The sequence below is a fragment of the Coregonus clupeaformis genome, unplaced genomic scaffold (genome assembly GCF_020615455.1).
Source record: "Coregonus clupeaformis isolate EN_2021a unplaced genomic scaffold, ASM2061545v1 scaf0854, whole genome shotgun sequence".
Classification (NCBI taxonomy): Eukaryota; Metazoa; Chordata; class Actinopteri; order Salmoniformes; family Salmonidae; genus Coregonus; species Coregonus clupeaformis.
Window position 1 is genome coordinate 40,918 of NW_025534309.1, and position 72,089 is coordinate 113,006.

A 72,089-nucleotide genomic window follows, 5' to 3' on the forward strand; every position below is an offset into this window, starting at 1 on the left:
AGTCTCTCACCCCTTCAACTATGTGCATGGGCAGCAAACCCACAGGAAAAACAATACTTCCCTTAGTTCCACATCTGTTGGCCAGATGACACAGATGAGTCATACTACGGTAAGAACTCTATTCCATTAGCTTTCATCACTCCAACTCGTTGCCATAATTAACATTTCAGCAACGACTATTTGAATAACAGTTACTTTCTTAGCACTCAGCTGACATGAATAAACAAAACTCTGTTCAGTTGGCCACTCTAAACATCAGCTATGACTGTGTTGTGTGTGCTCTTTGTACAAGTGCTTGGTCCGGCCAACCCTAACACTTCCACAGGATCTTTGTCTTGATCATTTTCAGGCTAATGGCTGTACGTCTTACATAAGATCCTCGTCATCAAAATAGCTGGATAACATAGAAAATCATGGGTATAGAAACCCCCAAAATCCATAACGTGAGATAATGGGAATCACTAATCCAGTTCACACATTGCTTCATTTTAGCAACTCAACCCACTAAGCCTTCCCATTATCAAATGCACAACTACATTGCTATTATGAACTACAATTTACCCTTAGGCACAAATCTAAGATCAGCTTACCCTTTCCACATCCTAATCTTAATAAATGAGTGATCAAATGCTAAACTGACCTTAGATCAGTCTATGGATGACTAACTCCTACTGCCTATGGCTATTATGATGATGTGCAAGATTTAGGTCGACTTCCTGGTAAACGACTAAGGATATATCAGGCTTTAGTAAATCTCTATAGAAGACTATAGCAGAGATTATGGCCTGTAGTGAATTAAAGGGGTTTAGGGGAAACTATCACTGGGATTTGAGTCTGCCTCAGAAAGCCTATATTTAATGCTGTTGTGATGTTTGTTAAAGGGATATGGAGATGTTTATGCATGCATTTAGTGAATGAATGACAATTACTCATGATACTTAATTTGTGCATGTGCTGTTACTTAAATGACATTCATAATAATAAATAATAATATGCCATTTAGCAGACGCTTTTATCCAAAGCGACTTACAGTCATGAGTGCATACATTTTTGTGTATGGGTGGTCCCGGGGATCGAACCCACTACCTTGGCGTTACAAGCGCCGTGCTCTACCAGTTGAGCTACAGAGGACCACATGTTCATGTTCTACAGTACATTAAATACATGCTGAACGAGTGCACATTTACACGCAGACATGCAGGTAAAGATACCGGTCTACATTGTAAATACATAATTTATTTACAATGTCCATATGTGCACTCACAACCATAAAGAAGACAATTGGTCTTGCTCCTTTAAATGAATCTAGCACAAACCATGGCACATCTTCCACAGGTGAATCCAAGATGTCAGAGAACCATAACGAAGTGAGCCTGGAGTTCTAAATCATCATGTCCTCTCTTGAGACAGGACAGACACAGACAAAGACACAGAGACAGCGACAGCGACAGAGAAAGACAGACACACAGCCTCAACCCTCATTGCTTCCAAAACATCCCAAAACAATTGTCACCCATACTAATAAGCGCCCTCCTTTAATTGGCTCCTGGGGAGTTTGAGACATGTTCTAAATTGGCTGAGAGAGTAGGTGTGAACTATTCTTATGGCCCTTGCGGAAATCTTTAACTCACTACCCTCCCTGCTAGCACCATGCTCTAACCTACAGAATCATATGATCCATAATAGTTCCACAAAAGACTCACAATAGATTTCAGTTATAATAATCTGAGGAGAGCAGTTATATTGTTTCCCAAACTCATTACTTAGGAGGTGTAGTGGATTCTGTCAAGACAAAATGTACTGTGCCCAATTGGTTTCAATTGAACATTTATCCCATCCTCCATCATGGTGTAGAATACACAGTCACAACTTGTTTCCACTATGTGGGTTTGGGGGCCAATTTGAGCAAAAAGTCTACATTGAAGTAAAAAGACAAAGTAAAGTATAGGTTCCATTTCAGGACACCTTACCCCATACCTTGCTCCCTAAAACAACCCTGCAAACGCCACTGTACTTCCTCTCTGTCCAGACTCCAGACAAAGCTAAGATAAGATAGTTGGCAAAAACAATCTCAGGCAGTGCGTGTGTATGTGTCGGCGGTGAGTGTGTGTATATAAAAACACAGATTGGTAGATATGTGGCAATACGCCACAGTCAACGTCCTTCGGCTTGAGACAGATAATCTCCCCGTTGCGTGTCTACCATCTCTGCACACTTCATAAACACGCAACACTCCCTCTTCCTCCTCGCTCCCTCTCTCCTTCACTCCTACTAGTCTCTGCTTCTTTTCCTCTCCCCTCTCTGTCCGTCTCTGCCCTCCCACTCACCTTGACATCTCTCTATCCGTCTCTCCGTTACCTTCCTCCTGTTCCCTCCCTATCCCTGCACCCATCTTTCCCATAGACACACTCCATGCTCCCTGTAAAACATGGCTGAGCCGGAGACAAAGATCCCTATAATCCTCTCTTCATCTACACTGGCTGCCTGAGATTGATATGGTCTGTCTTGTTTTGGCATTTGAGATGGGGATCTTCACTTTTGCAATCACTAATGGCTTACAGTACCCAAGCTGAGGCATGAATGCCAACAGGCTTGACAAATCTCTATAAGCAAGGCCCAGAGGTTCAAAGGTAACAGGTTGACCGAGGACACCTTGGAGTGTGGACCTAATTGCTCCTCTGCTGTTAACTGGAACTGACAAATGTATGGTTGAGGTGAGATAACCAGAAACCTCCCAGTACTGATACTGAAAGCCTGTTTATGTGTCGGTGTGTGTGAGACACCATGGACGTAAGTGTACATGAGTGAGTGAGTGAGTGAGTGTACATATCTACCTGTACAGTGCATTCAAAACCTTTGACTTTTTCCACATTCTGTTACGTTACAGCCTTATTTTAAAATTGATTAAATTACTTTTTTCCCCTCAATCTCCACACAATACCCCATAATGACAAAGCGAAAACAGATTTGTTGAAATGTTTGCAAATGTATAAAAAAACATTTAAAAAAAAATAAAAAACGTATTTACATAAGTATTCAGACCCTTTGCTATAAGACTCGAAATTGAGCTCAGGTGCATCCTGTTTCCATTGATCATCCTTGAGATGTTTCTTCAACTTGATTGGAGTTCACCTGTGTTAAATTCAATTGACTGGACATGATTTGGAAAGGCACACACTGGTCTATATAAGGTCCCACAGTTGACAGTGCATGTCAGAGCAGAAACCAAGCCATGAGGTCGAAGGAATTGTCCATACAGCTCCGAGACAGTTGACGGTAAATGTCAGAGCAAAAACCAAGCCATGAGGTCGAAGGAATTGTCCGTAGAGCTCCGAGACAGGATTGTGTCAAGGCACAGATCTGGGGAAGAGTACCAAAACATTTCTGCAGCATTGAAGGTCTCCAAGAACACAGTGGCCTCCATCATTCTTAAATGGAAGAAGTTTGGACCCACCAAGACTCTTCCTAGAGCTGGCCACCCGGCCAAACTGAGCAATCGGGGGAGAAGGGCTTTAGTCAGGGAGGTGACCAAGAACCCGATGGTCACGCTGACAGAGCTCCAGAGTTCCTCTGTGGAGATGGGAGAACCTTCCAGAAGGTCAACCATCTCTGCAGCACTCCACCAATCAGGCCAGATGGAAGCCACTCTTCAGTAAAAGGCACATGACAGCCCACTTGGAGTTTGCCAAAAGGCAAGATTCTCTGGTCTGATGAAACCAAGATTGAACTCTTGGGCCTGAATGCCAAGCGTCACGTCTGGAGGAAACCTGGCACCATCCCTACAGTGAAACATGGTGGTGGTAGCATCATGCTGTGAGGATGTTTTTCAGCGGCAGGGCCTGGGAAACTAGTCAGGATCAAGGGAAAGATGAACGGAGCAAAGTACAGAGAGATCCTTGATGAAAACCTGTTCCAGAGCGCTCAGAACCTCAGAATGGGAGGAAGGTTCACCTTCCAACAGGACAACGACCCTAAGCACACAGCCAAGACAACGCAGGAGTGGCTTTGGGAGAAGTCTCTGAAGAGCCCAGACTTGAACCCGATCGAACATCTCTGGAGACCTGAAAATAACTGTGCAGTGACGCTCCCCGTCCAACCTGACAGAGCTTGAGAGGATCTGCAGAGAAGAATGGGAGAAACTCCCCAAATACAGATGTGCCAAGCTTGTAGGGTCATTCCCAAGAAGATTCAAGGCTGTAATCACTGCCAAAGGTGCTTCAACAAAGTACTGAGTAAAGGGTCTGAATACTTATGTAAATGTGATTAGCTTATAATCCATTTGAGAATAAGGCTGTAACGTAACAAAATGTGGAAAAAGTCAAGGGGTCTGAATACTTTCCGAATGCACTGTATAACCCTGTCTTTTCCAACAGTCTTGAAGGAGTTCCCACATATGCTGAGCACTTGTTGGCTGCTTTTCCTTCACTCTGCGGTCCAACTCATCCCAAATCATCTCAATTGGGTTGAGGTCGGGTGATTGTGGAGGCCAGGTCATCTGATGCAGCACTCCATCACTCTCCTTCTTGGTCAAATAGCCCTTACACAGCATGGAGGTGTGTTTTGGGTCATTGTCCTGTTGAAAAACAAATGATAGTCCCACTAAGCGCAAACCAGATGGGATGGTGTATCGCTGCAGAATGCTGTGGTAACCTATGCTGGTTAAGTGTGCCTTGAATTCTAAATAAATCACAGACCGTGTCACTAGCAAAGCACCCCCACGCCATCACACCTCCTCCTCCATGCTTCACGGTGGGAACCACACATGCGGAGATAATCCGTTCACCTACTCTGCATCTCACAAAGGTACGGCGGTTGGAACCAAAAATCTCACATTTGTACTCAACAGACCAAAGGACAGATTTCCACCGGTCTAATGTCCATTGCTCGTGTTTCTTGGCCCAAGCAAGTCTCTTCTACTTATTGGTGTCCTTTAGTAGTGGTTTCTTTGCAGCAATTCAACCATATGTGTTATTTCATAGTTTTGATGTCGTCACTATTATTCTACAATGTAGAAAATAGTAAAAATAAAGAAAAACCCTTGAATGAGTAGGTGTGTCCAAATTTTGACTGGTACTGTATGTTATAAATATGTGCCACACACACACACAGACACGTGTGCAAACATACACAGTATACACACACGCAATTACACATGCAAACACACACACACCCATGCAAACACACGTAAACCAAATAATCCACTCTGCCCAGCTATTTGTCACACCAACAGCTGCATACACTCCAAGCGTCACTTGTGTCACTTTAACCTTATACATTTAAACACTAACACATTTCCACTATGTCTGTTATTGATATCTGAAAACCAGGAATTCACACACTCACACCCGATGCCCGGTTTAAATTGATCAGAACCTGTAATTCACAGTTGCACCATCAAAAGGACTAATGCAAACACTGGTGTTAATCTGTGAAGACAAGAAACTCACAAACACATGTGTGCTCATGGACACACTCGCAGATACATGACCATGAGCGAGAAGCATGGGAGTGGTCAGGACCAAATATGGTAGTCTTACAAGAGGTTTCAAAAATTGCAATTATATGCAATTGTTGTATACAGTGATCCCTCGCCACTTCGCGGTTCACTTATCGCGGATTCGCTATTTCGCGGATTTTCATAATGCATTTTTTTTTTTTGGTGCATTGTGCTCTGCATTCTGATTCGCTAAAAACTCACTCCCGCTTCTTGTATCAAAACATGCTACGAATTGTGCTATCATTTTGTCATCTCGTGCAGTTATGTGTACGTACATAAAACAGCTTGGCAAATTTACATTAAGTTGGCCAAATTATCTTGTAATTTCGAACATCTCCTAATGAAATGGGACCCTTTGATGAGCCGTTCGTTACAGTTCTCCAACGTAATCGATGGTGGCATGTCGGTGTACAAGGATCTTTTTGCAAAGAAGAAAAAAGAGCGACAACAGCTGCCTATCACTATGTTCTTCTCCCGAACAAACACACCTGCACCGCGGGCTTCAGAAGAAGAGAACACTGCAGAGCGCAGTCAGGATGCAGCGGCCCAGTCTGAAGAGCAGTGAAACGGCCTACACGTGAGTCACTGTATTTGTATACATGTAATAGTTGCTAATTGTAAAAAAAAAAAAGTTTTCTATTTCGCGGATTTCACTTATCGCGGGTCATTTTCGGAACGTAACCCCCGCGATAAACGAGGGATTACTGTATTCTTAAAAGAGGCAATGACGTGCTGTGGGACTCATACATTTACATTTACATTTACGTCATTTAGCAGACGCTCTTATCCAGAGCGACTTACAAATGTATGATTACTGTCTACATTATCCTAGGTTGAATACAGAGAAAGAGCATGCTAACCCTACAGTGGGGAGAACAAGTATTTGATACACTGCCGATTTTGCAGGTTTTCCTACTTACAAAGCATGTAGAGGCCTGTAATTTTTATCATAGGTACACTTCAACTGTGAGAGACAGAATCTACAACAAAAATCCTGAAAATCACATTGTATGATTTTTAAGTAATTAATTTGCATTTTATTGCATGACATAAGTATTTGATCACCTACCAACCAGTAAGAATTCCAGCTCTCACAGACCTGTTAGTTTTTCTTTAAGAAGCCCTCCTGTTCTCCACTCATTACCTGTATTAACTGCACCTGTTTGAACTCGTTACCTGTATAAAAGACACCTGTCCACACACTTAATCAAACAGACTCCAACCTCTCCACAATGGCCAAGACCAGAGAGCTGTGTAAGGACATCAGGGATAAAATTGTAGACCTGCACAAGGCTGGGATGGGCTACAGGACAATAGGCAAGCAGCTTGGTGAGAAGGCAACAACTGTTGGCGCAATTATTAGAAAATGGAAGAAGTTCAAGATGACGGTCAATCACCCTCGGTCTGGGGCTCCATGCAATATCTCACCCCGTGGGGCATCAATGATCATGAGGAAGGTGAGGGATCAGCCCAGAACTACACGGCAGGACCTGGTCAATGACCTGAAGAGAGCTGGGACCACAGTCTCAAAGAAAACCATTAGTAACACACTACGCCATCATTGATTAAAATCCTGCAGCGCACGCAAGGTCCCCCTGCTCAAGCCAGCGCATGTCCAGGCCCGTCTGAAGTTTGCCAATGACCATCTGGATGATCCAGAGGAGGAATGGGAGAAGGTCATGTGGTCTGATGAGACAAAAATAGAGCTTTTTGGTCTAAACTCCACTCGCCGTGTTTGGAGAAGAAGAAGGATGAGTACAACCCCAAGAACACCATCCAAACCGTGAAGCATGGAGGTGGAAATATCATTCTTTGGGGATGCTTTTCTGCAAAGGGGACAGGACGACTGCACCGTATTGAGGGGAGGATGGATGAGGCCATGTATCGCGAGATCTTGGCCAACAACCTCCTTCCCTCAGTAAGAGCATTGAAGATGGGTCGAGGCTTTGTCTTCCAGCATGACAACGACCCGAAACACACAGCCAGGGCAACTAAGGAGTGGCTCCGTAAGAAGCATCTCAAGGTCCTGGAGTGGCCTAGCCAGTCTCCAGACCTGAACCCAATAGAAAATCTTTGGAGGGAGCTGAAAGTCCATATTTCCCAGCGACAGCCCCGAAACCTGAAGGATCTGGAGAAGGTCTGTATGGAGGAGTGGACCAAAATCCCTGCTGCAGTGTGTGCAAACCTGGTCAAGACCTACAGGAAACGTATGATCTCTGTAATTGCAAACAAAGGTTTCTGTACCAAATATTAAGTTCTGCTTTTCTGATGTATCAAATACTTATGTCAAGCAATAAAATGCAAATTAATTACTTAAAAATCATACAATGTGATTTTCTGGATTTTTGTTTTAGATTCCGTCTCTCACAGTTGAAGTGTACCTATGATAAAAATGACAGACCTCTACATGCTTTGTAAGTAGGAAAACCTGCAAAATCGCAGTGTATCAAATACTTGTTCTCCCCACTGTATCTGGCCCTCATTTATTCATCCACCCATCCATCCATCCATCCATCCATCCATCCATCCATCCATCCATCCATCCATCCATCCATTAACCCACACACCTGGCACAGCTGCCATCTGATCTGGGATCTGCCCCTGTGGCACATAAAAAGGGCCAGCCAGTAGTCTGTATTATTGTCAGCTCTGTCCTAAAGATAAGGCTGAGCCCCATAAGGGTGAATGGGGGTGAGACTGAGAGCATGCCTCTATGGGATGGATCTGATAAGAGCTTCTCACTAGGCTCTGACTTGGCTCTCTGTATAGTCCAGGATTAGACACAGGCGAGACAGTGTTAGAATAGTCTAGTGCTGAGCGATTCACAGCCATTTCTGTTTTTTGGGGGGGTTATTAAACAACTAATTGACCTACGTCGGTTCAATTATTTTAATTCCTTTTAGTTCATTATTTTTGTGAGCCCAGCGCGCCGTTTCTCTAGAGAAAAATCTCATCATTCACGAGAGAAATCAAGAACTATGTGGGACGCTGGGCTGAAGGGAGTTGTAGTTTTCATGAAGCAATTATTCAACCTAGTTCAGCGCAGAAACGTGGTAATTAACTATATTTTATATTTATATTTTAGTCATTTAGCAGACGCTCTTATCCAGAGCGACTTACAGGAGCAATTAGGGTTAAATGCCTTGCTCAAGGGCACATCGGAATTGTTCACCTAGTTGGCTTGGGGATTCGAACCAGCGACCTTTCAGTTACTGGCCCAACGCTCTTAACCACCCCCCGTTCTTCACTGTCTCCACACATATGCTTCCCCATGTACCACTCACGCATTGTCTATCCATTCTACACCCTCTTCTCCCGTATCCCTCAATCCCTGCCTGCTGTCCCATTTACACCTCTGTAGAAGTGGGCAACAAAGATCGGGTCCCTCTCTTCTAGAATGTGCAGGAAACTGTTCCTCTCCTCCTCACTCCATGACTCAAACCATTGGGTCCAGAGGCGCAGTTGGCATTCAAATATATTTGGTGGGCTGTCCTTAACCTGTAGTGTATTGAGCGACTCGAGGAGGGTACACACTTTCCCTGGCACAGCTTTCCCCAACAGGTCCTGGAGAAACCGTTCCCTCTGGGCAGTGCCCCAGCTCAGGAACCAGCTCAACACACAACGCTGCACCTGAAGAGTTACGTAGGAGAGTGGCAGGGGCTCTCTGCCTGCCGCTGAGTTCAGAGAGGTACAAGATAGGTTCTCCAAACTGGGAGGCACTAAACCCTGTGGTACTGACGGAAAGTCTGCCTGGCTGGGTGAAGACGAACTGGACTGTGTGCAGAACCAATCCTGTCCAGCAGTGTTAGCTGCATCCAGTGTGTTGCTACTGATGTTGGGATAGTGTGTGTCGCTGGACAGGGTGCCAGCAGCTGGGGGCATCATGCCAGGGGGCTGCTGGTTTGAGCCTTGATTGACATGGAAGAACCAGGACATCATGCACCGTTTTTTACAAGTCACGTTCTTCTTATTTTCAACATGTTGCAACCTCCAACTACAATGACCATAATCCACTGCGCATGTTCTTTCCGGCTCGGGCAGAGATGGATACACTTTTACGCCTGCTACATTAGGTTAGATATACACAGACCGCATAAGAGAGGAATGTACACAACACAATGACGAGAGGGATAGAGAAAGTTTGTGAAAGTATGCCTTATCTACTTTGAAGAACTAGTAAAAATGATTTTGTCAGACAGCTTTGTAGCATTCTCAGGCAGGCTAGCCTAGCTAAATAGGATGACTAAAGACAGTACAGTATGGGGAGCAATGGCAAAGATAACAGATGGCCTGGCTGGCTGCTACTGCCTGATCAGAAATGAGATGAGGCTTTTAGGATTGAAAAATAATAAAGTCAAATAAAAAAGTTTTAAAAGTAATATACACAACTAAAATATGTTATTATTTCATCGTAATTTCCTATTTTTCTATTGATGTCTACCCAATGTGGACCTGACAGAGACAATGGAATTGAATGTTCACATATTTTGGCTTTGGAATTTCCATTAAAAAGCTCAAAAATCATTTCACTTATAATTCACTGTATTACAATTCCAGTGGTTCAGAAGTTTACACACACTAAGTTGACTGTGCCTTTAAACAGCTTGGAAAATTCCAGAAAATTATGTAATGGCTTTAGAAGCTTCTGATAGGCTAATTGACATCATTTTAGTCAATTGGAGGCTTACCTGAGGATGCATTTCAAGGCCTACCTTCAAACCCAGTGCCTCTTTGCTTGACATCATGGGAAAATCAAAAGAAATCAGCCAAAACCTCAGAAAGAAAACTCTGGTTCATCCTTGGGAGCAATTTAGGGAGCAATTTCCAAACACCTGAAGGTACCACATTCATCTGTACAAACAATAGTAACCAAGTATAAACACCATGGGACCACGCAGCCGTCATACTGCTCAGGAAGGAGATGCGTTCTGTCTCCTAGAGATGAACGTACATTGGTGCGAAAAGTGCAAATCAATCCCAGAACAACAGCAAAGGACCTTGTGAAGATGCTGGAGGAAACGGGTACAAAAGTATCAATATCCACAGTAAAACAAGTCCTATATCGACATAACCTGAAAGGCCGCTCAGCAAGAAAGAAGCCACTGCTCCAAAACCGCCATAAAAAAGCCAGACTACGGTTTGCAACTGCACATTGGGACACAGATCGTACTGTTTGGAGAAATGTCCTCTGGTCTGATGAAACAAAAATATAACTGTTTGGCCATAATGACCATCGTTATGTTTGGAGGAAAAGGGGGGCAGCTTGCATGCCAACCGTGAAGCATGGAGGTGGCAGCATCATGCTGTGGGGTGCTTTGCTGCAGGAGGGACTGGTGCACTTCTCAAAATAGATGGCATCATGAGGCAGGACAATTATGTGGATATATTGAAGCAACATCTCAACACATCAGTCAGGAAGTTAAAGCTTGGTCGCAAATGGGTCTGCCAAATGGACAATGACCACAAGCATACTTCCAAAGTTGTGGCAAAATAGCTTAAGGACAACAAAGTCAAGGTATTGGAGTGGCCATCACAAAGCCCTGACCTCAATCCTATAGTACATTTGTGGGCAGAACTGAAAAAGCGTGTGCAAGCAAGGAGGCCTACAAACCTGACTCAGTTACACCAGCTCTGTCAGGAGGAATGGGCCAAAATTCATCCAACTTATTGTGGGAAGCTTGTGGAAGGCTACCCGAAACGTTTGACCCAAGTTAAACAATTTAAAGGCAATGCTATCAAATACTAATTGAGTGTATGTAAACTTCCGACCCACTGGGAATGTGATGAAATAAATAAAAGCTGAAATAAATCACTCTCTACTATTATTCTGACATTTCACATTCTTAAAATAAAGTGGTGATCCTAACTGACCTAAGAAAGGGAATTTTTACTATGATTAAATGTCAGGAATTATGAAAAACTGTGTTTAAATATAAACTTCCGACTTCAACTGTAGGTACAGTTTGCACAAACAAAGTAATTTACAGTGTCATTGATACCCAAATTATAAATATCTTAATCTATTAATAAAGGTTTTGCGTTCTCTGAACACTTTGCCTCAACACAATTCACGTGTACTTGTATTTGTATTTATTACGGGAAAAACATTTCAATACATTCATAACAGATCTCACAACACACTATATATGTGCCCTCAGCACCCTACTCCACTACCACATATCTACAACACAAAATCCATGTGTACGTGTGTGTATAGTGCGTATGTTATCATGTGTGTGTATGCATGTCTGTGCCTATTTTGGATGTGCGTGCTTGGGCAAGTATGTGTGCATGCAAGTGAGTATGCATGTGAACTTGTGTATGCAAACAAGTGTGTGTACTTGCATTTAAGTGTGTATGTGTGCGAGTGTGCCTTCATGTGGGGCATCCCTCCCGTCGCTCCCTGAAGACGAACGAGCCAAGAGGATGGAAATGAGGGTGGAGAGACACTCCCCGGGAATCTGATTGCGAGGGCTTGGAAAAGCTGCGGGAATAGGCCTTTTGGAAGGATATTTCCCGTCGCTTAATCCGCTCTCCATCTCCCCAATGCGGGATTAGGCAGGAATTCTGAGATCCAGGAGGAATAAATAGCCAGACTCTCCGGGCTCTCATGACCGCCGTTTACCCAACCTGTCGCCATGTTTCTGATCCAAATTGACCACACACACACACACACACACACACACACAGAGGAGTGCTAAGAAAATTCAAAGCAATGAGCTTCGTTGCACAACAGTTATGTTAATCTCTTGTGTTGTTAACTGCCCAATTACATTTTCTAATTACCTTAGACAAAAGGGTCAGGGGTCTAGATACACAGACAGCATATTTGACGACTACATAAACAGTTTACGACACTTCTTGAACTTGAACTGCAGTAAGTGAATTTGGATTGAACTGAGACTTTATCCACAGAGAAGCATCAGGGAACTAGTATGCCAATTAACATTAGTGCTGGGGGTTTCGTAATACTGTACTTCTGTTATCAAGTGGGCCAATAAAGTTACAGGCAATAGACCTATTACGTGTTATCTGGGCTCGGTCAGCAGGGCACAACCTTACGGAACATTCATATATTGTTGACCCTGCAGCTTTCCAAGTCTGGTGGAAAGCAAACTGAACCAGGGTTTTCCTCTAGGATTTTGCCTGTGCTTGGCTCCATTCCATAATTTATTTTTCCTGAAAAAATATGGAGAGTGGTACTCAGTAATGTGTTGTATTGGATTTGCCCAAAACATAACTCAAAAATTGAAAAAGTGAATTGCTTTGCCACAGACTTTGCAGTATTACTTTAGTGCCTTGTTGCAAACAGGATGTATGTTTTGGAATATTTTTATTCTGCACAGGCTTCCTTCTTTTCACTCTGTCAATTAGGTTAGTATTGTGGAGTAACTGCAATGTTCTTGATCCATTCTCAGTTTTCTCCTATCACAGCAATTAACACTAACTGTTTTAAAGTCACCATTGGCCTATGTCCTCGGTTGCAACATTCACTACCGCGTTCCAAACTGCCTCTGGAAGCAACGTCAGCAGAATAACTGTTCTTTGGGAGCTTCATGAAATGGGTTTCCATGGCCGAGCAGCCGCACACAAGCCTAAGATCATCATGTGCAATGCCAAACGTCGGCTGGAGTGGTGTAACGCTCACCGCCATTGGACTCTGGAGCAGTGGAAACGCGTTCTCTGGAGTGATAAATCACGCTTCACCATCTGGCAGTCCGACGAGATGAGTCTGGGTTTGGCGGATGCCAGGAGAAGGCTACCTACCCGAATGCATAGTGCCAACTGTAAAGTTTGGTGGAGGAGGAATAATGGTCTGGGGCTGTGTTTTCATGGTTCAATCTAGGCCCCTTAGTTCCAGTGAACAGAAACCTTAACGCTACAGCATACAATGACATTCTAGACGATTCTGTGCTTCCAACCTTTTGGCAACAGTTTGGGGAAGGCCATTTCCTGTTTCAGCATGACAATGCCCACATGCACAGGGCGAGGTCCATACAGAAATGGTTTGTTGAGCACCTTTAGGATAAATTGGAATGCCGACTGCGAGCCAGACCTAATCGCCCAACATCAGTGCCCGACCTCACTAATGCTTGTGGCTGAATGGAAGAAAGTCCCAGAAGAGTAGAGGCTGTTATAGCAGCAAAGGGGGACCAACTCCATATTAATGCCCATGATTTTGAAATGAGATGTTGGACGAGCAGGTGTCCACATACTTTTGGTCATGTAGTACACACACATACACACATACACACATATACACAGTGCATTCGGAAAGTATTCAGACCACTTGACTTTTCCACATTTTGTTACATTACAGCCTTACTCTAAAATGGAAGTGGATTTAACAGGTGACATCTGTAAGGGATCATAGCTTTCACCTGGATTCACCTGGTCAGTCTATTTCATGGAAAAAGCAGGTGTTCTTAATGTTTTGTATACTCAATGTGTGCGTATATATGTACATTTGAAGTCGGAAGTTTACATACACTTAGGTTGGAGTCATTAAAACTTATTTTTCAACCACTCCACAAATTCCTTGTCCATCTACTTTGTGCATGACACAAGTAATTTTTCCAACAATTGTTAAATAATCGCTTAAATTTATTATTATTTATTATTATATTATTATAATTATTATTATTATTAAATTTATTATTATAATAACACAAAAAATTCATTAAATAATCAATTTTAATTCAAGGTTATAAGGCAACTGTCACTGATTCTGCCGAGGCTGCCCCTCCTCCTTGCTCGGGCAGGCTGCGGCGTTCGTCGTCACCGGAATACTAGCTACTGCCGATCTATGTTCTATGTTTCTATGTTGCACCTATTGTCTATGTCACACACATGTTGCCCATGATTGTAATTACATTTACATTTACATTTTAGTCATTTAGCAGACGCTCTTATCCAGAGCAACTTACAGGAGCAAGTAGGGTTAAGTGCCTTGCTCAAGGGCACATTTACGTCATTTAGCAGACGCTCTTGTCCAGAGCGACTCACAAATTGATGCATTCACCCTGTAGCCAGTGGGATAACCACTTTACAATTTTTTTGGGAGGGGGGGTAGAAGGATTACTTTATCCTATCCCAGGTATTCCTTAAAGAGGTGGGGTTTCAAATGTCTCCGGAAGGTGGTGAGTGACTCCACTGTGGGGGGGGGAGGGGGTAGAAGGATTACTTTATCCTATCCCAGGTATTCCTTAAAGAGGTGGGGTTTCAAATGTCTCCGGAAGGTGGTGAGTGACTCCGCTGTCCTGGCGTCGTGAGGGAGCTTGTTCCACCATTGGGGTGCCAGAGCAGCGAACAGTTTTGACTGGGCTGAGCGGGAACTATGCTTCCGCAGAGGAAGGGGAGCCAGCAGGCCAGAGGTGGATGAACGCAATGCCCTCGTTTGGGTGTAGGGACTGATCAGAGCCCGAAGGTACAGAGGTGCCGTTCCCCTCGCTGCTCCAAAGGCAAGCACCATGGTCTTGTAACGGATGCGAGCTTCAACTGGAAGCCAGTGGAGTGTGCGGAGGAGGGGGGTGACGTGAGAGAACTTGGGAAGGTTGAACACCAGACGGGCTGCGGCATTCTGGATGAGTTGTAGGGGTTTAATGGCACAGGCAGGGAGGCCAGCCAACAGCGAGTTGCAGTAATCCAGACGGGAGATGACAAGTGCCTGGATTAGGACCTGTGTCGCTTCCTGTGTAAGGCAGGGTCGTACTCTCCGAATGTTGTAGAGCATGAACCTGCAGGATCGGGTCACCGCCTTGATGTTGGCGGAGAACGACAGAGTATTGTCCAGGGTCACGCCAAGGCTCTTCGCACTCTGGGAGGAGGACACAACGGAGTTGTCAACCGTGATGGCGAGATCATGGAACGGGCAGCCCTTCCCCGGGAGGAAGAGCAGCTCCGTCTTGCCAGGGTTCAGCTTGAGGTGGTGATCCGTCATCCATACTGATATGTCTGCCAGACATGCAGAGATGCGATTCGCCACCTGGTTATCAGAAGGGGGAAAGGAGAAGATTAGTTGTGTATCGTCAGCGTAGCAATGATAGGAGAGGCCGTGTGAGGATATGACAGAGCCAAGTGACTTGGTGTATAGGGAGAAAAGGAGAGGGCCTAGAACTGAGCCCTGGGGACACCAGTGGTGAGAGCACGTGGTGCGGAGACAGCTTCTCGCCACGCCACTTGGTAGGAGCGACCGGTCAGGTAGGACGCAATCCAGGAGTGAGCCGCGCCGGAGATGCCCAGCTCGGAGAGGGTGGAGAGGAGGATCTGATGGTTCACAGTATCAAAGGCAGCAGACAGGTCTAGAAGGACAAGAGCAGAGGAGAGAGAGTTAGCTTTAGCAGTGCGGAGAGCCTCCGTGACACAGAGAAGAGCAGTCTCAGTTGAATGACCAGTCCTGAAACCTGATTGGTTTGGATCAAGAAGGTCATTCTGAGAGAGATAGCAAGAGAGTTGGCTAAAGACGGCACGCTCAATAGTTTTGGAAAGGAAAGAAAGAAGGGATACTGGTCTGTAGTTGTTGACATCAGTGGGGTCGAGTGTTGGTTTTTTGAGAAGGGGAGCAACTCTCGCTCTCTTGAAGACGGAAGGGACATGGCCAGCGGTCAAGGATGAGTTGATCAGCGAGGTGAGGTAGGGGAGAAGGTCACCGGAGATGGTCTGGAGAAGAGAGGAGGGGATGGGGTCAAGCGGGCAGGTTGTTGGGCGGCCTGCAGTCACAAGTCGCAGGATTTTATCTGGAGAGAGAGGGGAGAAAGAAGTCAAAGCATAGGGTAGGGCAGTGTGAGCAGGACCAGCAGTGTTATTAGACTTAACAAACGAGGATCGGATGTCGTCAACCTTCTTTTCAAAGTGGTTGACGAAGTCATCCACAGAGAGAGAGAGGGGGGGATTCAGGAGGGAGGAAAATGTGGCAAAAAGCTTCCTAGGGTTAGAGGCAGATGCTTGGAATTTAGAGTGGTAGAAGGTGGCCTTAGCAGCAGAAACAGATGAAGAAAATGTAGAGAGGAGGGAGTGAAAAGATGCCAGGTCGGCAGGGAGTTTAGTTTTCTTCCATTTCCGCTCCGCTGCCCGGAGCTCTGTTCTGTGAGCTCGCAATGAGTCATCAAGCCACGGAGCTGGAGGGGAGGACCGAGCCGGCCGGGAGGATAGGGGACACAGAGAGTCAAAGGATGCAGAAAGGGAGGAGAGGAGGGTTGAGGAGGCAGAATCAGGAGATTGGAGGGAGAAGGATTGAGCAGAGGGAAGAGATGATAGGATGGAAGAGGAGAGAGTAGTGGGAGAGAGAGAGCGAAGGTTGCGGCGGCGCATTACCATCTGTGTAGGGGCAGAGTGAGTAGTGTGGGAGGAGAGCGAGAGAGAAAAGGAAACAAAGTAGTGGTCGGAGACATGGAGGGGAGTTGCAGTGAGATTAGTAGAGGAGCAGCATCTAGTGAAGATGAGGTCAAGCGTATTGCCTGCCTTGTGAGTAGGGGGGGACGGTGAGAGGGTGAGGTCAAAAGAGGAGAGGAGTGGAAAGAAGGAGGCAGAGAGAAATGAGTCAAATGTGGACATAGGGAGGTTGAAATCCCCCAAAACTGTGAGGGGTGAGCCATCCTCAGGAAAGGAACTTATCAAGGCGTCAAGCTCATTGATGAACTCTCCAAGGGAACCTGGAGGGCGATAGATGACAAGGATATTAAGCTTAAATGGGCTAGTGACTGTGACAGCATGGAATTCAAATGAGGAGATAGACAGATGGGTTAGGGGAAAAATTGAGAAGGTCCACTTGGGAGAGATGAGGATTCCTGTACCACCACCCCTCTGACCAGATGCTCTCGGGGTATGCGAGAACACATGGTCAGACGAGGAGAGAGCAGTAGGAGTAGCAGTGTTTTCAGTGGTAATCCATGTTTCCGTCAGCGCCAGGAAGTCGAGGGACTGGAGGTTGGCATAGGCTGGGATGAAGTCAGCTTTGTTGGCAGCAGAACGGCAGTTCCAGAGGCTGCCTGAGACCTGGAACTCCAGGTGTGGGGTGCGTGCTGGGACCACCAGGTTAGAGAGGCAGCAGCCACGCGGTGTGGTGCGTTTGTGTAGCCTGTGCAGAGAGGAGAGAACAGGGATAGGCAGAGGCATAGTTGACAGGCTGTAGCAAATGGCTACAAAAATGCAGAGGAGATCGGAATGAAATGAGCTAAGCATCTGGGAGAGGAGAGAGCAGGGCCTCCCTCACCAAAAACTTCTACCTCAGAAACTAAAATTGTTTCACTGAACCACCCGAACAAAAACTCTCCCAACTTCCACTTTAGAAATTAGAATTGTTGTAAACTACAGCAGACTGTTATCAGTAGCTGTAATTAAGTACAGCAGCTACCAACCACCTAACGTTAATGCCTCGGATGAGGTTAGGAAAAACAGCTGAATGGTAGCAGCTAGCTGGCTCAATCACAGGTACTCATAAGCATGAAATAACATTGGAAACAATTAACCACAGTTGCAAAAAGTTACCAGTAGCTACCCTCTAGCTAGCTAGCTTTGTTGGTCCAAGTAGTGGGTAGGCTAGCCTCGTGCTTCGCCGGAGTCCGCCGAAAACAGTCCTTACCTACAATAATTACCTACAATAACCTTCAATAACTACCTGAGTAAGCTACCTATAATACCAAACTACAGTACCTACCTACAATCTAAATACATGGTTTAAGCTTAACTCAACACCATATAAGAAGCCAAGCTTACCTTTCATAACGGAGCAATGATTAAATGTTGGGTAGCTAGCACAAATATATTGTATTTAGCTACCACAGTACAGCCAGCTGATAGTGTTGGCTGGCTAGCAATGGCTACTGTGTTGACTTTGTTTGAAAAACGGCGTCGCTCCGAGCGAATGTAGCTGGCTAAAAGGATATTGTTTTTAGTTGCAACCGTTGCTAATAGCAACTCACCAGCTAATCCAGGAGGTGAGTTAGCTAGCTAGCTTCGTGCTACATCCGGCACCGCCGAATACAAAAGTAACCTACAATAACTACACAACAGCTACCCGCAACAGCCCACGATGCCTACCTATACTACTTAATAATATACAGCCCACGATGCCTACCTATAGTACCTGACTACAATCTAAATACATAGCTTAAGCCTTACTCGACAAAGCCCAAGCTATGTATAAAGCCAAACTGGCAGACTGCAATCAGTAGCCGAAATTAAGTACAGCAGCTACCGACCACCTAACGTTAATGATAATGAGGTTAGAAAAACAGCTGAAGGTGGCAGCTAGCTGGCTCAATTACAGGTACTCTTAAGCGTGAAATAATATTGGAAACAGCTAACCACAGTTGCTAAAAGTTACCGGTAGCTACCCGCTAGCTAGCTAGCTTTGTTGGTCCAAGTAGAGGGTAGGCTAGCCTCGTGCTTCGCCGGGTAATCACGCCTACCCTATTTAACCCAGTGGCTCCCAATGTGTTTTGTGCGTGGTTGTTTTTTGTTTCGTGTGTCGTTGGTGAGCTGGTTAGTTCCTTCCTGTGTGGAGGTATTGCTGTGTTGTTTTCTTTACTAATTTTCAGTAAAGTAAGTTTCTTCGAGTTCTGTGTGCTGCACCTGACTTCGATCCACCGCATTACACTGACACTCGTTACAGCAACAAAATAGGAAAAATGCCAAGGTGGGTGAATACTTTCACAAGCCACTGTAAATAACCTATGTATTTATGGGCAGTCAATTATTCTAACTTATTTCAAAGATTTTCTCAGAACAGTATAATATAATGGACAGTTGGTTCATCAATTAACTTTGTGAAGGAGAATTAGTTCCCTCTGCAGTCCATTTGAATATTAAGAACAGATGCTGAGATGGTTCTGCTCTGGTATTGAGAGACTATTTGTGAGGTGTTGCATAAGCCATTATGTAATCAAATGTTTTTTTTGTATAGTTATTTTTTTCTAATTCAATGACTAAGGCATACAAACAGAGCAGAGCTATCTGCATTATTCTACCCACAATGATTCTCCGCCTGCTGTATTAATTTGTGTAACTGCTCAATTAAAACCGCTGAACCCTCTGTCCTCTGTGTTATATTTGGATCCCGCCCAAACAGACGCCTCTGTTTGGAGAGTCTAATAAATAAAAAGGCAGAACAAGCAAATAGACTTAAACTCATCGGGCAAATACAGCTCTAGTGGAACTCTGAATTAGTTCGGTAGGAACAGACGTCTTAGTTAGCTAGGAACAGACATCTTAGTTAGCTAGGATCAGACGTGTTAGTTAGCTAGGAACAGACGTGTTAGTTAGCTAGGAACAGACGTGTTAGTTAGCTAGGAACAGACGTGTTAGTTAACTAGGAACACACGTGTTAGTTAACTAGGAACTTACGTGTTACTTAGCTAGGAACAGACGTGTTAGTTAGCTAGGAACAGACGTGTTAGTTAGCTAGGAACAGATGTGTTAGTTAGCTATGAACAGACGTGTTAGTTAGATAGGAACAGCTGTGTGTCTACAAGAGTGCTGACTTTGTCGAAATGCGAGCAGACACAGAGACAGAAATGGAGGGTCGTAAAAATGTATGTTGTGGGCGGAGGGAGCTTTGGTATTCCAAGCAGGAAGCCTTCCAACCGAGGCTCAGAGCTCAGCAGCCAGCCAATGCACAGTAATGCATTTCCAGGAGAAGCATCTGTTATAGTGATACATCTCACTGTGACCCCGACCGGTGAACAACAGCCGTGCTACACCATGATCCCCCCCGACCCCTTCACCCAACCTCCCCACCCTACGTCCACCACTCCTCCCTCGCTCATTCCCCACCCAATCACAGTCAAGCCAACGACTGGCGGAGACTTCATAAAGGCCAATATTGGATGCATCACTCTTAGTGCCGGAGACAAGGGGATCTGCTGGGTCAGACGTCTGTTTTAAGTAACATATTGACTCTGTGAGGCAGATCTACAGTACAGAATCCACAGCCAATAATAAGATGAGTCACCTTGGTGGGGCTGTGCTGCTAAAGTGAGCAGCAGGCCCCATGTTTGGATCCTGGGTCTCTGCATCAAAAAATGTGTATTTGTATTTATTATGGATCCCCATTAGCTGCTGCCTAGCAGCTACTCTTCCTGGGGTCCAGCAAAATTAAAGCAGTTATATACAATTAAAAACATTACATTACATTTCACAACAGATTTCACAACACATTAAGTGTGTGCCCTCAGGCCACTACTACTACATACACTATATATACAAACGTATGTGGACACCCCTTCAAATTAGTGGATTCGGCTATTTCAGCCACACCTGTTGCTGACAGGTGTATAAAATCGAGCACACAGCCATGTCATCTCCATAGACAAACATTGACAGTAGAATGGCCTTACTGAAGAGCTCAGTGACTTTCAACGTGGCACCATCATAGGTTGCTCCTGAGTGGCGCAGTGGTCTAAGGCACCGCATCGCAGTGCAAACTGTGCCACTAGAGATCCTGGTTCGAATCCAGGCTCTGTCGCAGCCGGCCGCGACCGGGAGACCCATGGGGCGGCGCACAATTGGCCCAGCGTCGTCCAGGGTAGGGGAGGGAATGGCCGGCAGGGATGTAGCTCAGTTGATAGAGCATGGCGTTTGCAACGCCAGGGTTGTGGGTTCGATTCCCACGGGGGGGCAAGTATATAAAAAAATATATATGTATTCACTAACTGTAAGTCGCTCTGGATAAGAGCGTCTGCTAAATGACGTAAATGTAAATGTAATGTCACCATTCCAACAAGTCAGTTCACCCTGCTAGAGCTGCCCAGGTCAACAGTAAGTGCTGTTGTTGTGTAGTGGAAACATCTAGGAGCAACAATGGCTCAGCCGTGAAGTGATAGGCCACACAAGCTCACAGAACGGGACCGCCAAGTGCTGAAGTGCCCTTCACCTGTCATGTCAATGGGAAGGACATTACTTCAGACTATTGAGACACGCCACATGTAGTGGGGAGGGAGTAAAGTAACAGGGAATTAAAAAAGAACAGATGATGATCAAGAAGAGGAGCGATGAGAACAAAGTGGATGATGATGATGTGTGCCTACCTTCATTACGATGAAGAGGACGAGGGTGACGAAGACGTTGACCTGGGGGTGATTCCAGGCCTGGGAGTTGCCGATGTAGTCAAACTCCTCAGCAATGCCCTGCTTGGCCCATGTCCGGTTGTCTAGCAACGTCACCAGGGACTCCTTCTGGGTCAGCTGCATGGGGGAAACAGGAAGTGACAACATATCAGACAGACAGAGGGCTAAAGTCTACAGGCGTTTTACATTTTTATATATCCCATATTGGTCCCTAGCTCCTACCCCAAAGCATTTAAGTAGATATGGAAGGATTGGATAGGTATAAGCAACACAGCAACAATTAATCCTAGCCTTTCAGAAGGCAAGGAGAAGCGATTACATTAGCGCTATCCCAATCTACATGAAGTGCCATGGGGTAGGTGCTAGGGGGTGATTTGAAATTGGGTACAACACATCCATTTTATTAGGAAGACCATTATGGAAAGCGGTTTCACTTTAGGCAATGGATGTGATGATTTAATTTGAACTGGTTTGGCTTAAGGCTTGTGAAGCTGAGTGAGGGGCTGAAAGAGGGTGTGTAGTTGTGTGTGATGCTGTAGCTAGACTTTAAGGAGCAACAGAATCAACAGCTTATTGTGGCAGAAATACACCAAGAGTCTGACTCACCCTCTCATTACAGAGAGAGAAAGAGGAGAGGGTGGGAGATACACTGTGCCTCTATGTAAAAAAATAAAAAACTGAGCGGAACTAACCTTGCCTGCCATGAACTGTCCGAAGCCGGGGGGAAAGGTTAGCGTAGACACCAGCAGAGTGACCAGGGCTGGGTACAGCAGACGCCTGAGAGAAGAGGCACGAGGGAAGGAGGGGGAGAGGAGGAGGAAGCAAAAGGGTGTTTAGTCATTACTGTTTATTCTTCAAAACCAAACTGTCCCCAAACCCTTCCCACGGCTGAGTGATATACAGAACATTACATTCGTTTAGAATCTGAGGATAGTTAATTCATCAGTCTGGTAGGGAGATGAGTAAACACCATCCATTAATAAACACTCGTCAAGATGAATGTCTTAATTTATCTCTGCTGTGGTGAGAACTGCATCAATGGAGCTGCTTTCACAGCGTAATCGATCTATGTGTGTGTGTGTGTGTGTGTGTGTGTGTGAGTGGGACACTAGGATACAGGGACTCTCTGGGACCCAGTAGGGGCTGCTGTCTGATGATGATGACATCATTACTTACTTCTTCATGAGGAACTTGTTGATGGTCTTCTGTTTCCTGATGAACTGGACTATCAGTCTGTTCAGGTAGACAAACAACGCCCCGCCAAAACCACTTGCAATACTGTGGAGAGAGGAGGAGGGGAGAGGAGGGAGGGTTGAGAGAGGAGAGGAGGGAGAGGGAGATTAAATTAAGAAAATTAAAGGTGGAGAAAGAGAGAGAGACAGGTTTACATGCTTCTGTTTTAAGTAAGTACCCAGTATGTGTCCACTTTGTGTAAGTGGCAGTAGGAGAGAGAGAGTTTCTCCAGCGACCAGAATCAAACAGAGCCCTTTGACAAGTACTTTCCAAAGTTCCCCCTCAGCTACAGCCAAGTATATGAATGCTCATAAATTCATGTTCCTGCATAATTAATTCTGTCAAATACTCCTGAATAAAAGAATAGATGAGGGAGAATCATTTGTACATGTTTTAAAGCCATTCTCTGAAATGTGTGTGTGTATGTTTGTGTCACAGGAGGTTGGTAGCACCTTAACTGGGGAGGACAAGCTTGTGGCAATGGCTGGAGCGAAATCAGTGGAATGGTATCAAATACGTCAAACACATGGTGTGATGCCATTCCATTACTCCGTTCCAGCCATTATTATGAGCCGTCCTCCCCTCAGCAGCCTCCACTGGTTTGTGTGTGTGTGTGTGTGTGTGTGTGCACGTGTATATATTCTCAGAACGCCACATCTGAGTACCAGTGAAAGTTTGAAACATAAATCCAGAGGCTAGAATGGGTTTACTACACAAAGGTTTGCCCCAGCTAGCCTGTAGCAGGAGACACACTTCCCCCTCTCTCTCTCTGTCCGAGTTAACTGGAACACTGACCGACTTTTCCCATAAGACATCAAGGCATTGGCGAGGGAGAGGATACTGAAATACACACATAGAGGTGTGCGTACAGACACACACACACACACACAAACTCTCTCTCTAAAAGTGTGATAAGACGGCTGTTCTCCGGAGGCAGCGTTTTGTTCGATTATGAGTCAAAGCGTCATTGCTCAGATCACGAGTGGGACGACATCCTCCAGACAAAAAGAGAGGGATGTTCTTCTCTTTGGGAGCCCATGCAGAGTTAAGCACAGGGCTGTTCTTTCTTCTGAGATGGAAATAGAGAAAGAGAGAGAGATAGAGAGACGAGAGCGAGAGAGGCTCTGGTCTAATACAGTTATGTAGTAAGCCCGGAGGCTACGCTACTACGGTAAGGAGCAAGCTAAAATAAGAGATCCTAAAAGCACAACCTTGTTGGCTGAATAATCCATGTTAGGTGACTAAAGTCAGGAGGCTATCCTCCTGAACACTCACACCAGCTTTCACTGGCTAACAGAGGCAACGAAGGGCTCACTGGCTAACAGAGGCAACGAAGAGTTCACTGACTAACAGAGGCAACGAAGAGCTCACTGGCTAACAGAGGCAACGAAGAGCTCACTGGCTAACAGAGGCAACGAAGAGCGCACTGGCTAACAGAGGCAATGAAGAGTTCACTGGCTAATTGAAGACAACTTAGACTCACCCAATGACAGCAAAGGCTGGGAGCTCCTGGAGGTCAAAGGGGAAGTCCAGACGGAAACGGGTTTTAAACAGAGCTGTGATGGTCTCTGTGTAGGAGGGAGTCAGGGAGGGATGGAGAGAGAAATAGAGAGTGATTAATCATTATCAAAATGTTTTTAAGGGGCTATATACAGTACAGACCTTACCTCAATGATTGATTGTGACAATATACAGTATACTGTATGGGTTGTTCCATGAAATGAGTGCCTTTTGCGTCCCTTGGATATTTTAAGTAGAAATTGTTCACCAATATTGAATTTTAATGAAGTGCCCTTTAACATAGACCACATGGATAATTCAATCAAATCAGATTTTTTTTATATGAATAAAGGCTTGCTAAAGTGCCAAAATTCAGCATTTTGACATCCCTCCGTGCACCCTCTGACTTCTAGAATCCACTTAACCCCGAAATGTCTCCAAATTCAACATAATTGTAAAGCCCTAGTTATGCTGTTGCTTTGACAAAGTCATTTCTGAAGATTATTATTTATTTAATGTGATTAGTGATTCATTTACATCTGTCCCTCATTTTAATGTCAACCCTGTTACGTGAACTGAAAAATTGAACATCTAATCATGGTTTAAAAACAGGAGAGCTGGTTGTACTCTTTCTGGCCATTTTCTGGTGTTTTGCGGTGGAAAACTGAGCGGGTCGAGCATAACGTCAACCTGTTGCCCATAGATAGATGGTAGAAATCTTAACAACAAAACAAATTGTGAAGCTTGCACTCAGTTACCTCTTCCTGTTACACACAACAAGTTTCCATTCCCCATTTCACAAGGGGATTTATGGCTGATTTATGGCCAATTTAACTTTATTTGACACTAGATAGGCACTTACTATAGTATTTTTTTATTTAACCTACTGAGATGGGGAAACTTGTTTTTTATTGAGTTGAACATGTGCCCTTTATGACAGAATGTTAAAATTAGGTGAAATCAAAAGTTATTTTGACACATCTCAATACAGTGAGGGAAAAAAGTATTTGATCCCCTGCTGATTTTGTACATTTGTCCACTGACAAAGAAATTATCAGTCTATAATTTTAATGGTAGGTTTATTTGAACAGTGAGAGACAGAATAACAACAAAAAAATCCAGAAAAACGCATGTCAAAAAAGTTATAAATTGATTTGCATTTTAATGAGGGAAATAAGTATTTGACCCCCTCTGAATCAGAAAGATTATTGGCTCCCAGGAATCTTTTATACAGGTAACGAGCTGAGATTAGGAGCACACTCTTAAAGGGAGTGCTCCTAATCTCAGTTTGTTACCTGTATAAAAGACACCTGTCCACAGAAGCAATCAATCAATCAGATTCCAAACTCTCCACCATGGCCAAGACCAAAGAGCTCTCCAAGGATGTCAGGGACAAGATTGTAGACCTACACAAGGCTGGAATGGGCTACAAGACCATCGCCAAGCAGCTTGGTGAGAAGGTGACAACAGTTGATTATTCGCAAATGGAAGAAACACAAAAGACCTGTCAATCTCCCTCGGCCTGGGGCTCCATGCAAGATCTCACCTCGTGGAGTTGCAATGATCATGAGAACGGTGAGGAATCAGCCCAGAACTACACAGGAGGATCTTGTCAATGATCTCAAGGCAGCTGGGACCATAGTCACCAAGAAAACAATTGGTAACACACTACGCCGTGAAGGACTGAAATCCTGCAGCGCCCGCAAGGTCCCCCTGCTCAAGAAAGCACATATACAGGGCCGTCTGAAGTTTGCCAATGAACATCTGAATGATTCAGAGGAGAACTGGGTGAAAGTGTTGTGGTCAGATGAGACCAAAATCGAGCTCTTTGGCATCAACTCAACTCGCCGTGTTTGGAGGAGGAGGAATGCTGCCTATGACCCCAAGAACACCATCTCCACCGTCAAACATGGAGTTGGAAACATTATGCTTTGGGGGTGTTTTTCTGCTAAGGGGACAGGACAACTTCACCGCATCAAAGGGACGATGGACGGGGCCATGTACCGTCAAATCTTGGGTGAGAACCTCCTTCGCTCAGCCAGGGCATTGAAAATGGGTCGTGGATGGGTATTCCAGCATGAAAATGACCCAAAACACACGGCCAAGGCAACAAAGGAGTGGCTCAAGAAGAAGTACATTAAGGTCCTGGAGTGGCCTAGCCAGTCTCCAGACCTTAATCCCATAGGAAATCTGTGGAGGGAGCTGAAAGTTCGAGTTGCCAAACGTCAGCCTCGAAACCTTAATGACTTGGAGAAGATCTGCAAAGAGGAGTGGGACAAAATCCCTCCTGAGATGTGTGCAAACCTGGTGGCGAACTACAAGAAACGTCTGACCTCTGCGATTTCCAACAAGGGTTTTGCCACCAAGTACTAAGTCATGTTTTGCAGAGGGGTCAAATACTTATTTCCCTCATTAAAATGCAAATCAATTTATAACATTTTTTACATGCGTTTTTCTGGATTTTTTTGTTGTTATTCTGTCTCTCACTGTTCAAATAAACCTAACATTAAAATTATAGACTGATCATGTCTTTGTCAGTGGGCAAATGTACAAAATCAGCAGGGGATCAAATACTTTTTTCCCCTCACTGTAGGCACCGAATTGGTGGAATGACCCATATACACTGAACAAAAATAAACGTAACATGCAACAATTTCAAAGATGTTACTGAGTTACAGGTCATATAAGGAAATCGGTCAATTGAAATAAATTCATTAGGCCCTAATTTATGGATTTCACATGACTGGGAATACAGATATGCATCTGTTGGTCACAGATACCTTAAAAAAAAGGTAGGGGCATGGATCAGAAAACCAGTCAGTATCCGATGTGACCACCATTTGCCTCATGCAGCGCGAACATCTCCTATGCATAGAGTTGATCAGGCTGTTGATCGTGGCCTGTTGTCCTACTCCTCTTCAATGGCTGTGCGAAGTTGCTGGATATTGGTGGGACCTGGAACACGCTGTCGTACACGTTGATCCAGAGCATCCCAAACATGCTCAATGGGTGACATGTCTGGTGAGTATGAAGGCCATGGAAGAACTGTGACACTTTCAGCTTCCAGGAAATGTGTACAGTCGTGGTCAAAAGTTTTGATGATGGCAATTTGCATATACTCCAGAATGTCATGAAGAGTGATCAGATGAATTGCAATTAATTGCAAAGTCCCTCTTTGCCATGAAAATGAACTTAATCCCCAAAAAACATTTACACTCCATTTCAATCCTGCCACAAAAGGACCAGCTGCCATCATGTCAGTGATTCTCTCGTTAACACAGGTGAGAGTGTTGACGAGGACAAGGCTGGAGATCACTCTGTCATGCTGATTGAGTTAAAATAACAGACTGGAAGCTTTAAAAGGAGGGTGGTGCTTGAAATCATTGTTCTTGCTCTGTTAACCATGGTTACCTGCAAGGAAACGCGTGCCGTCATCATTGCTTTGCACAAAAAGGGCTTCACAGGCAAGGATATTGCTGCTAGTAAGATTGCACCTAAATCAACCATTTATCGGATCATCAAGAACTTCAAGGAGAGAGGTTCAATTGTTGTGAAGAAGGCGTCAGGGCACCCAAGAAAGTCCAGCAAGCGCCAGGACCGTCTCCTAAAGTTGATTCAGCTTCGGGATCGGGGCACTACCAATGCAGAGCTTGCTCAGGAATGGCAGCAGGCAGGTGTGAGTGCATCTGCACGCACAGTGAGGCGAATACTTTTGTAGGATGGCCTGGTGTCAAGAAGGGCAGCAAAGAAGCCACTTCTCTCCAGGAAAAACATCAGGGACAGACTGATATTCTGCAAAAGGTACAGGGATTGGACTGCTGAGGACTGGGGTAAAGTCATTTTCTCTGATGAATCCCCTTTCCGATTGTTTGGGGCATCCGGAAAACACCTTGTCCGGAAAAGACAAGGTGAGCTCTACAATCAGTCCTGTGTCATGCCAACAGTAAAGCATCCTGAGACCATTCATGTGTGGGGTTGCTTCTCAGCCAAGGGAGTGGGCTCACTCACAATTTTGCCTAAGAACACAGCCATGAATAAAGAATGGTACCAACACATCCTCCGAGAGCAAATTCTGCCAACCATCCAAGAACAGTTTGGTGACGACCAATGCCTTTTCCAGCATGATGGACCTTGCCATAAGGCAAAAGTGATAACTAAGTGGCTCGGGGAACAAAACATCGACATTTTGGGTCCATGGCCAGGAAACTCCCCAGACCTTAATCCCATTGAGAATTTGTGGTCGATCCTCAAGAGGCTGGTGGACAACCAAAAACCCACAAATTCTGACAAACTCCAAGCATTGATTATGCAAGAATGGGCTGACATCAGTCAGGATGTGGCCCAGAAGTTAATTGACAGCATGCCAGGGCAGATTGCAGAGGTCTTAAAAAAGAAGGGTCAACACTGCAAATATTGACTCTTTGCATAAACTTAATGTAATTGTCAATAAAAGCCTTTGCCACTTATGGAATGCTTGTAATTAGACTTCAGTATACCATAGTAACAGCTGACAAAAATATCTCATAACACTGAAGCAGCGAACTTTGTTAAGACCATTACTTGTGTCATTCTCAAAACGTTGGACCACGACTGTACAGTTGTGAGGCCGGTTGGACGTACTGCCAAATTCTCTAAAACGACGTTGGAGGCGGCTAATGGTAGAGAAATGAACATTCAATTATCTGGCAACAGCTCTGGTGGACATTCCTGCAGTCAACACGCCAATTGCACGCTCCCTCAAAACTTGAGACATCTGTGGCAAAACTGTGTTGTGTGACAAAACTGCACATTTTAAAGTGGCCTTTTATTGTCCTCAGCACAAGGTGCACCTGTGTAATAATCATGCTGTTTAATCAGCTTCTTGATATGCCACACCTGTCAGCTGGATGGATTATCTTGGCAAAGGAGAAATGCTCACTAACAGGGATGTAAACAAATGTGTGCACAAAATGTTAAGCTTTTTGTGCGTATGGAACATTTCAGGGATCTTTTATTTCAGCTCATGAAACATGGGACAAACACTTTACATGTTGCGTTTATATTTTTGTTCAGTATACATGTAGACCGGTCTTACCCTCGTCTTTATTCCACACGGCCAGGACTCTGAAGATGAAGGCACTGAAGGTAGCAGCGAAGAACCCTCTCCAGTAATTCCTCACCGCAAAGAACGTAGACGTTACCTCAATACTGAACAGCACACCTACAAAACACACACACATTAATCAATTTCTCAGGAACGCACAGGAACATTATCAAAGTAACTATGCCCCAATCAGGGGAGTGAAGGGGGAAGGAGTAAACCTTGCAATCTCTGACCCAGCCAGTGTATCAATCAGTGAGTGTTATCCCACTGGGCACACCACGTAATTTCAACGTGAATAATTGCGTAATATTTGGTTGAGACATTGATCAATGAGATTACAACCTATATACTCACCCACTCAAAAAGACTGCCAAAAGTTAGTTGAATTTCAAATGTGTTATCACTAAATCAAATCAAACCAAAGTTTAAATGCACTTCAAATTCAGTTTGATTTAGTCCTATTCTTTGACATAGATTTTTGGTTGAGATGGAGACGTGAATCCAACATATAAATTATTAATTTGTAGACAAACTGGAATTAAAGCCAGACTAAGTCAGTGGCACAGATGGAACTATCTAAGCAGAAGACACATCTCCTTCAACATTTTTATGTTTGGGCCTCCAAAGTGGCGCAGTGTTAGAGGCGTCACTACAGACCCGGCTTTGATCCCAGGCTTTGTCACAGCCGGCCACGACTGGGAGACCCATGAGGCAGTGCACAATTGGCCCAGCGTCATCCGGGATAGGGGAGGGTTTGGCCGGCCGGGATGTCGATGTCCTTGTCCCATTGCGCTCTAGCGACTCCTTGTAGCGGGGCGTGCGCATGCTGTACGGTGTTGTACGGTGTTTCCTCCGACACATTGATGCGGCTGGCTTCCGGGTTAAGCGAGCAGTGTGTCAAGAAGCAGTACAGCTTGGCAGGATCGTGTTTCGGAGTCCGTACGGGAGTCGCAGCGATCGGATATCTCGAAAAAGGGGTAAAAAGTACTACAACAAAAAATATAATAATAATAAAAATAATAATATTTATTTTATATATTTGGTTGTGTTGACAACCAAACAATTCAATATCACTAAATGTCATTACATTTGAAATCAACCAGAGCTTGAAACCATAGGCCTATGTAGTCTATTTTCTGTTGAATCCTGGGTTGAATTGAGACAATAGCTGTTGATGACTTTGCAAATGCTATACGTATATATAGGCCTAAATAGCATCATTGATGATATAAGAATGATAAAGTATGGTCACATTTCATTTGCTCTGTTAAACCTATCCTTTGGAATGACTTCGATAGTAACAGGGTATCTATTTAGTTTTTAAGTGGAGATCTCTCAACAATCATTCTCAGGATAGCACATTGGTAATAGTCAGTGACAAACATCATAGCTAAGGGCTAGGCTACATTAAAACCCTGGATGGGACCCTTTTTCCGGATAGTGGATATAACGTTGAAGATCTGACGTTGTTTTAAAAGGTACAAATTCAACATATTTTATACAAGGTTTGTCTATGTTGAAATTTGGTTACCATGATGACAATCATGTTGGTGAAATTTCACCCTCAAAACAACAGTTTACATTCATGACTTTTTGCAAATCCAAAGTAGATTCCACTTCAGAATACGTTGACAAATTACACTGAAACAACGTTGATTCCACCAGTTTGTGTCCAGTGGGATGTTGGTGTCACTCACCTCCTATAGGGGCAGCGAAACAGCAGCCGACCCCCACAGCACAGGCAGCTGCCAACATCTCAATGTTCCTCGACTCATTCTGTAAACACATAGGGAGAGGTGTATTTACATTTACAGACACACACACACACACACACCCTGTGAGGTAGGCTAGGCCGTTGTCGGGGTGGATGTAGACCTAGCAGTGTGGAACGAGGCAGACAAGGATGTTACGTTTTTCTGTCCAAGGTTAGGGCTTTTATGTGCAGAAATGGGGAATAGATAAGGGCCAAAAGTAGGCTACTACAATATTAACAAAATCATAAACAGGACGAAGAGCATTATCAACTGGATTGGGCAGGCCTCTGTAATGCCTGATAGCAATTAGCATGCACATACGCAAGTATAGCCCAACCTTCCCCTGTCAGAGCTGTTGTGGATGAAATGCAGAGTTTAAATACATTTTACCCATAATGCATTTCACCATTAAACAATAACAAAGCCTCCTCTCACCCGTTTCAGTAAAAAGCTGAGGGATAGGGCTGGAGAAGTGTATCCACTCTCAGATTCATGGGCAGAGCTATTGATGCAAGGACTGACCATCCATGATATCACAATTCTAGTTTTAACCATGTTTTGAGGCTAATTGTGTTTACATTTACTTTGTAAAACAAACATTGGAGTGAAACAAGCTTATATTTTGGGTTCTGATGGGGTATGAAAGTTGAACTAAGCTCATGAGGCACTTATAAGTACAATTCTTAAAGATTCAAATGGGTACATTTAATTAATTCAGCGTTTCCCCAAACTCAGTCCTGGGGACCCCAAGGGGTGCATGTTTTGGTTCAGCTGTGTAGTGCTAGGGCAAAAACCAAAACGTGCACCCCTTGGGGTTCCCAGGACCGAGTTTGGGAAACACTGAGTTAAAACGTTTGCCTCCGTTTGCCTGTCACTCTCACTCCGACCAAGAAATATGAAGAACCCCTCTCCAATTACGAGGACGAATAAAGTAAGCAAGCATTTATATTTATTTAGCTGTGCTTGAACGCTAAGTGTTTATTCCTAAACATGATCACTTTGTAGGTAATATTTTAATGAACAAATGCATGGATGGAAGAGTAATTTGTGTGGAATCACAACAACAACAAAAAATATTTGGTGCCAAAACCAATCGGCATCGGGACCACAAACTCTCATAGTCTACATTTCTCAGCACTCTAAATAGCAAAGAACATTCCTGCAAATATAAAACGTCTTTCATAAAACAGTTTTGATAATATTGACTTGCTTTACTTTGCTAGATGGCACGAAGAGATTGGATCAATGACACTGCCCAAACAACCACACGGTACAGTCGATTGAAATAAAACTTTTGCAAACACAGTATGGCATGGGACTACAGATGGATTACAGATGGATTACAGTTATGTAATTTGAACAGGTGGTAGAGAAATGGGATATGGAGTCCTGGAGAGGAGGAAGTTATGGCGGATGTTCTGCCCTTCATCTCCAGCCATGCTTTACCTTGTTTCCTATGAGGCTTGGCTCCTTTAAGCAGCATGTTAGTGAAACAGAGTGGTGAGTGTGTATGTGTACTAAACACCACCCCCCCCACACACACACACACACTTGTCATTAGTATGCCATAAAATGCACCATATTAATTTACACTACAGATACAACACAGAGAGGAGGGGGGAGAAAGAGAGAGAGGATGACGGAAGGAGAAAGAGGCTAGAGGGAGTAGAGGGAGAGAAGGAGAAGATGATTAAGGGGAGACAGACAGACAGACAGACAGACGGACAGACGGACGGACAGACGGACAGACGGACGGACGCAGCAAAGGAATTCTCCACACTTGAGGGGACTTGGGAGTTTGCCTCAAAGATTCTTCATTGCCCCTGTCCCCCCGGCCCCCATCCCTTCACACACACTGACAGAGGGAATAGGGGTCTCATCTTCAGAGTGCAGAGAGATGAGTCAAAGATTCCCTTTCTCTCGTTCCCTCTGTCCCCTAAGGCCCAAGCGGAACAAGCATAGTCTTTCAACTTTCTATCTCTCTACTCCTCTTTGCCTGGTTGTCTGTCTTTACCTCCATCTCGCTCGCTCTCACTTGCTTTTCTTAATTTATGTATCCCTACATTTATTTATCGCTCCCTGTAGTATAGCTAGGGAGATTACAGATGAGGTTTATTTAATTAGTTTGCAAATAACATGCTGGTTGAAATATTTATTATGTTATGTTACTTGCGTAAATGTATGTACTGTGTGTTTGTGTTTGTGTGTGTGTGTGTGTGTGTGTGTGCATACGTAAGCAAATAAATACCTATGCATTCTGGACATATACTCAGAGGAACAGTCAAGAGAGAAAACATTCTGTAAACTGGTAATGTGTGACGTGTTTCTCTTTTTCTCCAAGTCAAGTCTTTCCTCTGAGCCAGCCCACTAACAGGCCTGGTGTGGTATTGAGCCGACGCAGACAGGAGCAGTCGATTAGGAGGAGGAACAAACAGATTGGAGAATCAGAACTGTGTGTTTCTCACAGCTCCTCCTAAGCACTTACAGAGCTATCACAGCCCATCTCCCCTCTCTTACCCCCATCAGAGAGAGTGAGGGAGGAAGAGGGAGAGAAAGATGATGTCGATCGGCCTGATTTAGTAGTTCAGAGAAACAAGGAAACTTTTCCATATAAAACTAACCTACAGTACAGTTCTGTCTTAAGGGAGAGAGGAGTCTGTTCAGTGAATTACTATGGCATCTCAAAGATAGTGGAGTTGGTTTGACTGCTTGATCAGTGGCTACAGTAGATGATGGATAGATCTAGTGACAAGATGTACTGTGTTTGTACTGTGGTTTAAATTTGAGGTGTATAAGGGAGAGTACTGTTAAAAAAGTTAGGGTATGGAAGTGAAATATCAGAGGCTGAAAGAAGAAAGCAAAGGACTAATAAAGCGAAGCCAGTTCAGACAGGGAACCCGAGTGCCCGCCTCAGCTGACGCATCAAGCTGAGATTGCACCAATTAGATGCTAGTAACAATCACGCCTACCTTATTTGGCGGTCTATTAAGCTGATCGGTTCTGCTCATATATCATGCTGCTGCTTGCTGCTACTGCTAGTATGCATTAGCTTATTTTGCAGCATTGACCCTGCTCCTGTAGCTAGCCGTTACTCGTCATGCTGTCGCTTTCTGATACGAAATTCTCTTAGCGAATGCTCGCTAGCTGTGTTTGAACCTCGCCTGTGTCGTTCAATATGGTCATGTGGCACGTCTGCCTGCTGAGGGGACGTAATTGATTGCGAGGATCAATCCACATCGCTGCTCTACTGTTGGCAATCAATAGCGGCTACAACTAGCTAGCTAGCAGATTAGTCTCGTGACTATTGTATACTTTGTTAGTTCCCATGCCAGCTTCAGGCAGGGTCTGTGCGCTTGGTTAACACACCCCATCACGGAGAATCTGCCCTCGCCCATTTAGGAGGAAGTAGCCTACGCTAGCCTATATGTATCGATATACAGTGAGTAGCAATGTTTTCTTGATGACATGAGCAAGGAGATGGTGCTTATCACGCCGATTTGATAGTATTTGGTCTCATGTGGCCGCTAATTTAATTAGTTAAGCAATCAATATTGATAGTAGTCAATTATGTGTCGCGCAGTTCACGAGACCGCTGCAAGACACTATAGTATCAGCGATACATTTACGGTGCCTTCCAGTCACATTAGCTAGTGTGACTTGTGCCGGCAGTCACACTTACATTTTTGTACATATTCTGACTTCTGTAACCTTTCCTTATACATTTAGCTAGAAACACATTCAATTTAACATGCAGACTGGTCTGGAATAGTGTGCTTGTATAGCTACACTTGCGGCTTCTGCTATGAGCTAACCAGAGTATTACAAGATCATTAGTGCATAATGTTGCAATGAGTCACACTATTAGCATACATTTAACGGTATCTTTCAGTGACATTAGTCATCTTATCTGCAGCAGTAGGTTTAGGCCCTGTATTTATTAGCCATGTTTAATCATGTGTCATGCATTTTACATATGACACAAATACTAATTTTCACAAAGTCTGCTGCCTCAGTTTTGATGGCAATTTGCATTTACTCCAGAATGTCATGAAGAGTGATCAGATGAATTGCAAATAATTGCAATGTCCCTCTTTGCCATGAAAATGAACTTAATTTCCACTGCATTTCAGCCCTGCCACAAAAGGACCAGCTGCCATCATGTCAGTGATTCTCTCGTTAACACAGGTGAGAGTGTTGATGAGGACAAGGCTGGAGATCACTCTGTCATGCTGATTGAGTTAGAATAACAGACTGGAAGCTTTAAAAGGAGGGTGGTGCTTGAAATCATTGTTCTTACTCTATTAACCATGGTTACCTGCAAGGAAACACGTGCCGTCATCATTGCTTTGCACATAAAGGGCTTCACAGGCAAGGATATTGCTGCTAGTAAGATTGCACCTAAATCAATCATTTATCAGATCATCAAGAACTTCAAGGAGAGAGGTTCAATTGTTGTGAAAAAGGTGTCAGGATGCCCAAGAGAGTTTAGCAAGTGCCAGGACCGTCTCTTAAAGTTGATTCAGCTGCGGGATCGGGGCACCACCAGTGCAGAGCTTGCTCAGGAATGGCAGCAGGCAGGTGTGAGTGCATCTGCACGCATAGTGAGGCAAATACTTTTGGAGGATGGCCTGGTGTCAAGAAGGGCAGCAAAGAAGCCACTTCTCTCCAGGAAAAACATCAGGGACAGACTGATATTCTGCAAAAGGTACAGGGATTGGACTGCTGAGGACTGGGGTAAAGTCATTTTCTTGTGGTTGGTCCTGTGTTCTCTCTGGCGTCCTTTCCCCCTTGCGGCAGATGTGGATGCGGGTGCGTTTGCACGCTCGGCCCATTTCTTCCCCAGTCAACCATGTGGTATGCATTTTTGTGTTTGAAAAGGTGCGGCGTTAAATGAGTGAGAGGGGAAATGGTTGCATATCCCGGAGCCGACCGGGGGTCTGGGAGCAGGGGTACAGAGAGAGAGCTGTCAATTTTGTGTGGATGAGGGATATACATTTTTAAATATAGTATACATCTAATCTAATTTTCCATTGTCCTATCATGATGGAAAGATCCCTAATCCTATAACCTTGACACCCACCTGAGCGACCTATACACCAAAGAGAAGTTCCCATCTCTTTTTTGGACCTGCTGTGAATATGCAGCCTAAACAGAGAAATAAATACGGTCAGAGACCTACTTGAGCAGCACCGCCCCCTCAAGATTCTGAGCCTGCCTGGCAGGGTTGGTCATACAAAGCCAGAGCCCCCTGATGGGAGAGCATAATATACAAGGAAATTCTCAAAGCTGCTAATGAGAACCTTGACGACCTTTTACCTAGCCGGTGGGGATTCCGGTGGGGTACGCCCACCCAGGTAGTGGCAGTGCTGGCAACACTGGCTGCAGTAACCCATGGGGAGGGGGGTCACACTCGGACAATCAGAGAGGGGGTTTATCATTGTAGCCCAGGTGGCACAAAATAATCAAAGGTCTGACCGCATGGAGATGCTTGGGAAAATGGTTACAACAGGGGATCAGAGTGTTTGTGTCTCAGGTGAAGAGGGTGGATCTGATCTCCATCACCTAGGACTGGACATAGATTAAGTAGATTAATCAAATCTCACATTGTTATCAATTTCTACTCAATCTGCATGCTTTCTCAGTCAGCTTTAACTGTATCTGCACTCGTAGATCAAGTTATTTCTCGAGTTGGGCTCTGGGATATAACAGCTGTTGAGTATCTGTTTTTATGGTGGACTGTGGAGGGGAGGGGTTGAGTGTGTTGGAGTATGTGAGTATGTGCGTGTGTGCTTGTCTGACGTATGTTGTGGGGGGTGGGGATGTTGGGGGGGAGGGTATGGGATGGACCGCGGGAATTATTTGCTGGGATAATAATTACTTGTCAATGAATTAAATGTAATACAATGGCAATCCGGGTTATATGTTAGAATCCTACGCGTGAACTGCCGACATTATTACGCATATTAATTGATAATGATGAAAAATAGGATATGCATAATTAAAAAAAAAAAAATAGATATATATATATATATAGAGGTGAAAGCATTGGAAATGCTTTTGGCGGTTGACCTGCTTTTGTTTTGTGGGTGGCACTATGTGCTGTTTTCGATGGATGGGTCCTGGCCTCTCGGGGCCTTAGGGATACGGAGGGACGTGGGTGGGATGCTGATCACGGGGATGACGGCTCAACTTGGGATGGGAAGGGGCTTTAGCGGGGGAATTAGTGGAGAACAATTGAAGGGCTACTCCGTAGCAATGCAAATATCACGGTACAGCTATATGGACACTCAATCATTACGCTATTTTTTATTGGTAAATTTACAAACATATATAATGATAAATAGACTTGAAACTTGTATCTCATTATGGTGTATGGTGAAATAAGTATAGCCAGTTATAATTGTAATGGCTTAGCTGATAATAACAAAAGAAGAACAATATTTACATGGCTCAAAGAGAAGGAATATAATATCTATTGTATACAGGAAACTCATTCAACAATTCGAGATGAAGTAGCGTGGAAAAAAGAATGGGGGGGGGAAATATACTTCTCCCATGGGCAAAGAAATTCAAAAGGGGTGATGATATTAATTAATAGTAATTTCGATGCAAATGTGCAAATTGTACAAATAGATACACAAGGTAGATGGATTATTTTAAATATGTTATTGGACCATAAACAGATATGGCTCATTAACCTTTACGGACCAAATAATGATGATCCACAATTCTTTGACAATATATATAATAAATTATCAAGCCTGCAAGCAACTCAAGACAATATTATTATGGTGGGGGATTATAATACTGTTTTAAATAGCTCAATGGACCGTAAAGGAAATCACACCACAAACAATCACCCACATGCTCTTAAGGAAATTGTGAATGTCATGGATACATTAGAACTAGTAGATATATGGAGGCTTAAATATACTGATCTAGTGAGATATACATGGCGGAGACTGAATCAAGCTAGTCGTCTTGACTTCTTTCTTATCTCATTCTCGTTGGCACCAAAAGTAAAAAAAGTGTTGATAGGGGACAGAATGCGGTCAGACCATCATATAATAGGCATATACATTACTCTTACTGAATTTCCACGTGGGCGAGGATATTGGAAATTTAATCAAAGCCTATTGGATGATAATTTATTTATAATTAGAACAAAGGAATTTATAACTGATTTTTTTCCAACATAACATAGGTACAGCGAATCCCCTTATTGTATGGGACACCTTTAAATGTGCCTTTAGAGGCCATGCAATTCAGTACTCATCTCGAAAACAAAAGCAATTTAGGTCAAAAGAGTTTATACTAAGAAAGGAAATAGAAAGTCTAACAGAACAGATAGATGGCAATAAAAACTGTAACATAGAGGCTCAGAATAAATTAGAGGAAAAACAAAAAGAAATGGAGAAACTTATTCAAGAAAGATCAAGTGTAACATATTATAAAAATAAAGCAAACTGGATGGAATATGGGGAAAAATTCACAAAATTCTTTTTTAATCTTCAACATAGGAATGCTACCAAAAAGAACTTAATGAAACTGGTTACAATTGACGGAGTCACCCATGATTCACCAAATGACATTTTGAAGGAAGAAACAAAGTACTTTAAGCATATGTTTTATTTTCAGTCGCCTCCATCTCCTCTAACTGAAGCTAATTGTAGAGATTTTTTTTCTATTGATAATGTCAAATTAACAGCCACACAGAAAGACTCATGTGAAGGTGAAATTACAGAGGAGGAACTTCTGGATGCAATTAAAGACTTTAAGTCTGGGAAAACTCCAGGGTTGGATGGCATACCAGTCGAGGTATACCAAACCTTTTTTGATATACTAAGAGGACCGTTATTAGCATGTTTTAACCACTTCTATGTAAATGGTAGATTATCTGACACTCAAGAAGAAGGACTGATCTCATTATTACTGAAACAGGATACAAGTGGAAAATATAAAGATCCAGTCCATTTACAAAATTGGAGGCCCCTTACACTTCAGTGTTGTGATGCAAAAATCCTAGCAAAATGTATAGCGCATAGAATTAAAAAGGTATTGCCGGATATTATTCATTCTAATCAGACAGGTTTTTTACATGGAAGATACATTGGAGATAATATAAGGCAAGTATTGGAAACATTAGAACACTATGGAAAATATGGGAAACCAGGCCTGCTATTCATAGCAGACTTCGAAAAGGCATTTGATAAAGTTCGACTGGGGTTTATATATAAATGCCTGGAGCATTTCAATTTTGGAGAATCTCTTATAAAATGGGTCAAAATCATGTATAGTAACCCTAGGTGTAAAATAGTAAATAATGGCTATTTCTCTGAAAGTTTTAAACTGTCAAGAGGAGTGAAACAAGGTTGTCCACTATCGGCATATCTATTTATTGTGGCCATCGAGATGTTAGCGATTAAAATCAGATCTAATAATAATATCAGAGGATTAGAAATAAAGACCTTAAAAACAAAGGTGTCATTGTACGCTGATGATTCATGTTTTTTTTAAAATCCACAACTAGAATCCCTCCACAGCCTCATAGAGGATCTAGATACATTTTCTAACCTCTCTGGATTACAACCAAATTATGACAAATGTACTATATTACGTATTGGATCACTAAAAAATAAAAATTTTACATTACCATGTAGTTTACCAATAAAATGGTCTGATGGTGATGTGGATATACTCGGAATACATATCCCAAAGGAAATAAATGACAAAATTAAAAGAGCATATTTATATAATGAATATGAATTCGGAGGACAGAAATTATTAAATATTAAAGCATTAGACCTATCACTAAAAGCTTCAGTCTTACAAAAGTTATACTTAAATCCGAACTGGTTCTCAAGCAAATTAGTAAGATTGTCTCACCCAATGTTCAAGAAAGGCCTTTTTCCCTTTATTCAGATTACAACCTCACACTTTCAGTTATTTGAAAAGGAAATAATCTCCCAAATGTCACTATTTCTAAAACAAGCCATAGAAAGTTGGTTGCAATTTCAATTTAATCCTCCAGAAACGACAGAACAAATAATGCAACAAATATTGTGGTTAAATTCAAATATACTAATTGACAAAAAACCTTTATTTTTTGACAGAATGTTTAAAAAAGGTATAATCTTTGTAAATGATATCATCGGTAGGACTGGTGGAGTTATGACGCACATGCAGCTAACAAAAACATATGGAAATGTCTGCTCTACCCAAAATTACAACCAAATAATGGCAGCATTACCGCAAAAATGGAAGAGGAAAGTGGAAGGGGGAGAAAGTAAGGAACTTGTCTGTCGGCCTTGCATTAAAGAACATAATTGGTTAAGGAAAACTGTGATAAATAAAAAAATATATCAGTTTCACTTAAGGACCAAAGGATTGACAGCCGTCCCATATAGATTGCAAAATAGTTGGGAAGAGATCTTTGATGTACCGATCCCATGGCATAGTGTTTATGAACTGACACGCAAAACGACACCGGATTCAAAAATTAGAATCTTTCAATTTAAATTATTATATAAAATCCTTGCTACCAATAGAATGTTATTTATATGGGGGATACAATCTTCCCAGCTCTGCAGATTTTGCTGTGAAGAGACGGAATCATTGGACCATTTGTTTTGGTTCTGTCCATTTGTAGCTTGTTTTTGGACACTGGTCCAGGAATGGCTAAAGGATTGCAATATTTACCTGGAACTAACCTTGCAGATAGCATTACTGGGTGATCTGAAAAGTCATAGTCAATCAATCAATAATATAATAATACTTTTAGCAAAGCTGTTTATTTTTAACTCTCAATCTGTAGAAGCAATGAGAATAGAAAGGTTCAGAACTTTTGTAAAACATCACAGTACGGTTGAAATATATATGGCAAATAGAAATCCGATATGGATGGTGTTAAGAGATAGATGGGAGGTATTGAATAGAGTTGAAGGATGGGACTAATAACAAATAACAACAAATAATAACAAAGATAGCTAATAATGTAAAGCATACTGTGTCCATAATAAGTATATAGGCTGTATGTTGGGAGCTTTTGGGAAAGAGCACAGTTAGAAAGATATGGCATATAGAAGCAAACCGGATGGACATCATGAAAACGATCGGAGAGGTTGAGAGTAGAAGTAGTTCAGGAGCAAAAAAAAAAATAATAATAATAATAATAATAATGATATATATGTATGTATGTATGTATATGTATATATATATGTATATATATAATAGAATTATTGTAAAATTAACTGTGTCCATAAGGTGTAGATAGTAAGTATAGACCGGAAGTAGAGGCCTGGGCATTGTTGTTCACTAATTTACTCCAAGTAGGGAAAGGATGGTGGGGTTGAAAAGTAATAAAGGGGAGTATATATATAAAAAAATATATATATAAAAAAATAAAAAAAAAAAAAAAAAACATGGGGGATTGGAAGTGATGCAGACAATTACATTGATAGAAAATACAATCTATCTGCAATATTAAGCTGATCCATTCCCCCCCCAAAAAAAAAAAAAAAAAAAAAAAGTCATTTTCTCTGATGAATCCCCTTTCCGATTGTTTGGGGCATCCGGAAACGACAAGGTGAGCGCTACCATCAGTCCTGTGTCATGCCAACAGTAAAGCATCCTGAGACCATTCATGTGTGGGGTTGCTTCTCAGCCAAGGGAGTGGGCTCACTCACAATTTTGCCTAAGAACACAGCCATGAATAAAGAATGGTACCAACACATCCTCCGAGAGCAACTTCTCCCAACCATCCAAGAACAGTTTGCTGACGACCAATGCCTTTCCAGCATGATGGAGCACCTTGCCATAAGGCAAAAGTGATAACTAAGTGGCTCGGGGAACAAAACATCGACATTTTGGGTCCATGGCCAGGAAACTCCCCAGACCTTAATCCCATTGAGAACTTGTGATAGATCCTCAAGAGGCTGGTGGACAACCAAAAACCCACAAATTCTGACAAACTCCAAGCATTGATTATGCAAGAATGGGCTGCCATCAGTCAGGATGTGGCCCAGAAGTTAATTGACAGCATGCCAGGGCGGATTGCAGAGGTCTTGAAAAAGAAGGGTCAACACTGCAAAACTTAATGTATTAATAAAAGCCTTTGACACTTATGGAATGCTTGTAATTATACTTCAGTATACCATAGTAACATCTGACAAAAATATCTAAAAACACTGAAGCAATAAACTTTGTGAAGACCAATACTTGTGTCATTCTCAAAACTTTTGACCACGACTGTAGATTGTCCCTCCCTGTCGGTCCATCTCGTAGTCTAGTCGTTTTTAGTGATAACAATTCTACCATATGCTATTGTATTGTATGCTAATTGTAGTGATCGCTTCATTCTAGTATCATGTTTTAGCTCCTGTTATTAATTCAGCTTCTGTTTCATTTTGTTATCATGTCTCACATACTGGTTCTATCATGTGTTATGCTGCAACTCTTAATGCTGTGGTGATGCTCGCAAACTCTAATATTCTTGCTTCATTATCTGCACACAGTGTTGCATTATGGCATGGCTGCCGATATTGCATTCGAGGGAGTATGTGCATGATTAGGCTCTGCTTCCATCACCTTGCAGTGTGAAAGTCGTGCTAACAATGTCGTGTTAAGTCCTGTATTATCTGCACATAATCGTTGGCATGGTTGTTACTATTGCTATTGGCAAGAGCACACGAGGTCATGGTGCTATAGAGGCAACACTAGCCACCCCTTCCACAGCATCTGCTTGCAGCGTCGCAGTACGATGGCAGACTAATTCATTTTTATCCAGTTCCACAGATCTTTAACCCATGCTATGAGGCTTTTACATGAACTATATGTTCATTAACTGCGTGCTGCTTTTACAGTTTATGTTTTGTGTGGTTTTTGTGTATTATTGTGATTTATCTATTGGCTGGTGCAATCAATTTTGTCATCTGGTTTATCCCAGATTGCCCCCTTACAGGATAAACATGCATTATTTCAGTTGTCTATTAAATAGGTCTGTTATCTTCATTCTCGCTGTAGTGCTCATGAAGCACCAGGTAAGGCATATCTATGGAGTGTACTATTTTTAGGATAGTAGTAGCCTGTTAAGCAAGTTATCATGCATGCTTGTACATTGTGTGTATGGAGGCATCTTATACCCTGATGCAAGTCACTCTGCTACAGTCATTACTGTAGCGGAGCGTGACTCATATCTATCACCCATCGTGCTGGACCAAATTACTGTGGACTGCTATGTGCGCTGTCCAGCAGTCGAGCAGCGTAATATCTTGTGCTACTCGGATGGAGTCAGTCTGACACATCTCCTTCGCACAGAGTTGATCACGCTGTTGATTGTGGCCTGTGGAATGTTGTTTAACTCCTCTTCAATGGCTGTGTGAAGTTACTGGATATTGGCGGGAACTGGAACACGCTGTCGTACACGTCAATCCAGAGCATCCCAAACATGCTCAATGGGTGACATGTCTGGTGAGTATGCAGGCCATGAAAGAACTGGGACATTTTCAACTTCCAGGAATTGTGTACAAATCCTTGTGACATGGGTGCATGCATTATCATGCTGAAACATGAGGTGATGGCGGCGGATGAATGGCACGACAATGGGCCTCAGGATGTCATCACTGTATCTCTGTGCATTCAAATTGCCTTCGATAAAATGCAATTGTGTTTGTTGTCCGTAGCTTATGCCTGCCCATACCATAACCCCACCGCCACCATGGGGCACTCTGTTCACAATGTTGACATCAGAAAACCGCTCGCCCACACAACGCCATACACGTGGTCTGATGTTGTAAGGACGTACTGCCAAATTCTCTAAAACGACGTTGAGGCAGCTTATGGTAGAGAAATGAACATTAAATTCTCTGGCAACGGCTCTGGTGGACATTCCTGCATTCATCATGCCAATTGCATGCTCCCTCAAAACTTGAGACATCTGTGGCATTGTGTTGTGTGACAAAACTGCACATTTTTGTGGCCTTTTATTGTCCCCAGCACAAGGTGCAGCTGTGTAATGATTAAACTGTTTAATCAGCTTCTTGATATGCCACTTCTGTCAGGTGGATGGATTATCTTGGCAAAGGAGAAATGCTCACTAACAAAAAATTTTGTTTTTACATTTTAGTCATTTAGCAGACGCTCTTCTCCAGAGCGGCTTACAGTAGTGAGTACATACAGTGGGGAAAAAAAGTATTTAGTCAGCCACCAATTGTGCAAGTTCTCCCACTTAAAAAGACGAGAGAGGCCTGTAATTGTCATCATAGGTACACGTCAACTATGACAGACAAATTGAGAAAAAAAAATCCAGAAAATCACATTGTAGGATTTTTAATGAATTTATTTGCAAATTATGGTGGAAAATAAGTATTTGGTCACCTACAAACAAGCAAGATTTCTGGCTCTCACAGACCTGTAACTTCTTCTTTAAGAGGCTCCTCTGTCCTCCACTCGTTACCTGTATTAATGGCACCTGTTTGAACTTGTTATCAGTATAAAAGACAGCTGTCCACAACCTCAAACAGTCACACTCCAAACTCCACTATGGCCAAGACCAAAGAGCTGTCAAAGGACACCAGAAACAAAATTGTAGACCTGCACCAGGCTGGGAAGACTGAATCTGCAATAGGTAAGCAGCTTGGTTTGAAGAAATCAACTGTGGGAGCAATTATTAGGAAATGGAAGACATACAAGACCACTGATAATCTCCCTCGATCTGGGGCGCCACGCAAGATCTCACCCCGTGGGGTCAAAATGATCACAAGAACGGTGAGCAAAAATCCCAGAACCACACGGGGGGACCTAGTGAATGACCTGCAGAGAGCTGGGACCAAAGTAACAAAGCCTACCATCAGTAACACACTACGCCGCTAGGGACTCAAATCCTGCAGTGCCAGACGTGTCCCCCTGCTTAAGCCAGTACATGTCCAGGCCCGTCTGAAGTGCATTTGGATGATCCAGAAGAGGATTGGGAGAATGTCAAATGGTCAGATGAAACCAAAATAGAACTTTTTGGTAAAAACTCAACTCGTTGTGTTTGGAGGACAAAGAATGCTGAGTTGCATCCAAAGAACACCATACCTACTGTGAAGCATGGGGGTGGAAACATCATGCTTTGGGGCTGTTTTTCTGCAAAGGGACCAGGACGACTGATCCGTGTAAAGGAAAGAACGAATGGGCCATGTATCGTGAGATTTTGAGTGAAAACCTCCTTCCATCAGCAAGGGCATTGAAGATGAAACGTGGCTGGGTCTTTCAGCATGACAATGATCCCAAACACACCGCCCGGGCAACGAAGCATTTCAAGGTCCTGGAGTGGCCTAGCCAGTCTCCAGATCTCAACCCCATAGAAAATCTTTGGAGGGAGTTGAAAGTCCGTGTTGCCCAGCGACAGCCCCAAAACATCACTGCTCTAGAGGAGATCTGCATGGAGGAATGGGCCAAAATACCAGCAACAGTGTGTGAAAACCTTGTGAAGACTTACAGAAAACGTTTGACCTGTGTCATTGCCAACAAAGGGTATATAACAAAGTATTGAGAAACTTTTGTTATTGACCAAATACTTATTTTCCACCATAATTTGCAAATAAATTCATTAAAAATCCTACAATGTGATTTTCTGGAAAAAAAATGCTCATTTTGTCTGTCATAGTTGACGTGTACCTATGATGAAAATTACAGGCCTCTCTCATCTTTTTAAGTGGGAGAACTTGCACAATTGGTGGCTGACTAAATACTTTTTTTCCCCCACTGTACATTTGAATTTTGTTTGTACTAACAGGGATGTAAACACATTTGTGCACCAAATTTGAGAGAAATAAGCTTTTTGTGCGTATGGAACATTTCTGGGATGTTTTATTTCAGCTCATGAAACATTGGACCAACACTTTACATGTTGCGTTTATATTTTTGTTGACGCTTTGCTTGGGCAGTGAGCTACCCTGAAGGAGCAGAGCCTATATCGCCAAGACTTGCATTATTAATTTCTTCATAAATGGTTAAACATATTTTTGTATGGTGTTTCCTTTCTGAAAGACCATATTGATAACAATGTGGTAACGTGTGTGTATGTGTGTATATGTGTGTCCAGGTGTGGTTTACCTCGTAGATTCCACCAAACAGTGACATGAATTTGCTGAGGAGTGCAGCACACAGACTGGCAATGTGAACAAATGGACCCTAGAGAGGGAGAGAGAATTACTTGAAATGTATTTTAGGAAATCATTCACAACTTCAGTATTACTCACTTCCGAATAGAAAAACGAGTCAAGTCCAGAGGTTTAAAACGGAAACGTATCTGAAAGTGACACCCCCCGCAGACTAACCTACTACAGGTGTTCAGAAGCAACACTTCTCCCCAATACAACTAGTCCACAGGACACAAACATCTGCACAGCTAGCTCAGGCCAAAACCACCCATCTATTATTTAAAAAGAAAATCTCTCTCTCTCTCTGCTGTATGACAGGGTCACATGACACGTGTAACCACAACCCCACGCCAGCACCAGTCTCTGTGTGTGTGTTTCACTTTGAGAACCCCTTGTCTTGTGAATCACAGCTATATATTGATTGATTTTAGTCTTCAAGCCAGATTGCATCTGCTGGCTGTCAAATGGAGTGTGTGTCTGCATAACTCCTGGAACAGACTGTACTATACTGGCTGAAACAAGTGACAGCTACACACACACACACTCACACAAGCCTGACTGTGAGAACAGTGTATGTGTGTGTATGTGTCAGAGGACTGTGTACTGTGTGTGTGTGTGTGTGTGTGTGTGTGTGTGTTACCTCCTTTCCCAGAGGCATGCCACTGCCCAGGGCACAGGTGAGGCCGATAACCTTGGCCACAAACGTTTTAAAGGTGAGGTATTCTTTCAGCACTACACCCCTCAGAATGGTCTTCATCTCTGGGATACCTGAACCTAGAGGGGGGAGAGGGGGTTATTGTGCTATGGTGCAGTCAGTATGTGTGTGTGTATGTGGAGGGTGTATCTGTGTATGGTTGTGTCAGAATGTGTGTGTGTGTCTTACCTACGGCCTGTGGGGCCAGTATCTGTGTGAAGCCAGCTGAGAAGGTTATAAGCACCACAGGGTAGGTGACCCAGGCCAGGTACTGGAGAAACACATTACTCTCCAGGCCTCCATACATCCACTTCTGTGCTGTGGACACGCACACAGACCAATATCAACTTGATGTCAATCATAAAGTAAAAGTACATCCAATATATAAATCGTGAAAACATATAGAAATCATGAGAATCGCAATACATATCGTATCGGCACCTAAGTATCGTGATAATATCATATCGTTATGTCCCTGGCAAATCCCAGCCCTACTCATTAGTACAGTGACCAAATATCTGACAACAGTAGAACCCGCAGGACTCTCCCAAAAGTGACTACTTTACAGGGAGAGATCAAAAGTGTGTGTATATGTGCGTGTGTATGTGTGCGTATGTGTGTGTGCGTGCGTGTGTATGTGTGTGCGTGTGTGTAGAAAGGGGGGATGAGCGGATTTGTCTGGATGAGCGTCTTGCTTCCAAATGACTCACTCTTCTCCCTGCTTCACTTTCTCCACATGCATCAGTCTGCCACCTGACACACCGCAGCAATGTGTGTAAATGTGTGTTTGACTGAAGATAAAGCACATTGACACCCACACACCTTCTGAACACACAGCATACATGCTACACACACAAACACATAGTCATGCTGCAAAGATGACATTAAACCAGATTTAAGCTAATCGTACACACAAACACACACCTGCAGCTCAGGGAGACATTAATCTGCACTGCAGCTTATCATGAACACACACAAAAGTCGCTGAGGAACATGAGGTGAACAGAGGCAAAAGGGCAATGGTATACCTCTCTCTCTCTCTCTCTCTCTCTCTCTCTCTCTCTCTCTCTCTCTCTCTCTCTCTCTCTCTCTCTCCCTCCCTCTCTCTCTCTCCCTCCCTCTCTCTCTCTCCCTCCCTCTCTCTCTCTCCCTCCCTCTCTCTCTCTCCCTCCTCTCTCTCTCTCCCTCCCTCTCTCCCTCCCTCTCTCCCTCCTCTCTCCCTCCCTCTCTCCCTCTCTCCCTCTCTCCCTCTCTCCCTCTCTCCCTCTCTCCCTCTCTCCCTCTCTCCCTCTCTCCCTCTCTCCCTCTCCCTCTCTCCCCTCTCCCTCCCTCCCTCCTCCTCTCTCCCTCTCCTCCTCCCTCCCTCCCTCCCTCCCTCCCTCCCTCCACTGGCTGCATGACAGGCTTAATCCCCTGATATATCAAGTTGGAGGTCCTCGCAGAGCTAATTTCTGTTCTACAGTGGCTTGCGAAAGTATTCACCCCCCTTGGCATTTTTCCTATTTTGTTGCCTTACAACCTGGAATTAAATTTGATTTTTGGGGGGTTTGTATCATTTCATTTAAACAACATGCCTACCACTTTGAAGATGCAAAATATTTTTCATTGTGAAACAAACAATAAATAAGACAAAAAAACAGAAAACTTGAACATGCATAACTATTCACCCCCCCAAAGTCAATACTTTGTAGAGCAACCTTTTGCAGCAATTACAACTGCAAGTCTCTTGGGGTATGTCTCTATAAGCTTGGCACATCTAGCCACTGAGATTTTTGCATCACCAATTTGGACTATTTTGTGTATGTCCATTACATGAAATCCTAATAAAAATCCATTTAAATTACAGGTTGTAATGCAACAAAATAGGAAAAACACCAAGGGGGATGAAAACTTTTGCAAGGCACTGTACCTGATAATGAATTGCACCCACCTGGTGTCCCAGGTCTAAATCAGTCCGTTATTACAGGGGAACAATGGAAAAATGCAGTGGAACTGGCTTCGAAGTCCAGAGTTGATTTCGAGGGGTCTAGGCCATCCCTCAATAGAAAATGCAAGAGAAATGTCAGAAAGGTTGCTCATAACCTGCATAACTTTGTGGCCCTCAACTATTACGTTTAATTTTTACATTTACATTTAAGTCATTTAGCAGACGCTCTTATCCAGAGCGACTTACAGTTAGTGCATACATTATTTTTAATTTTTTTATTTTTTATACCCCCCGTGGGAAACGAACCCACAACCCTGGCGTTGCAAACGCCATGCTCTACAAACTGAGCTACATCCCTTGCCGGCCATTCCCTCCCCTACCCTAGACGATGCTGGGCCAATTGCGCGCCGCCCCATGGGTCTCCCGGTCGCGGCCGGCTACGACAGAGCCTGGATTCGAACCAGGATCTCTAGTGGCACAGCTAGGACTGCGATGCAGTGCCTTAGACCACTGCGCCACTCGGGAGATCCTGGTTTGTATGGTATGGTTGTATGGTATTGTATGGTATCCTGGTTTGTAATGTATGGTTTACAGTTACAGTACAGCAATATGAACAACGCATAAAACATATGTGGTTTAAAAGCAGCAGCTTGCAGTGAGCACAGCTTAACTTCTGGACCATTTGAAGGCACTGTTATATCCCACTTTGATCTGGGTGGGATCTCAGCTCTGTAAGAATGCTCCTGATAGGGTCACTGCAGGCCTTCGCTGAAGCTCATCTCTTCGGACACAGCTAAATCCAGGGTCGCCAGAGGTTGCTGCTTTCGCCTCGCCCTGCTTCCAAAAGTATCCCCTTACACACACCACAGTCAGCCTGTGACACAAACCTGAACCTCTCTCTCCCCTAGATTTACACTAGGCTTAAGCCTGGAGGCAACATATCCAGGTTAGGGGTTTAACTACTTCCTGAAATAGGAAAGTCGCCACTTTGTAGCACCACATCATTAGACCCGCCTTTGTCTCAGCCAGAGGGGATACGTTTAAAATACCTCTGTATTCAGCTCTCGTTTAGTCCTAGAGGTTGATGAGTCGCTTTTGTTGTATTCATAACTGATACAGGGGAAATGGTTTCCCAGTGAGCAAAACTGGTTCAAAATAACTATTGTACATGGATGCTCAGATAAAGGAAACCCATAATTTCTGCTCAACCTGGAACTTCATTGATCGATTGATGCCATTGATTGGCCACTCAACAGGTTTCCAAGGGCTAAGTCAGTCACTGATTGAAAGGTAAGGATCAAAAGCAGCTACCACTGAGGCCCTTGAGGACTGCGGTTGAGAACACCTGCCCTAGAGGGATAGAGGCAGTGTGTGCCTGTCATGTCGTGTGCAAGTCGTGCCCTGGACGACTGCCATTTCATCTTGAGATCAGCTTGGTGTAGGGTTGCAAAGGAAGGGAATGTTACCGGTAACTTTTGAAATTGACTGGTAAACTACCGGAATATTGGAAACTTTCAAGGATTTTAGGTAATTTGCATAACAGCTCAGGTTGGTGTAAGGAGGTTATTGAACCAGTTGGTCTCCATCCATCCCTCCCTCCTTCACTCCAACACATTTTTGGCAATTTCCGGCTGAATCTGGATTCGTCATTGCACGACCAGCTATTACTCTACGTTTGCGCGTGCGATCAGGACCATTAATCGCACTGGTCTAAATTGCTAGTCTGGGGATTTCATCCTGTCTCATATTTAAATGTACTTTTAGAGCTTGGCATTACTGATAATTTATGTTACACTGCCGCCAGTCCCTGCCATACAAAAGAGTCCTTCTTCTTTCACGTACAGTATGTTACGCTGTAAACCTGCTCTACCACAGCCATAGAGCCATTAGAACCTTCAAATAAAGTGTAACAGGGAATAAAATCACATGAGCTCCTGTTACACACATGACCAGTTGTTGCCCATGCTACTGTACATTCCACCAAGCCCTCGTGTGTGGGAACTCTCGCATGGAGAGGCGTCCTCTGCATTACTTCCCCACCTAGAGAATGGATGGTCCATCTAAAAAAAATTTAATTCGTGGAGAATCAAAACACTAAACACTTCCTCTCCCTCTCTCTCTGTCTCTCTCTGTCTCTCTCTCTCTCTCTCTATTTCTCTGTTACAGCTATGCCCTCAATGTGCCTCACTATCATTACGTAATACGCCTGTGGAATGAAAATTACATATCATTACGCTGCATATGCTATGCTTAAAACTGGAGAGGGGGTTGTGGCCGATGTGGAATCCCTAGCCATAGCGGTGTGTGTGCTAGTAGCAACCATTACTTTGCGGTTAACCAGACACACAGAAGCCAATATTGTCTGAATTTGCATTCTGTCCATTCATGTTGCAAAGCTGAAGCAGTTTCTTCATACCCCTTGGCTATGTCAGTCCAGAGTTTGCTGGCCATTGTAAACAAATCTGTGATTATATATCATGCAATCGGTTCTCACACGACAAGTCGGATAACATTGGAAAAAGCCGAATGGATAACATTTTCAATAGTTAGGGAATCTCATTGCACTGTGAAGACAGAGTTGAACTGCCTCCCCACACAATCAGATTAAAATCAGCATTCCCTCGCACTCGCCTTCACACACAAATAACCAAATAAACCAAATGCCAACCCACCTCTGCCATGATCACAAGCAGCACAGCAAGCTAACACCATTAGGGAATTAGGTCCAAAATGTTCCGTAATTTCCAAAAGGAGTCAGCGTGAAAAAAACTGGAATAGAGAATAAGAGCTTCAGGAAATAGCGCTAGCTAGCAAAACATAGAGCAGAAATATGGGGCTTGGAGTCTAATGGCCTTGGAGTCTAATGGTTGAGATGAACTGGGGGGGGGCTTCTGTTGTTTTGATCTGGGACTCCCAGCGGTTCCCCAGGCCTCACTGTCTCAGACCCAAGATAAATATCAGACTCTCCGTTTCCCAGTCACAGAGTCCACTGTCTGACGCCATGCCAGGCTGCACAGTGAGCTACAAATCATTACACTTGTGTATTTCAATGAAATGCTGTGGATGTACAGTAAGGGCCCAACTCGAAACCAGGAAGTGGGCCCACAAAGTAAATCAGAAATCTTCCCATGCAGCAAGAAAGACGGTGTACATTTCAATAAGTTTCACACTGCATACATCGTTTTTTTTCCAGAAAGGTTAGTTTTGTACCTGATGCTGTTAAGTTGGTCAATGACAACAGATAAACACTGGTACTGTAAGAGCACTGACCTAGTCACTTTATATTTAGACTTTCCTTTCCTCAAGGAACTACTGGCTGGACTTTTATCATTACATCATAGTTTTTTTAATGACTATTTGTGGTCATGGCCCAATTTCAATTGTTATTTGCACGTATTTACACTGTTGTATGCCCAATTACATCTTGTGGGATAAATATGGAATTTGAATTGAAATGTGTAGTATATGAAACCAAACGACGCAATTATTATGTTTCGCTTATTAATCCAAATCTCCCTACTGAAACAAAACGTCAAATTTTTTGTTGTTCATGACAAATGATATAATGATAATCACCATCATTTTAAATTGTGGGCATACTTTCCTGTGACAATCACTTCACAATATAATCACTGTTCTATCATGCATGATACAGATGCTATTTCTAGCACAGCAGCCTGTACATAATTCAAATGTCAACTCCTCAGACTCAATACTTCAGTATCTAGAGCGAGACTGTCAAGAAAGCTAACAAGCTCCACACTGCATCTCTCTCCCTCTCTCCCTCTCTCTCTCCCTCCCTCCATTGTAAGGAATACACAAATCTCTCCAAGCTATGCTCACATGTCTATGGGGCTTCCTGGGAGTGCTATAGCCTGGTCCCAGATGTGTTTGTACTATCATGTCCACTCTTTGTCATGCCTATGTTTGTCTTGACAATGAATGATAAGGAATTGGCAAGAGAGCAGAAACAGACCCAGGCTAGGAATGCTACACCCTTTTGATTAAAACAGAGCAGGAGCTTTTTAGGTCAGCTGGGCAGCCCAGGTGAATGCATGCACCTCCATGCCAGCCTAGGGAATCATGTGCATCAGCTGGGAGGGTAGTGACTCCAATGGCTTGATGAGCATTTTCTGCATGTTGTGAACCAGGTGCAAAGACAGTCTGCGGCCTCCACAGACACACACGCGCACAATCACAGAAAGCCTGAGGTGATGACCTTACATGACCCAATGTGGTAACACATAGTCTGACATGTCCCAACAACCTTTTGACCTTTTTGTTAATTTTAAAACATATAATCTATCTGCAGTGAAGCCGCATTCAGCCATCCAGCAGACACTCCCATCCAGAGCGACCCACAGGAGCAACCAGGGTCAAGCACCCCGCCCAAGGGCACGACAGATCCCCCACCCAGTCAAATCAGGGATCCAAACCAGCGACCTCTTGGCCACCGGCCCAAGCTCCCAACTGCCAGGCCACCAACCATCCAAGATCCCCCCACAGTTCCCCCTCAAGAGCTGCCCTTCAACCATTCAAGACCCCCCCACAATCCCCCCCGAAAAACCTCCCCATCCACTCCCCAACCCCAAATCCCCCGCCCTTGCGAGGCATTAGCCTCAGGCAAACAGACATTGGATGTCAGTTAAACTTTTTGATTTCATTTGTTGACTTTATTTTGTACTTTTACCTTTGACTGTCATTCTACCCCAGTAACTCCACTCCCACTTGTGTCCAGTTCCACATCCCAAACCTCAGTTTCCCTCATTGTTGACACATATCTACTAGGGTATCTAATCGTGATGGCACACATTTTAAAAAGTACAAACACAGAACTAGTACCAGGATTAGATGCAGATGATGCCTGTCACTGTATATACAGCCTATCATTTAGATATTAGCTCAGATAATTAGAGATGCACTATGTTGAGTTCGCTCCGCCATTTCCTGGTTGCTAAAATTCGAATAGTTCGCCTATACAGAAAGTAAAAGACGCAAAAATTAAACGTAACAACGGGAAGCATAGAACAGATCTACTGCTTCTTAGACTTGCTTTCAATGAAAATGACAGATCTATACCACACATTTCTATGTGAATTTAGTTGGGTCACCCAAAAAGTTACATATTGCAGCTTTAATTGCAAGTTAGAAACAATGAACCCAGTATACTGAGGGTGACTGTCACAGGAGGCAAAAGGAGTGTGGCATTTTTTCAACAGAGGTTTCCCAATATGGCAAATTGGGGATGTCTACTGAAATGTCCTAAAACAAAGCGGCTTGACAGTCCCTTTTGATAAGGTCTTTCTTTTGTATATGGGTACTCATTTGTCATCCTCTCTCCTATGGCTCGAGCCATACGGTGAGCAGTATGTCCTAAGGCCTTTTATGTATAGTTTGTGTCAATAATAGGCCTCAGTGCACAGACCTACAACTTTAGCAGAGTTTGCACTCATACCATACATCATGTGCTCTCTCTCTCTCTGTGTGTGTGTGTGTGTTCTGAATGCGCTGTGGTTTACTCAAGGAGACCCCTTTTCCACCCCCCTCCCCCCCTTCTGCTTTCTGACACATGCAGCATGCACACACCCTGGTGAATTAAAAGACTATGTGCCTAATACATAGCAGAGGAAAATATATGCATCACACAAACACAACACAGACACCTCCAGCTGAGGTTCCTATTCACAACAAGTTCTCACAACCTCACTGCAGAATTTGCAGAATTAGATGTTTATCCAAACATCAAATTTCGATGTTGCTCCAAATGTCAAATTTAGAAGGTTAAGGGTTAGGGTTTTGGATAGGGTTAAATATTAAGTTTAGGCACTCATTCTGAATGGTTAAAGTAAGGGTTAAGGTAGATTTTTTTTAATGAGTGTCCACCACTGGATCGAGCACACAACCTTCTGATCCAGAGTCATGGGATTACACCCATCTGCCACCCCTGTCCATATCACCCTAGTAAAACCCAAGCCTACTTGATGGTAATAGTGCTCACTGTTGCCACTAGTGGACAGTTTTTAAGGCATTTCCCAACGTCCTCAGGACATGGATAGATGTCCAATTTTGAAGTCACTCTTTCGGACGCACATGAGGAATATTTTTTTTTGTTGCTTTGCCTAACCTGGAAACCTGATCAAAGTAATGGTTTTGAGTGAATGAGGGAACTGTTGAGGGAACAGCATTTTCCCAATGAGTACATTGTAATGAAAACCCTTCTGACACCTGCATGTTGAAGGCAGTGTATTCCACAGTGCAGTACAGTGTTCTTCATCATGAATTTAACATGGCATGGAAACAAACAAATATTTCACTAGGATTTCAGAAATGGTTAGCCGCCAATGTCGAAACCAAGTACTTGCTCAATGGCTTTCCATATCTGGGGAAAGATTAAACCAGGCCAGTGGGTGAGCGACTGTCTGAGACTGTGGTTTTGAGAATCTGGGAGCCTTACATGTGCAAAGGCAGAAATGTGACCATGGGCAACTTCTTCACATCAATTTCCTTGGCAGACAAGTTCATTGCAAAGAAGACTAGTCTGCTCGGAACAGTGAACAAACAAAGGCAGAGCTGCCCCCCTCTACGCAAAACAACATACCAGTGGAGCTGTACTCCACATCAGTGATGTAGAGTGGTAAAGCAACACTCACGGTGTACAGATGTAAAATAAATAAGAGTGTTTGCATCCTCAGCACCATGCATCCCAATGTCACAATGTCAAGTCGGCAGGTGCACACCAAACAATGCAGATGAAAACTGTGTGCAGTGCAACTGATTTGTTTGTAGGGCTTGCACAATACAGTGTCTGATACAATGAACAAATTACTGTTTTAATATCTTGTCATTAATATATTTCCACAAATATTTCTTTATGCAATTAATCCTTTACAATTGTTCATGCACTGGTGCTTTTGTTTAGAAATACAGCAAATAATTTCACCTGTGCACCTGGCTGGTATATATATATATATATATATATATATATATATATATATATATATATAAAGTATTATTTATTTTTCATTTATTTTGTCATTTTACCCCCTTTTTCTCCCCAATTTCGTGATATCCAACTTGTAGTTACGGCCCAATATTATTATTAGAATACTTTTTTTCGTTTCTACTTTGTCAAAAGAAGCTGTAACTGGACTTTATTAATTACTATAACTCTATTACTAATCGAATGGATTACACTAGGGGTGTAACGATCCATCTACTACATCGATGTATCGATTTATATTCCTATGATTCAACTACATCGATCTGTGCTCGGCGAGTTGGCCTTTTGGACAACATATATCGATCTAACATCGTTTTAAAATGTAATAAATCGATTGTATCGATACTAGGAAATAACCCATTGGATTTAAGCACGTCAGACTTTATATGGATGTTTTTTCTTAGCACTTTTAATGATAAAGGCTTTAAACATTACTCGATTCAGTCTGCCTATCCGTGACGTCAGCTGAACGAGTAGCGATAACGACAGATGGCTGGACGTCATGCTCAAATCAAGGGTATGTGACAATTACCTCTCATCACATTGATCCGGAGTGGAAAATGAAGACCTTTGTTCTGCTAAACAGAGTTTTAAATGAAGCCCATACTGGTAAAAATATTGCCGCGTTACTGCGTGAAGCCTGCATGGAGTGGAAAATCTACGACAAGAATCCTGCCATCGTCACAGATAACGCCAGGAATATGATTGTGGCCGGTGCAGAAGCCAGTTCAGTACACACATTACCTGCTTCGCACATACACTCAACCTTGCCTCGCAGAAGGGTTTGGGGGTGGACCGTGCTTCCAGGTTGTTGGGGAAAGTGCGAAAAATTGTTGGATATTTTCACCGCAGCCCGATTGCATGTCACGCCCTACAGGGAAAAACAAACTCTGATGGATTTACCAAAACATAAACTGATCCAAGACATAATCACCAGATGGAACAGTTCATTCGAAATGCTTGAACGTTTTTTGGAACAACAGCCAGCTATAATGGCAACTCTGATGTCCAAGGATCTACGAAAGGGGGTCACAGATGTAGGCACGCTGAGTGAGAGTGATATTGCCAACATGGATGACATTGTTCAGTTGATGGGTCCTGTCAAAATGGCAACCACTGTGATGTGTGAAGAAGACCAGCCAACTCTCTCTGTAATTGCTCCTCTTCAAGCAAAACTGCTGAAACACCTACAGCCATGCGAAGACGACTCAACCCTGGTTGCAGAGATTAAGAGGGTGATGGCCAGTGACCTCTCCACACGCTACAGAGGCACCCAAGATGCTCTCAACATAGGTAATTAATTTGGAGTCTTAATTAAAATCAACTTGGTTAATATTTTAGGTTATTAGACTGTATTAATTTGTAAAATGGCACACCTTTGCGTTTTCAAGTTTGAATTTGAGTTGTTTTTTCATATGGAAAAGTAAACAAGAAAATTCTTAGTTCATGGTGGCTTTACATCATCACTGTGCCACATTTCTTTTAAACATACTAAAGTTTAATCTTCTGATTATTTTGTGTATGAGGAGGTGGTCATCACTTGCAATTTCAGGTCAACTTAATTTAATAATGCAATGAATGCAATATTCTTGTTCTTTAAACAGCATCAGCGTTGGACCCGCGATTTAAAGAACTGCCCTACCTGGAAAAAGAGGACAGAGAACAGGTCTACACAAAACTGGTTTTTGAGGCAGAAGTGTCCCACCAGGTAACTCTTCTCTCCTCTTTCCTCTGCTCTTTTCTCTTCTCCCCTTTCATTTGTCCTCTCTCAAATCTCATCTGTTCTTTATCTTCCTCTAAATTTATGTGTGCAGTATTACAGAGCAGAAATTTGAACAGTTCACACATTCTTACATCAATAGATGCAAGCAATGGGAAATCAGGAGGAAGACGAGGGAAGCTCAAGCACAAAGCTGTCAGGATTCAATGAAGAGACCACAGGTGTGTTTCATGTGATACCAATAAAAGATTGTTGTTGTTTTGTATTAATGAGAAACATGACTATATTTTGAAATATATTTCTTATATTGTAGCTCCAAATGAGTCACCTCCTTGTAAGAAGAAAGCCTTAGATGCGCTGTTTGGCGATTCCTTCACCCAAAGAGAAAGAAAATCCACAAGCGAGACAGCCAGAGCAGAGGTGTTAAAGGTACCGAGCAAAAGATGCGTTGCCTTTGACTGAAAATGCCATGAAGTGGTGGAGATCTCAGGAGAAAGAGCTACCTGTACTTTCCACCCTTGCTAAACGGTACCTGTGCATTCCAGGCACCAGTGTGCCAGCAGAACGAGTTTTTAGTACTGCTGGCGACATAGTGAACGCACAGAGAAGGGTTCTGCGGCCAGATCATGTTGATCAGTTGATATTTTTGGAAAAAAATCTGTAGTCATTGAAGAGTAGCCTAGTAGGTTACACTTGATATTTTGTTGAATATTGTTTGTTTATTAAAATGAGAGTAGTAGCAGGTTCATCCACTGCTCATTCAACCTGAAGAAATGTTGGTTGCACTTTATTTTTGATATTAATACTGTATTTGTATTGTAATGTTGAAAAACAAAAGCAGAAGTAGCAGGTAAACCTACTGTTAATTCAACCTGAAGAGATGTTGGTTGCACTTTATTTTTGATATTAATACTGTATATTTAATGTTGAAAAACAAAAGCAGAAGTAGCAGGTAAACCTACTCTTTATTCAACCTGAAGAGATGTTGGTTGCACTTTATTTTTGATATTAATATTGAATATTTTTATGTTGAAAAACAAAAGCAGAAGTAGCAGGTAAACCTACTGTTTATTCAACCTGAAGAGATGTTGGTTGCACTTTATTTTTGATATTAATATTGAATATTTTAATGTTGAAAAACAAAAGCAGAAGTAGCAGGTAAACCTACTGTTGAAATGTTGGTTGCACTTACTGTACTTTTATTGAAAATGTATTGAATATTGAAAATGAGATCAGACAATTTTAACTTCCTGTGAATTCAACCTAAAGTGTTGTTTGCACTTTATTCAAATAAAATGTGAATGCATTTGCCATTCATTGTATTGTTTATTTATATTCATAATTAATTGATACCTGATTCCATTACAAGAAACAGGAATCTAGGAAACTTCACCTGCACTGTCCAGTATCCAGGTATTTATTTCAGTCACACTGGTTGAATTTTTGGCTAAAAGGTTACTGAATCGATTTCAAGTCACTGAATCGTTTCGGATCGTATCGTTCTAAATGAACCAATATCGTCCTTGAATCGTATCGACAACCACGAATCGTGATACAAATCGAATCGTTGTTAAAACGAATCGTTACACCCCTAGATTACACTGTAATATTTTTATTGTAAGGGAAATGAAAATAGGCTATAGGCCTACATTTTTCTAGGACTTTGTAGAATTATACAAAACATATCCTTGACTCTATCTAAACAAACAACTATTTTTATTTATTTTATTTTATTGATATATTCCCATGCAATTAATCATTTACAATAGTTTATGCATTAATTATCAAGCATTTATTTATCAAGCATGTTTGCCCACCTTGTAGGTTGATATGCATCTGATGCATATGCTAAAGGAGATGCCCGGCAATGTTCTCTAGTGGGTACTTATATGCTTAAAGGCTAGGCGGTTCTAGTGTTAAAACAATGGGACTCCCTAAATCTCTCTCAGATTATTACCAATCCCACAAGGTATGACTCCAAACACCCAGAAAAGGCTACTCTCCTTGATGTTATACTCACAAATAATCCTGATAGGTATCAGTCTGGTGTTTTCTGTAATGACCTTAGTGATCACTGTTTTACGGCCTGTGTTCGTAATGGATGCTCAGTTAAAAGACCTATCCTGATTTGTCATAGACACTTGCTGGAAACCTTTAATGAGCAAGCTTTCCTTCATGACCTGGCCTCTGTGAATTGGTATAGAATCAGCTTGATCCCCTCTGTCGAAGATGTTTAGAATTTTGTTTTTGTTTTTTGGGTGGTCTTTTTAACAAGCAAGTCCCCATAAAGAAAATTAGAATTAAAAGCCTGGTTCGACCGTGATCTGGCAGTTACTCCACCTCAAGAACACCATTTGGTGAAAGCCTCGCCACACAAATACTCAGGCTGACTGGCTGAAGTTCAGGCAAAGGAGAAATAAAGTACATTCAGGCTATCCGGAAGGCCAAAGTTAGTTACTTTAAGGAGCAGTTCTCTCTCTGTGGGTCTAACCCCAAGAAGTTCTGGAAAACGGCGAAAGACCTGGAGAATAAACCCTCCTCCTCACAGCTGCCCATGTCCATTAATGTTGATGATGTGGTTGTTACTGACAAGAAGCATTTGGCTGAGTTCTTTAATCCACACTTCATTAAGTCAGGATTCCTATTTGACTCAGCCATGCATTCTTGCCCATCCAACACTTCCTCATCTCCCAGCCCTTCTAATGCGACTAGCCCTGATGCTCCTCCCTCTTTTCCCTGTGCCCCGCTACATAGCTTCTCCCTGCAGGCTGTCACTGAGTCTGAGGTGCTAAAGGAGCTCCTTAAACTTGACCCCTGGGTCAGATGGTTTAGATCCTTTCTTCTATAAGGTAGCAGCCCCTACAGTGGTTCCTCAATTAAAAGTTTCGAGCTTATGCCACAACAGTTTGTGGTAGATGATGGTAAATTGCGTCATTTTGTCATTGCGCCACACTATCACAAGGGGGAGTTAGAACGCTGCTCTATCGATAGTCTAAACTGTGGCACACATTGGGGGGGTTTCACACCTAGACGAGCTATTAGACTATCCTTTTGTAAATTAATGGAGATGTGAGTGTTTCGGTCCGAGAGTCTCTCTCCTCTGGCACTAGTCCTGATGCAGACTATCCTTTTGTATATTAATGGAGGTGTGAGTGTTTTGGTCCAAGAGTCTCTCTCCTCTGGCTCTAGAGTCCTGCATCAGGCAACAACAACAAAAATAGCTGGCGGGTGGTCCTGGAGTTGAGAGAGAACTTGGGTAAATACAATGGCGCAATTCTACTTAACATGTGGACTGCCGATTTTCGAAAAATAGGCACGGTGGGCTTTTGGTTTCTCTCTCTCTAAAAACATAAATAAATACTTCTAAATAAGAAACTGGCTTTATTTACCACAGTGTGAAAGAGTGATAGCCCCTCTATATAAAGTCCTTCTTTGCTGATGTGAAGAAGAAACTGAATGAAAGAGAGTCCAGTGAGGATAGTGAGGGGAAAAGGGTTGCCCATATTTTCAAGACATGAGTTACTTACTTTATTTATTTATTTTATTTATTAAATGTACGAGTTTATTTAGGCAATTTAATATATTTGTTTAGGCTTGGCCTATTTAGTAGGCTATTTTGCAGCATAAAGCTATATTTGTCAGCATTATGTTGAGCGACTCACTCATTTGTGGCTTTAGATCTAAATAAATAAGTACCAACATTCTTTCTGATCATCTTTAGTAAAGAAATGTTTTGACCAAGTTAATCTGCTCATGTTGTGTGTGTGTGTCTGTGTATGTGTTCAATTATTTGTGACATTGTGGTTACAATGAAGAATGGAAACGAAATAAATCAAATAAATCCTATTCATAATGAATAATCAGATGCGTGTTGCAAGCTTGTCATGTCCTTTTTATTTTTTAGACAATACAAAACATACACATAAAACAACAACTACATCACACCTGCCCAGACCTCACTCTCCGCAACATTACATTTACATTTTTTGTCATTTAGCAGACGCTCTTATCCAGAGCGACTTACAGTAGTGAGTGCATACATTTTCATACTCTTTTCATACTGGTACCCTGTGGGAATCAATCCCACAACCCTGGCATTGCAAGCCTCATGCTCTACCAACTGAGCTACACAGGGCACAAGGCCTCAAACTGCACCATTTTGTTTCTCTCTGTCACCCACGCACTTTCAACATTTGGATAATAAAGCATTTAAAGCATTTTCAGTTTTTAAGTATATGTTTTTTCAAGATGATTGACGAAAAAAGTATAATCCAACCCAAAGGGTATCTCACTGCACCCTTATATGTCATGTCTTGAAATATGCAGACAGACGGATTAAAAGTTAATTTCCATTGTAATACTTCTGACAGCCAACTTTCTAACTCTGTCCATAACTTTTGGACTTTATAACATTCCCAGTGGACATGGATTATTATAACCTAATGAAAAATTAACCTGGCAATCGAATTTAGTTTACTGCAGGCCTAAGTCCTATGGGTATAACTTTCTGAAGGAATGATTATATTGAAGATAGAAGCCACCTCTTAATGTGTTCCGAGAGCCGAACCGTTACCCAACAAAATAACATCAATTTATTTCAACATTCACACCTCCATTAATTTACAAAAGGATAGTCTAATAGCTTGGCTAGGTGTGAAAAAGAATCCCCCTATTTGTGCCACAGTTTAAACGACCGATAGATGCTGCGGTCGGAGTTGAGTCCTATTGTAAAGTGTAGCCTAATGGCCAAAAAGGGCAAACTTGCAATGTATTCAAGTTCTTTAATCCACACTTCACCTCATGGAATCATGTAGTAACCAAAAAAGTGTTAAACAAATCAAAATATATTTTATATTTGAGATTCTTCAAATAGCCACCCTTTGTCTTGATGACAACATTTGCACACTCTTGGCATTCTCTCAACCAGCTTCATGAGGTAGTCACCTGGAATGCATTTCAATTAACAGGTGTGCCTTCTTAAAAGTTAATTTGTGGAATTTCTTTCCTTCTTAATGCGTTTGAGCCAATCAGTTGTGTTGTGACAAGGTGGGGGTGTACACAGAAGATAACCCTATTTGGTAAAAGACCAAGTTCATATTATGGCAAGAACAGCTCAAATAAGCAAAGAGAAACGACAGTCCATCATTACTTTAAGACATGAAGGTCAGTAAATATGGAACATTTCAAGAATGTTGAAATGTTTCTTCAAGTGCAGTCGCAAAAACCATCAAGCGTTATGATGAAACTGGCTCTCATGAGGACCAACACAGGAATGGAAGACCCAGAGTTACCTCTGCTGCAGAGGATAAGTTCATTAGAGTTACCAGCCTCAGAAATTGCAGCCCAAATAAATGCTTCACAGAGTTCAAGTAACAGACACATTTCAACATCAACTGTTCAGAGGAGACTGTGTGAATCAGGCCTTCATGGTAGAATTGCTGAAAATAAACACTACTAAAGGACACCAATAAGAAGAAGAGACCTGCTTTGGCCAAGAAACACGAGCAATGGACATTCGACCAGTGGAAATTTGTCCTTTGGTCTGGAGTCCAAATTTGAGATTTTTGGTTCCAACCGCAGTGTCTTTGAGAGACGCAGTGTGGGTGAACGGATGATCTCAGCATGTGTATTTCCCACCATAAAGCATGGAGGAGGTGGTGTTATGGTGTGGGGGTGCTTTACTGGTGACACTGTCTGTGATTTATTTAGAATTCAAGGCACACCTAACCAGCATGGCTACCACAGCATTCTGCAGCGACACGCCATCCCATCTGGTTTGGGCTTAGTGGGACTATCATTTTTTTTCAACAGGACAATGACCCAAAACACCTCCAGGCTGTGTAAGGGCTATTTTACCAAGAAGGAGAGTGATGGTGTGCTGCATCAGATGACCTGGCCTCCACAATCCCCCGACCTCAACCAAATTGAGGTGGTTTGGGATGAGTAGGACCGCAGAGTGAAGGAAAAGCAGCCAACGAGTGCTCAGCATATGTGGGACCTCCTTCAAGACTGTTGGAAAAGCATTCCAGGTGAAGCTGGTTGAGAGAATGCCAAGAGTGTGCAAAGCTGCCATCAAGGCAAAGGGTGGTATTTGAAGAATCACAAATATAACATATATTTTTATTTGTTTCAGACTTTTTGGTTACTCCATATGTGTTATTTCATAGTTTTGATGTCTTCACTATTATTCTACAATGTAGAAAATAGTTTAAAAAAATAAAGAAAAACCCTTGAATGAGTGTGTGTTCTAAAACTTTTGACCTGTAGTGTAGTGCTGTGGTGTCTCTCTTGTCGTTTTCTATTTTTATCCCAGCCCCCGTCCCTGCAGGAGGCCTTTTGCCTCTTGGTAGGCCGTCATTGTAAATAAGAATTTGTTCGTAATTTACTTGCCTAGCTAAATAAAATAAAAATAAAAATGATAGAGGAAAGCTCCAAGCAATACATATCATGAAATGCCTGGGGATAATAAAATAAAAATATCTAATACATGCAATAGGACAGTGATCAAAAAATTATAATATTTAGGTCAATCAGCGAGGAGTGTGCTGGGTTTCTTACATGAATCCATGTAGGTTTGGATATTAGTTGAGTCAGGTTAAAGTCAAGACAAATATTATTCAAATTATCAGAGGCCGGGGTAAGCAAAACCCAGGTGAGAATCTCCTAAAATAACTAAGTCAGATGACAAGAATGGTTTGAAATGTTCAGAAATAACATCAAAAGCATCAGTCAGTGCAGCAGGCTGGCAGTAAATCCCAGCTACAAACAAATTTGTATTTTGGCATAAGGCCTTCAGAAAGTATTCAAACCCTTGACTTTTTACACATTTTGTTGTGTTACAACCTGAATTTAAAATTGACTACATTTAGATTTTTTGTCACTGGCCTACACACAATACCCCATAATGTCAAAGTGGAATTATGTTTTTCTAAATTTTACAAATTAATAAAAAATTAAAAGGGGCTTGAGTCAATAAGTATTCAATCTCTTTGTTATGGCACACCTAAATAAGTTCAGGACATAATAAGGATGAGCATGGACATAATAAGTTGTGTGTTTAACATAATTTAATTTTAAATTTAATGACTACCTCATATCTGTACCCCTGACATGCAATTATCTGTAAGGCTCCTCAGACGAGCATTGAATTTCAAACACAGATTCAACCACAAAGACCAGGGAGATTTTCCAATGCCTCGCAAAGAATGGAACCTTTTGGCATATGGGTAGAAAAAAAAGCAGACATTGAATATCTCTTTGAGCATGGTGAAGTTATTAATTACAATTTGGTGTATCAATACACCCAGTCACTACAAAGATACAGGCGTCCTTCCTAACGCAATTGCCGGAGAGGAAGGAAACCACTCAGGGATTTCACCATGAGGCCAATGGTGACTTTAAAACAGTTACGGAGTTTAACGGATGTGATGGGAGAAAACTGAGGATGGATCAACAACATTGTACTTCATCCACAATACTAACCAAATTGAGTAAAAAGAAGGAAGCCTGTACAGAATACAAATATTCCAAAACACGCATCCTGTTCGCTACAAGGCACTTACAAAAAATGTGGCAAAGCAATTCACTTTTTGTCCTGAATACAAAGTGTTATGTTTGGGGAAAATTCAATACCACTCTCCATATTTTCAAGCATAGTGGTGACTGCATCATGTTATGTGTATGCTTGTAATCGTTAAGGACTCTGGAGTTTTTCAGGATAAAAAAGAAACCTGGAGCTAAGCACAGGCAGAATCCTAGAGGAAAGCCTGGTTCAGTCTGCTTTCCACCAGACACTGGGAGATGACATCACCCTTCAGCCGGACAATAACCCAAAAAAGGGCAAAATCTACCCTGGAGTTGCTTACCAAGAAGACTGAATGTTCCCGAGTGGCAGAGTCACAGTTTTGACTTAAATCTGCTTGAAAATATATGGCAAGACTTGAAATCGGTTGTCTAGCAATGATCAACAAACAATTTGACAGAGCTTGAACAATTTTGAAAACAATATTGGGCAAATATTATACATTCCAGGTGTTGAAAGCTTTTAGAGACTTACCCAGAAAGACTCACAGCTGTAATCGCTGCTAAAGGTAATTCTAACATGTATTTAATCAGGGGTGTGAATACTTATTTAAATGAGATATTTCTGTATTTTGTTTTTAATAAATTTCAAAAAATTTCTAAAAACATGTTTTCACTTTGTCATTACAGGATATTGTGTGTACATGGGTGAGTTTTCTTATTTTTTTATTAATCAATTTTGAATTCAGGCTGTAACACAACAAAATATGGAATAAGTCAAGGTGTATGAACATTTTCTCAAGGCACTGTATAACAAACACTCCAACTTTTTGTTTTGTTTTGGGGATACTGACACTTAGAGAACATGATGCCACAAGTTGATTTCACATATATAGCCACCCCTCCCCCTTGGGCTAGGTCTCCGCGAGAACCAGAATATCAGGGCTCGTATCATGCACCCAGACATCAAGAAGGTCCATCTTTGATATCAAGCTTCGCAAATTTATGTGCTACATGATTTGAAAACCGAGGGGTTCGCCATATTTGTGGAATTCATAATACAACTAAGAACACTTTTCGAGTTAACAACTAGCTGCCAGGTTGAGGGAGGTATTCAGGGAATTAAGAGGAACATAAATTATGGTACTTACATTGGCCACACATCTACGGGACATAACATGCTTTCCATGTCCTCTGTTGCTAATTATGACAGGGAGGACTGGAGCACTAACAGACCCAGACCGTCAGTCTCTAAAACAGTTTGCAATGTTGCTGGAAATATTCCTGGAACCCCTGCGGTTAGGGTGAATCCTGTCTCTTTTAAAAAGCGCTGGTTGCTCCCATAGCAAATCAAAATAGTCACAAAAGGAAACATTCTTGATATTGAAGTTCCTTGAGGTAATTGTTTAGGGCAACGAGGCAGCTGAAACGTTCCGAACCCCTTTGATAGCATGGGAGGTGGCCACAGATCATTATTTTCTCCCCTGTGCTAACGAGGGTGTTTAAAACATAGTTTTGTAGTCCTCCCTCAGTTCCAAGTGTCATCCAAAGCGAATGTCATTAAACCCAACATGAGTGACGATGGTGCCAATATTGGAGTTATTGACCAGAACTGTAGGTAGGGAAGGTGGGGGCTTCAAACCAGGCCAGCCTAACTGCACCATCAGTGGATGGTGTCAGGAGACACGGTAGGCTGGTGGAATGGACAGGGGTTGTAGCCACTGGCCGGCTGCCAGCTGTTGGTCAATTCCCAGGAACAGAGCTGACTCCCAGGGCCAGTAGGTCTGCCTCCAGTGGGGCAAAACTGTTTGATAGCCAGATCGGATCTTCTAGGATAGATGTAGACCAGCCAGACTTCCTCCCTCCAGGACCTCCTATGCCTGGCTAGTGATCAGTCTCCTATGGGCAGCGAAGTGGAGTGGAACAGATCAACGCCGCCCGACTCGTCGGCACCCTGGCTGTAGGAGACACTCAAGAGCGAGATGCGATTCGCCTGGGATGCAGCTACGTCAGTGAAGTTTGATAGCAGGTCCTGCATCTACCGCAGCTGAGCTAACAACAGGATAATCTCTTCCTGAAGCTGCATGATGGTGATGCATATAGGGCAGACGAACCCCCGTCCATCGATCAGTTTCCCCTTTTTCCCTCCTCTTGCGTGGAAATCATCTCGCACCTTTCGCAATTGGGCCCAGCCATGTATAAAAACCCAGGTAGGCTAGCACTGCTAGTCTGCTAGCCAATAGGATCCAATCTCGGGTCAGGTTAGAGCGATCCCAGCCACAAGGGCTTACCGTGACGCGAGCTTGTAAGACTGGGTGGATAAAAACTTGAATCCAAACGCTAACTCAAACAATACGAAGACATAGATTAGACTAAAAACAGACTAAAACAAACTATGAATTCACACGCTAAACCAATCAAAAAACACTGGCAACCCACCAACCGTTCCCATGGGAACAAACATGTTTGGAGAAACACGTGAGAAAACATCAGAGGAATTGCCCAAACCATGCATGGACCTCCTATGTCATAGTCTGTTTATTAGATCTCACAGGCTGACCTCAACACAACCACACACATCCTTCAACCCCATCAGACATACATTACATCACTATAAATGGGTAAACTTGTTTTCATCACTATAAATTAGCAGACATGTGGAGATAATGTCCCAATAAGACCAGAAACCTCTTCTCCTACCTCACAGGCTGTTGTTGTGTGTGGTGCGCTGTGAAGCTCTCCGTGCACTGCTGGCTGCTGGAGGACAGTGACCTCCTGGACGAGCGCTGGAACCGGTTCCTCCGGTTGAAGTAGCTGCCCGCGGTGCAGGTACGCTGGCGCTTCCTCAGGTACTCCTTGTAGTTCTTGGTGAGCAGCGTGTAGAGGAAAGGGTTGATGCAGCTGTTGGAGTAGGTGAGGCAGGTGGTCAGATAGTTGATGTTGCGCTTGGCCTTGGTGGAGAGGTGGATGGAGGGGTGGAACTGACCCAGGAGCTGCCAGATCCAGAAGGGCAGGAAACAGGCCCAGAACAGCAGGACGATGGTAAAGATCAGGTAGAGGACCTGGAGAATAGAGATATTCAAGATGGAGTTAGAACTAGATCAGATAGAGGACCTGTTGGACAGGAATTTACAAGATTACAGCGATCAATCACATTCACTTGTTTTACCAAAGTATATTCCTTTGACACATCTAAATGATGGATAGGCAGAGAGATACTTTGTTTGATTGACAGAGAGATAGTTAGTTTGATTGACTGACCTTCTGGTTTGGTATTTTCTTGGTCTGTTTGAAGGTTTCTGTCTGAGAGATCCAGTAGGTGCGAGCCAGCCCGATGTAGAGAAAGCCAATGATCATCCCCGGAGCCACGATGCTGGTACAGAACAGGAAGGTGATGTACACCTTATAGGACAGCGGAGACATGGTCGGCTGGCACATGACCTTGCTACCCACCATCATCATCTGAATCCTGAGGATCATGGGTAAAGTCAGGACCAGGGAAGCCACCCATACAAGCACCGCGATTGCTTTGCGGTAGCTCTTGGACCGTTTGACTGTGTCCAGCGGTTTCAGCACGGCAAAGTACCTCTCCGTGCTCATGATGGTCAGCGTAAAAATGCTGGCGTGCATCGTCAGGAAATCCATACTGATCAGAATCCTGCACCCGGCATCGCCGAAATACCAACCTTTCAGGAAGTATGTGCAGACCACAAACGGAATGGTCAACAGATAGAGCAGATCTGCCAAGGCTAGGTTGATGATGTAAATATACATGGACGCTGCGGAACGCATGGAGTGACACATGACCACGAGGGTGTAGATGTTTTCTGGAAACGCCGACCAGACACATGAGGGAGAGTATACAGCCTATGGTGAAGGTGGCAGCGGTGTCTTCGGGAGAGGAAGGGGCGGAGTCAAAAGGCAGGTCGGTGGCATTGGGGATCCGCTCCACCAGGACCAGCAGGGGTTTCATGGATACAGTGGTCATTGCTATGGAGGGGGGCATTGGAGAGCAGAGAGATATAAGCAAGGGGAAATGTTATCAATCATTATTATTCAATTATATCTATTATTAGCATTTCTGCAGCAACAACAGATGTTCCATAGATATCATGGTGATTTCAGGTTATGGGAAGGGAGGAATGGGTAATACCGTGCCTTCAAAAAGTATTCATTCAACATTTTGTTGTGTTACAGCCTAAATTCAAAATGGATTAAATAAATACAAATCTCACCCATCTACACACAATACACCATAATGACAAAGTGAAAATATGTTTTTAGAAATATTTGCACATTTATTGAATATGAAATACAGAAATATTCAATTTACATAAGTATTCACATTTATTCACAATACATGTTAGAATCACATTTGGCAGTGATTACAGCTGTGAATATTTCTGGGTAAGCCTGCATATTAATCTGCATTTTATAATTTGTTTTATTCTTCAAGCTCTGTCAAATTGGTTGTTCATCATGGCTAGACAGCCATTTTCAAGTCTTGCCATAGATTTTCAAGCCGATTTAAGTTAAAATTGTAAACAGGCCATTCAGAAACATTCAATGTTTTCTTGGTAAGCAACTCCAGTGTATATTTGGCCTTGTGTTTTAGGTTATTGTCCTGCTGAAAGGTGAATTTGTCTCCCAGTGTCTGTTGGAAAGCAGACTGAATCAGGTTTTCCTCTAGGATTTTGCCTGTGCTTAGCTCTATTCCATTTCCTTTTATCCTAGAAAACTCCCTAGTCCTTGCCGATGACAAGCGTACAAATAACATGATGCAGCTACCACCATGCTTGAAAATATGAAGAGTGGTACTCAGTGATGTGTTGTGTTGGATTTTGCCTGAACATAACACTTTGTATTCAGGACAAAGTTAATTTCTTTGCCACATTTTTAGCAATTCTACTTTAGTGCCTTATTGCAAACATGATGCATGTTTTTGAATATTTTATTCTGTACAGGCTTCCTTCAGTTCACTCTGTCATTCAGGTTAGTATTTTGGAGTAACTACAATGTTGTAAATCCATCCTCAGCTTTCTCCTATCATATCCATTAAACTATGTAACTGTTTTAAAGTCCCCATTGGCCTCATGGTGAAATCCCTGAGCAGTTTCCTTCCACTCCGTCAACTGATTTAAGAAGGGCTCCTGTATCTTTGTAGTGACTGGGTGTATTGATACACCATCCAAAGTGTAATAATCTGCTTTTATTTATTTTTACCTACAGTAACTACAAATAGGTGCCCTTCTTTGCGAGGCATTGGAAAACCTACCTGGTCTTTGTGGTTGACTCTGTGTTTGAGTTTCACTGCTCGACTGAGGGACCTTACAGATAATTGTATGTGTGGGGTACAGAGATGAGGTAGTCATTCAATATCATGTTAAACACTATTATTGCACATTGAGTGATTCCATGCAACCTATTATCTGACTTGTTAAGCACATTTTTACTCCTGAACTTATTTAGGCATGCCATAAAGGGGTTGAATACTTATTGACTCAAGACATTTCAGCTTTTCATTTTTAATTAATTAATAAAAATGTAGAAAAACATAATTCTACATTGACATTATGGGGTATTGTATGTAGGCCAGTGACACAAAATCTCAATTTAATCAATTTAAAATTCAGGCTGTAACACAACAAAATGTGGAAAAAGTCAAGGGGTGTGAAGAATTTCTGAAGGCACTGTAAATAAATGAATATTTTCTTTAACGATCACTCCGCCAAGATCACCATTGGTTCCATGGATACCGTGGTCATCGCTGGAGAGAGGAGTGGAAGGCAGTGAACAAAATAGAGAACTTGAGAAGAGAGAAAGATTAGAGAGAGAGAAATGGGGGAGAGAGAGAATGGGAGAGAGAGAGAATGGGAGAGAGAGAGAATGGGAGAGAGAGAGAGAGAGAGAGAGAGAGAGAGAGAGAGAGAGAGAGAGAGAGAGAGAGAGAGAGAGAGAGAGAGAGAAAACATAGTGCTGGTTAAAGTGTTGCTAGATGGAACCAATTGGATTAACAGTGAAGTCTCCCAGACCAGCATTAAATACATCTAGCAGTAGACCTTCTGGTCTCGCTAATCAAGATCTGGAAATGTGAGTATAATTAGATACTCCTGGGCTACAACATTTGTGGCCCTAACCTCATTGGCAGGTTGCCCAGACCCAGATATAGCCAATTCCTCGACTAAAAAGTATTTTCAATGGAGATTCTCCATTGCCTTTTTAGTCCAGGAGTAGACATAAACTGGTTGAACTGGCTCTTAATAAATCTAGGACAATCTCCATGACCAATCTCCATGAAATCCAATGCTGATTATGCTTCTGTAATAGCACAATGAGCAGAACAGGGATGAACCCGACAGCAAATCCCCAGGAAAGAGAAACAAAGTAATGCTTTTTATAAAGAAGCTTATTTTATGGAGCATGAAACTTCTTTGTACGGACTTAAGTTCACATTCACTGCAATTCTATTCAGCAATTGGGAAATGCAATCATGTTCCAATAAATATGGTTAGGAGGGTCAATATAGTTAACTGCATTGACTGACTAGAATACAAATACAAAAAAAAGCTGCCCTAGTGGTAGTACTTTGGTTCAATACTGAGTACACTCTCAGAAAAAAGGGTTCCTAAAGTGTTCTTTGGTTTTCCCCATTGGAAAACCCTTTTTGGTTCCAGGTAGAACCCTCTGTGGAAAGGGTTGTACATCGAACCAAAAAGGGTTCTACCTGGAACCAGCCAAAGAACACTTTTAGGTTCTAGATAGCACCTTTTATTTCCAAGAGTGTAGGATCAGGATAATACCATATAGGAATCAGATAAGACATGGGTAGTTAGGGGGCGATCAACATAGATTATATTGGTCTGGTTATAAATTGCTTATAAATATAACTGCTATGGTTTGTGAACAATGAATTTAAGTGAATACAGTTACAGTATAAGACCTTTTGGTCTTGA

The 72,089-nt window shown here is 42.7% G+C and overlaps 3 protein-coding genes and 1 pseudogene across 3 annotated transcripts; 1 reads left to right on the top strand and 3 right to left on the bottom strand.

Annotated features, from left to right (window-relative positions):
• Positions 1–8,821: 8,821 nt before the first annotated feature.
• LOC121557093 (uncharacterized protein C14orf119 homolog) lies at positions 8,822–9,477 on the bottom strand. The gene has a single exon (XM_041870967.2). The coding sequence runs from the start codon at positions 9,434–9,436 to the stop codon at positions 8,822–8,824; it is 615 nt and encodes a 204-aa protein (XP_041726901.2). The 5' UTR covers positions 9,437–9,477.
• An 11,894-nt stretch (positions 9,478–21,371) lies between these two features.
• Positions 21,372–47,289, bottom strand: LOC121561367 (chloride channel protein 2-like). The gene is made up of 10 exons (XM_045216921.1): positions 47,158–47,289; positions 46,915–47,048; positions 46,228–46,305; positions 31,075–31,153; positions 29,369–29,494; positions 24,278–24,362; positions 22,738–22,839; positions 22,254–22,338; positions 21,523–21,678; positions 21,372–21,401 (listed from the first exon to the last, which is right to left on the bottom strand). Exons 1-10 carry the CDS (start codon positions 47,273–47,275, stop codon positions 21,372–21,374), a joined length of 993 nt encoding a protein of 330 aa, XP_045072856.1. The 5' UTR covers positions 47,276–47,289.
• Positions 47,290–56,332: 9,043 nt separating this feature from the next.
• Positions 56,333–58,208, top strand: LOC121561366 (E3 SUMO-protein ligase ZBED1-like). Its single transcript, XM_045216922.1, has 5 exons — positions 56,333–57,188; positions 57,500–57,603; positions 57,758–57,836; positions 57,929–58,044; positions 58,161–58,208. The coding sequence occupies exons 1-5, from the start codon at positions 56,456–56,458 to the stop codon at positions 58,206–58,208; spliced, it is 1,080 nt and encodes a 359-aa protein (XP_045072857.1). The 5' UTR covers positions 56,333–56,455.
• A 9,624-nt stretch (positions 58,209–67,832) lies between these two features.
• Positions 67,833–72,089, bottom strand: part of LOC121561362 — a 4,594-nt pseudogene continuing 337 nt past the window's right edge.

Bases quoted from the DNA above. Each gene is read 5' to 3' on its own strand.
- LOC121557093 (XM_041870967.2), bottom strand. From the start codon at position 9,436: ATGATGTCCTGGTTCTTCCATGTCAATCAAGGCTCAAACCAGCAGCCC.
- LOC121561367 (XM_045216921.1), bottom strand. From the start codon at position 47,275: ATGTATGGAGGCCTGGAGAGTAATGTGTTTCTCCAGTACCTGGCCTGG. The intron at 47,049-47,157 runs GTAAGACACACA...TCCCCCCTCTAG, and splicing joins ACTGGCCCCACAGGCCGTAG to GTTCAGGTATCCCAGAGATG. The intron at 22,840-24,277 runs GTGAGTCTAAGT...CTCTCTCCACAG, and splicing joins CCAGCCTTTGCTGTCATTGG to TATTGCAAGTGGTTTTGGCG.
- LOC121561366 (XM_045216922.1), top strand. From the start codon at position 56,456: ATGAAGACCTTTGTTCTGCTAAACAGAGTTTTAAATGAAGCCCATACT. The intron at 57,189-57,499 runs GTAATTAATTTG...TTCTTTAAACAG, and splicing joins CCAAGATGCTCTCAACATAG to CATCAGCGTTGGACCCGCGA. The intron at 57,604-57,757 runs GTAACTCTTCTC...TTACATCAATAG, and splicing joins AGGCAGAAGTGTCCCACCAG to ATGCAAGCAATGGGAAATCA.